Below are 72,089 nucleotides of genomic sequence, written 5' to 3'. Positions count from 1 at the left end.
GACTCTGCAGTATAGGGCTGAAGACAGGTTTTTTCAAGAGTGCAAAGACTCAGGCTCTGTTGCACTAATTTCCCCCAATTTTTTCTCTACTGTTATACATGTTCAAACAAATTTAGAAGTTTTGAAACCACACAAAATTTCCAAGATGTATGAGAGAGATCTGTCTTCTTGATGCCATGGGAAAAGATTGCCACTTCTCTATTGCAAGTCGGAAGTGGATTTCAAGCCAAATCCATGATTACTAAGGAAAGACTATAGGGTCAAGATGATATTGCATTGGCCTGAAAATAGCACTGGTCCAAAACCGCGTGTTTCCAGGACACAAAGCTAAGGAGGTTGGTGGAATGCACATAAATCCTGTTATTGCTTAATAAGATTTTGGAGCTTACTTCCCAGCCAACACTTTGAAATACACCCTTCATGATTATACTGAATTTCCATCTTCCTGAAATAGCAATGTGTCCTTATCAGCAGTTCTTTCATCCCCACACTTGATCCAATGGTTCTTACTTCAAGTGAGCTATGATTTTTAATTCAGGCCTAATTTCCATTGAGATCAAGAGTACAAGATCGTCATGATAAAATTCAATTGATGTCAACGGGAATTAAATACAACTAACACAGTTTGGATCCAATTCTTTGTCTGTAAAGACATTGCATAATCAGGAATATTTTTAGCATAAAGATATTTGGAGAGCATTTTCAATTTTAGACTTCAGAACCTGAAGGCATTAACAAATTATTTCACTGATTTTTCAGGGTTTCAATAAATTCTATTAATATAGATACAGAGTTGCCCATTATATTTACTTATAATACTTGAGTCAAGCAGCTTGTTGGCCACATTTTGAAGAGAAAGCTAGGCTAGATGGACCTTTGATCTGATCCAGTATGGCTCTTACGTAGTTGTGTCAGAATGCACAACAAACTTATCCAGTCTAAGGGCCATTTACATGCCGCCATATATAAATATGCATTTGCATATGCATGCACTCATTCTGTTTGTTTGTTTCCTGCCTATTCCCAGTGATTGGGACTCTAGGCAGAACAGTAAAATTCACACATGTACATTCTTCCATCCTGATCAACATTGTTCCTTTCATTCCTGTTACCGTGTTTCCCCCAAAATAAGCCACTGTCTTATATTGTTTTGGCTCACAAAAACACACTAGGTCTTATTTTTGGGGTAGGTCTTTTTATAAATGTGTACAACAATCCACACTTATTCATGTACAACAGCATGAATACATGAACATTTGGTACATTTGATATCACTCCGCCTGTGACAGGAGCCGGCGCTATAGAAGAAGGATCGGCTTATGCGGCTCTGCACGGAGCAGAGGGAGCAGAGCTGCATAAGCGTGTTTCCTCCACACAGTGCATTAAGTTAAAGTTAAGTTAAAAAATAAAGTTTAAAAAGGCTCTTTATGTTCCCCACTGGCTCTGGGAATAAACACAGCTAGGTCTTATTTTCGGGGTAGGTCTTATTTTCAGGGAAACTCAGTAGTACCGGCCGGGGACAAGAAATCGGTAGGCGTCCGTCTGCAGAAAGGAGTCAAGAGTTCAGGCAGGGGGAAATTCAGTGGCTGTGGGAGGCTCTGGACATCCTTGGAGGATGTCTAACCTCATGGTTGATCCCTAGCCCATATCTTGGACTGAAAACTGTGCCATAATAAAATGCGGCTAAAGATGGTGGAATGGCCCTAAAGGGTTCTTGCTGGACTTGAATCAATGACCTGTTGGGCTCTGGGACTCCATCTTATTGCTGCTCACATTCTGGAGGATGACTTAGGTTTGTGCTAGCAAGGCAACAGGTTCCTTGGAGAGCTTCAAAAGAGTGACCTGCTTTGTTGAGGCCTGAAACCAGGCTGAAGCTTCTTATGCTTCAGCCAGGAAGCCCTCAGAAGACTTCAGTCCGGAAGCCCCCAGAAGACTGCAGCCCTTCCTGAAAAGCAGGCAGCCTGACAGAGGCTTGGGCCTAGCACTCTTCCAGCCCTTCAAGGCCACCCCCCTGGCATTCTGCCAGCATCGGCCCACCAACTCCATGGACCGGAGATGTGTGTGCTGGCAAAGTGCAGGAGGGGATGCAGTTGCTAGTTCAGACTTGAGAGAGTTTGGCTTAGGATTCTCTTCCATCTCCGCCTTGGGAATCTCCAGCTCCGCACTGGTCCTCAGCCTTGGTGCCTCCTCTGTTGGCATCGCTAGTTCCTCTGCTCCGAGTGTATCCAGGGCACTGCTGGATATGGGATCATAACACCTCGGCCATACGCTGCCTATTTCATGCCAGTCGTTGCATTGCCCAAAGTGGTCAAACCTGTACGACAGTTGTACTTGCTCTGCCGCACTGGTGCAACTCTGTGGCTACAGTCCTGAGCACACCTAGTAAGCAATGAGTCCCACAGAAATGTGAGTGATGTATGAGCTCCATGTTGTTCTATAGGACTTACAGTGTTTCACTGTTGCAAGAGCCCTAGAAGGCACCAGTCCGTCCTTGTGCTTACAGTTTCAGTGCGGGGTTCCTCGGGCATGTGCTTTGATACACTGTATTTGTAAATGCATCCACCTCCCCTTCTTCAAGCTCTGTTTAGGAAAACATCTCTGCCTGCTTGTGCTTTTTTCTGCACTGTCAGCCTCCCGGGCACAGCTGTCTCTGGGTGTGCCATGTACAACTTCACGGCTTCAAGCAAGCCGGGCGACCTTATTAGTTGGGTGCAAACATCCACTGCTATCTTCCCCACCTGCAGTAAAAACGAAAACCAGTTTTTCACTTATTGGCACCTGCAACTGGAAAAACCGGCTCTCATTGCAATAAATAAATCTCTCTCCGCCCCATTACCACTGGGCAATTCAGATTGTATTTGTGTACCATAGCAAGGAAAATGGAGATCTTTAAAAAGTTACATTGTGGACTATTTGTAAATAATTTCAAAATGGCATTTAAGAGATTTATGCCTAAATTTGTGAGCAACTTCATGTGTGACCCTTCTAGTAACAGCTTCATGGATGCAGGTGACCTACATTCATTAAAAATGAAATGAAAAGGTTACAGGGTGTGCCTCAGGGGCCACTGATCAATATTGGCAAAACCCTGAGGATTGCTATTTTATTGCCAGAATGTCCTTCTGGCATTTTCTTTCTATGTTCTGGACTTTATATCTGTCTTACTATTTATGGGGCTGACATTTCTCAGGTGTCACTGTCTGGTGAAACTGTGGCTTAGCCTGAGCTCTTCCTATCAAATCTGCTTCCATGCTCCACTTGGTCAGTGATTAAACAGTATTACAGCCCATTTCATATTCTAATGAGTCCGGCTCGCCCACAAAGAGTCCTCATGTTCTAGAAACACAGGGTTATATCCAATGGGTTATGTACAATGGTAGTCTAACTTATCTCTCTTTCATTTCAATAGATCTACTCTTGGTAGGACTAACAGTTGACACAACCCATAACTTTTATCGCACACCACACTGCCTTTCCTGTGTGCGTTAACAGTGCAACTTTAATATATCCTATGATTTTCCAGAACATCAGGACAATGTGAAATGCCTCAAAGAAGTATCCTTGAAACCAAGAGGGGTTGGTTGATCAGGGAAAGGAGAGGGGTACATAAGTAGCATCTACCTTTGTGCACCCAAAATATAGGGAAACTGAGAGCAAAACGTTCCATAAACGAGATGCTCAAATGCTTGGCTCCAAAGGTTGATTTTTACCCCATCATCTGGAGAAGAAGAAAACAGTCGATATTTTAAAATACCATCCGTTCTATACAAGAGCTTTTTTGATTTCAATAGAAATAAAGCTGGAAAAGAAAAAAATTCTCCCATTTTTCAAAACTGGGTAATATTTTAATATGCTGACGGGGTGTTGAATGTCTGTGCCATGTCACATGTATTCATTTGCAATAAAAATCTTAAACATGGGACCATATAATGAATGTCTCCTGAGGCACCTTTATTTTTTCATTAGATTTCTATCCTGCCTTTTTTTCCTTGCAAAGAAAAAGTGGCTTATGCATGCTAATATCCTCCACTATTTATTTATTTATTTAGAAAATTTCTATGCCGCCCCATTCTCCGAAGCCTCAGGGCAGCTCACAACATAAATCAATTAAAATAATATAAATTAACAATATAAAATAAGTTAACAATATAAAATATATTTTATATTTAAATTTTAATATATTTAAAATTATATTTAAATAATAATATAAAATATAAAATATAAACTACATTTCTAAATGATTTCAGGGCTACATAAAATGATCCCTACATCCTAGATGCTCAGGCAAGACCAATTTAAATAGCATACAATTTCAAAAAAATACCTGCTAGTATTACAATAGGGAAGTTGATACTCTACAGACAGGTGCAGTGGTTCTCATTAGAAAGAACAAACACTCTTTTACTTTCCTCTCTTCCTTTCTCCCAAGTTGACAATGTATTTTATTAACATGTTCACATGAAAATTGCTAAGGAAGAGTTGCCGTTAACGAGTATTCCAATAATCTTCAGCCAGTACAAATGAATGTGATGCATTCAGTCATACGGATTCACTGAATCAAAGACTAGGAGGGTTGGAAGGGGCCAAGCAAGCCATCGGGTGCAGCCCCCTGCTGTTGCAGGACACCAGTTTACACCATCTCACTCAGGTGGCTACCCAGTTTCGCCTTGAATGCCTCCAGTGTGGGAGAGCCACCACCTCTTCTGGCTTGGTTCCACTGCGGCACTGCTCTGACAGTGAGGAAACTTCTTGATATCTAGACTGCATCTGATGTGCTGCAGTTTAAGTTTGTTTTCCCATGTCCTACACTCAGAGACAGTGTAGAGCTCTTTTCCTACAATGTATCCATTCATCTATATATCCTTTTTTTTTAAATGGGTCGATGTTTCATTATTACTGTTGTTGCTTTAGAGAAGATGCCTCAGCTTGTGAAGAAATGGTGCTTGGGATGATTTTGCTGGTTTTAGAGAAGAAAAAATAATAATCCTAGGAAGCCATCATACATGGAGAGAAATGGCTGATACTTGGGTTCATTTAATCAACACGTCCAGTGTCTGAAATGCCAGAGAGACAGAGGAATGTGTCTATAGGGCAGGCCTCCAAGATCCAGGACTTCCTTTTGGATTTTGTTGACTCTGACTGATGAACTTATTCTCTTCATGTTTCACTAACCACATTAGGAGCTCATCTCAGCAAAAAAACACAACAGTAGAATCTCAGTACAAAACTGTTTTAAGGATCTTGTCCATTTCCAGTTAACATTTGGGAACTATGCAAATTGAAACAAACAAACCAACCAACCTAAACCTAAGCTGCACTGAAGTTGTACTACTTATTCTCCAGTTTGTATTGCTTACCTGCTCCTTTACCTCCTAAACTCTCCAAACCAAAAATAAGGGAGCCACAAGAAACACAGGGATTGGGTAGTTGCGGATTGGAGAGGGGTGGGGGGGACAAGATACCAGATAGAAAGTTTACAAAACTGTGAACACAACATACAAAGAAAATGTATTTTCTCTCTCTGAAAACAGTATATGAACAATTTTCTCTGTCTTGCTTGCTCCAGAACTTGAAATCATCCAGTGGATCTAAGCAGCAAGTTTAGAACAGACAAAAGGACATCTTTCTTTGTGCAATGTATGGTTAACTCATGAAATGGTACAAAAAAAGCTTTAAAGCAGGGGTCTCAAACTCGCGGCCCGCGGGCCAATTGCAGCCCGTGGGACGATATTTTGTGGCCCCCACTTGATATCAAAGTTTAGTGATAGTGTGGCCCGCGCGTTTTTCTCACACGCACCTGCGTGAGTTGTTACCCTGGGCGCAATGTTCCTTCTAAGCTGCGTGCCGGGACAGGTGGGGCACGGGGGGCCCTGCGGCCTTCAAAGCGCCGGCAGCACCCGGGCCGGCCTCTGGGAGCCACGCGGGATGAGCGGCCCACCACCACCGCGGTGAATACTTGATGCGGCCCAGCCTCACCCAGACTCTACTTCCAGCAGCCCCCAGGTCAGTTGAGTATGAGACCCCTGCGTTAAAGGGATGAATTCATGGAGAATGGCTGTCATTAATTATGGGCTACAGTCGCTAAACAGAATTTTCAAGTTCAGAAGCCATATATACCTCTGATTCCTAAATGACAACAACAAGCAACAGGTAAGTGCGCTTGCCCCGGGAAGATCACAAGCAGAGCTTAAAGGCATACAGAGTGATCTTATCTGGCTGCTGTTGGGAATCCAAATTGTACTTATTTGGTCTGATCCCAGAGGGCAATTCCTTTCCCTCAGAGTTTCCCAGGATCCTCAGTTCTCCCTTCATTCTTCCCCAGGGAGACCAAATGATGCCCCAACTTGAACAGCATGGACCTCACCCTTCCACAAAATGCTGATGCGAACAAATCCATGTGTTCCTGTGACAAAGTGCACTACTGAACTCTTACCTAATGCTGTGCTTCTCTGCATCATGTATGCATTAAAACCGGGAGTATATAGCCATACATAGTGACATTTCCCAAAATGCTGTCCAGGAACACACACACAATTCCTTTGCAGACAGCGGTCCAGTTCTCACAAACAGGAAATGAAGCGGCAAATTTTTTTTCTGGGTTGAGCTACTGCACTTCTGGTTGCATTTGGACACTCACATAACTGAATGGTTCTCCTCACTTACAGAAAATGAGTTGTCAGGGAGAATGATTCCAGCCTAGCTTTCAGCCTGACATGCCGGTTTTCTATTGGGAGATATTTTATTCTATTGCGGTATGAAAGCACATTGTCATGACAGCTCCCACTGCAGTGTGAAGAGGTTAAGTTACAGCTGATCTGCCCTTCTGCCATTTATTAAAGAGGGGGTGGTTTTCAGCTGTATGGGGAAAGAAGGAGGACAGGAAGTCCTGTAAACTTATTTCTGCTAATAACACGTCTTGATTGCAACTTGTGCCACAAAAAATCAACTGCAGTCCACTAAAACAGCCTTCTCCAATCTTGCGCACTCCAGATGTTTCAGACCACAGTCCCCTGAATTCCCAATGAATGACCATTCATTAGGGCTGATAGAAGTGGAATAAAATTTCTGGAGGGCACCAGCTTGCAGAAGGATGCTCTAGGATGAAGGCAGAACACACCGCCTGTACTTTGGGGTCATTTCATCCCAGGCTCTACCTACATAAATGCTTCTTTTGTTCTTTTCCAGTGGGCAATGTTTCAATAAATCAAGATTATTTGAAATGAGCAAAAATATATAAATTTGTTCAACATGCAAAGTTTATCCAGGTAACAAAAGTAATCCCTTGTGCACACAGAATTTGGCTTGCTGTGTGTTTTGTTCTGCTAAAAGTGCAGGGCACATGGAGCTCTGGATAAGTCTTTGATTCAAACCCGGTACTACTAACAGGGAATCCAACCACTGGGATTAGACTTTACGCTACTCCTCCATTTACTGTACCTTTGCTTTATCTAACCATGCCAAGAAGGGAATGTTGATTGTCTTCCATGATTCTGGCAAGGCCAATCCTCACAGACTAGGAGCTAGATACTGCTGAGAGTTTAAGGCGATGAATGAGCTGCAGCACAGCAGGTAACCGTGTTCCATGTCGCTACTACCCAAGCAAGAATGCAATAGAGGCCTCTGTTCTTAGGACAAGAATCTGTTCTCTTGTTAATGACACGGCGGTTGAATTTAAGATTAGAAAGCGCATTTCAGAAGCACTGTGGTATGTTAAGCTTTTCCAAAAGATCTGAGTTGTCAGCGTTGAAAGAGCAAATAAATGGATCTGAGTGGGCCACAGATTCCCTAAACCACAAACTTCTAATCTATCAAGTAACTAATGTTCTCTAGGCAGATATACATGCTACGTGTAAGTTTAAATTAAATATTTCTGGGACATGTTAGATTGCTAGAAGTATTTTGGAGCTATATGTCCATTAGTTTCTGCATGATTAACACCAAATGGCATACTCCTGGAATATACACACTGAGGTTTGGCTGTAGTTTTTTTGCTGCTGCAATAATGATTATTACTATTGGTATTACATTTCTATACCATCCATAGCCAAAGCTCTCTGGGAGGTTCACAACACCCATCCAGATTCCAACTAGGTCTGACCCTACTTAGCTTCCAAGATTAGGCAAGATCAGACACTTCAAGCTATACAGAAGATACTCTATATGGATTACTCATAGGCTAAAAGCTCCTGGGGAGAACACTAGTGTTTAACCCCAGAAGGATACTGCCTTTGATTGTAATATCTAACCCAGAAAAACTTATTTTTCTCTTTGATTTGGAAAATCCAGACAGCTACCTGAAACTGAAGCATTATGAGCAGCACAACAAATTATGAAAATTCAGGGTAGGCATGGTCTATAGTACAGGTCTAGGTTAGTAGTTTTTGGATGAAGAACTACAGGATTTCTTGGAAACCTATCTTGTATTGTTCATGAGAAAATCCATCACAGCAGGTAACCTTCCCTGAAAGAGAGCTTGCCTGCCACTGCTTATTTTTTCCTTTCATGCACAGCACCAAGTGAGAATTGGACATCACTTTATTTCACATATTATGTCTACAAAACACAAAAGACCTGGCTGCCCATTCACATGAGTGAATTTGCATTCACATAAGTTGACTATGCATCATCCCAGCCAAGACCTGGAATATTCTGCGACACACAGGAGATCCTTGGCAGATAAATCAACACATATAAAACTGGAAAACCATTTTTCTAGGAAGGCACAGACCTACTAAGGGAAGCTATATGAACTCTAGACTTCTATGTAGGGCACTTAGCCTAAATTAGGTTTCAGTTATTATTCTTTTTCATCCAAATCAACAGTGGCTGGTTTCAGGTGTAACATGAAAACATGGTTAAAAGTTAGCTAAATCATGATTTAATATTCCAAACTAAACCTGCCCACAAACCACAGTTTATATGTCTCAGTATACACTTACTGTGCTTTCTCGTGATGTATATCTTCAGACATTTACTCAGAAAACCATGACTCAACTAGTAAGTAAACCAAGTGCATCAAAAATCACCACTTTAACTAATGTGTAACTTTTCTTTTACACTACCAAATTTGCAGCGAGTTTTTAAGGAAGGAGAACACAAAAGACTGAATGTTTAGTGGTACCGTGCATGCTCCAGGAATGTTTGACATTAAGGGATTTGGTTGTTGTAGAAACCAAGTCCCAAGGACTCATTAATTTCAATAGTAAGAGTCATCTCCCTTGTTGTTGTTGTTTTAAGAACTGTGCATACAGCAATAAGTCATTTAAAATAAAGAATAAATGTTGCTCACCACTGCAAAAGCATTAAGTTTGAAAAGCTTATTATATGTCTGAAGACCACACCTCTAAGCCAAAACCCGCATTATTGAAGAGCAGAAAGTATGGAAGGGTGGACCACCTTGGGCCATTTCCGAGTGCTTTTGGGTGCTTAAACCTATGCAGCTTTATACAGAAAAAAGGCCCAGCATACACCCCCACCAGCATGACATTTATTTCTGTCTAGACTTGCATTAAGAGTGTACCTTAAGTCATACAAGCGCTGTTCATTACTTATATTTCCCTGGTGAAAACCCAGCAACAAATCATAAAGATGCTCAAATGAATTGTAAAGAATGATATCCTTATTGGGTCAAAAGAGAGGGAACTCACAAACTCAAAATGTCTTTTTTTAAAAAATAGATTTTTATCTTGCTTTGAGAAACTCAAAGCAGCTTACATCATTTTCCTCCTCCTGCGCTCAATCTTATGCCACAACAACAGCCCTGTTTGGTAGGCTGGGCTGAGAGTTTGAGACTGGCCCACAGTCATCCAGTTGGCTCCATGGCCAAGAGAGGACTAGAACCGAGATCGCCTGAGTCCCAGTCCCATGCTCTTAACCACTTACAGGCATTATCAGTGGATAGTGTACAAAATTCTGCAATTAATCTGCCAGTTATGCTTTTTATTACATGGCCATATAATTTCAACAAATGGTCATATATAAACCCCTTGTTTTAATAATTGTCCGCCAATAGCTTATGCAGGCCAGAATGGGCAACATTTAAGACCAAGCTCCAAAAGGAGAGTCTAGTGACAAAGAATCTTAGTCCTGGTAACAAAGCATAAAGGTAAAAAGAAGTAAATCACACACATAACTTAAGCATTCAGACTGTAATCTGAAACAAGCTAAAAAGGGCCCAAAAAGTCAATCCACCCCCACCTTCTGCTGATAGATAAATTAGATTTTCAGATACATGAGGAAAGTAATAAAAGCTAGGAAGCTATTCTTAAGAGCTAGGATAGATTAAAAAACCTCAGCAAGCAAATGAGGAATACTCTTTTAATTGCACTGTATTGTATGTATGTCAATCTATTTGTCAATCTGGACAGAGAAGTTGTGGGTGTGTGCTTACTGAAAGGAGCTCTTGGCCCCCAGGGAGAAAGATCATTCTCTTGAAGCCAGGGTAGGTGAACTGAGAGAGGCTTGTGGATGATCTTTGGAGAGGTGACGATGGCATCTGGATCTCAGAGTGACTGCTCCTCTGCAGTCAGAGAATATGGATCTCCAGGAAGGAAGACATCACTCCTCTAAATGCATCCCCAGGCCAAGAGCACGGAGGAGCGCACAGCTGCTGTGTTGCCTGCTAGCAGTGATGACCCAGAGAAGTACAGCTGTGAGGCCACACTGAGGTTGCTCGGTAGGTTATGGAAAGCTAGTACCACAGTAGGTTTTTCTCAGGTTCTACCTGTCCCACAGGCAGGACCAGCTACACAGGTGAATCTGAGAGTCTTGATGCATAAACAGGAGGAGGGGTACGGATTGTTTAGGTACTGAGGAACATTTCTGGGGCAAGCCATACCTGAACAAAAGGAATGAGCTTTGCTTGAATCAGAATATAACCAGACACACAATATAAAGATGGTAGCAATGAGGCTTTATACTAATCCAAACCTGAACCTGAACCTTAACCAATTCAGGTTAAAGACAAAGATGAAAATATTTCTGGCTGTTGGATTCTAAATAGGCCATGACCTTACAATAGATCTTGCTAGTCAGTCAAATGGTCACAAAGGAAATGTACACACCAGGGACACCTGAATACAGGTACCATATATAGGCCTTTCTGGGTATTTACACTAGAAGCTTCCTGAGCCAAGACTGGTGAGCTGGAGTATTTAGCTTTAAAGGGGAATCTTGATGCAGCAGGACAGGTGGAATGGAGTGAAGAGGTAGGAATGTTCATTGCAGTATACAAACTCTATAAGAAGTTCAAGGATAAGTGTACTGGGCTGTTGTTGAGACAAACATCAATATGGATATAATATGAAACAAACTCGAAAGCTGTTAAAAACATATGCAAGATAATAGGAGGCAGAACAATGTCCTAGTGGAATGTTTGCTCTATTGATCTGATTGGAAGGGCATTTGTTAAAAGCATGTAGATAAATGCCTTCAAATGTTGCCTTTAACATGGTTAAGTACTCCGCATTTCCTCAAACAGTGTGAAGTCTAAGCATATCACCACAGGGAAAGTAATTCCCAGGAACTTATTTAGAAATAAACAAGCAGAGCCTTTGGTAGGCGACTGGGAGAACAAACAGCACGACTGTTAATTTGGCATGACGTTCCCAAAGAAAGCCACTGCACCCCAAGAATACCTCAATTTTAGCCAACTCCAGCTAAAAACTCTTCAGCTGTCTCGCCCCCTGGGTGCCCTAGTCCTGACTTCCATCAACTATTTTTTCCTGCCCCCTATTCCCAGTCAAAGACAGGAGAAAGAGCTTTCCAGACACCAAGGAAGATTTAGGTTTGTCTTAAGCCACCGAACACCTTTAATTGCCAAGAGATTTGCCATAGTAATCCAGACAGCCATAACTAAAGTTTTACGTCACAAATCCAATGAACTAAAGTGCAGTGTACAAAACCCTACATGTATAAGGTCTCACAGGGCTTATGCCTTCCCTTGAAAAATTAATATAAACAGCTTTTGCCCATTGTTTCTGTTATTGGTCTTTTCAATAGATGAAGCAAGTCCAAGTAAAACAGTGATTTCAAGATACAAGACACACTATGCTTCTCCAAAGCAATTTAAATGTAGAAACAGACTTTCTAAATGTGGTGGAGGCAGTTTGAACACATTTTCAGCTTTGAAAACAAATGACTCACAGTGACTCTACGTTCAACTTAATTTGTCACAGAATGTTTGCTTCTCTTTATCCATTTTTCCTGAAACAACTTTTGTCTACAAGATAACACAAGCTGCTGGGCTCCAAAGAACTTTCATTCTGTTTGAAAAGGAATTCAGTGAGACCCCAGGACTTGCAGTCTTCCTGACAGAGATTGATCTCATTAAAGACCTGTCTCTTGTTGCTTTGTTAGAACCAATAATATTCCATGTATATAGTTAAAGTTTCATACAAATCAAAATGATCCCACTTAAACCAGAACACATGAACTGAATTAATATAATCTGTAGTTTGTTGTTTTGTTCTTCTTTGTAGCTCTGATGCACACTTCTACACTGAAAGTGATTGATTTGAGGTTTAATCTCTGTCATAAATTAAGAATAAATCAGCATAAATCCAAGCCTGCCAGTTCATTTTGTTTGTAAATTAGTTGTACAAAATTCTGCCTTCAATACACAAAAGTCTTTTAAGCCATTGAGATGGATCTTCTGTGCAAAACTCCTTTGAAATGCACTTCTAAGCAAGTCCCATCCATTTTAATGGGGTGTCTGCAGAAGAAGTTCCTGGTGGATGGGGACAAACATCCTGTGCTTTGCAATGGCCCAGAGATCTGAATTACCTACACAGTTATTCATAAGCTAGAGAGTATTCTCTAGCATTTTCCTGTAAGCAAAACCTCCCTTCACCTGGCTATTTTTACAGTAATTTTGTCCAAAACTGCAGTTGAACTCCTCTTTAATTTAAATAAACAAGGTTACCTTGGAGATGATTAATGGCTCTCCATGCTCAAGTCCGCCCTTCAGTGTAAATCCCCATGGAGCTCCTCCTTGTAGCAAAGCTTCCAGATAAATGTATCTTCTTTTATGGGTTATGTTAGCTTCTGAAGAAGAAATAACACCCCTGTTTATATTGTCCAACATCCTCATCTTTGCCTTCTCGAACACCCTCTGAAGCCAAAAGCAGTAACTGCAAGAGTCTGAGGACAAGAGAGCTGAAGATTAACATTCCCCACATCCATGATGAATTGCCTCATAGTCTACAATATCATAGGCAGCTATGTTTGCCAAAAGAGTCCTTTCTCTGCCTGACCAGAAGTCCAAAATGCTGGAAACTCTTCGAAATAGCATTTCGGCATGTCATTTCTATATGGAGATTCCAACTTGTTGATGCAGTTGCTCCCCGTGAAAATGTCTCCTGTATAAGGTAGTTCCCTTCACTTCATTATCCTTTCCCTTAAACGTTCCGGCCTGCAGCTTTTTCACATAAAGAGGACAAAAAAAGGAAAAACACTAAAATAAGACATTTAAAAACACTTTGGATAGCAAACTCCCCAAATGCACACTAGCGCTTCATTTTTGATTGATTATCAGCCCTTTCTTCCATTCTGTCAGCAATTTACCATTACAATGGCCGTTTTTATTCAGTTCATTGCATCTAAAGAATGAAAGCATCTTCTCCCTCTCTCAACTGGCTTTTCTGCTAACTTCACAATTTTGTGACTTGTCAAAAGTAGCAGGGACTGGGGGAAGGGAGTAAAACCCAGACCTTAAAAACGTATTATCTTGAGCTTGGAACTTGCAATCGTTTCCCCGTTGCATTTATAAAAGGAGAAAGAGAGCATGCCAGAGAAACAGGAAAGGCAGGTGAAATTAATCCCTTGAAAAAATGTTAAGGAGATAGCTTAGTTCTTTTCAGCACTTTCCCACTGCACTGCCTGGGTTGTCATGCCTGCTGCTGTTAAATGGGAGCGTTCAACTGAGGGGGAGAGAGGAGAGGAGAGGAGAGGAGAGGAGAAAGCTGCCTGTTCATCACAGCATGCCAAGTACGATGTGATGCCACATAACTGAGGTTGCTGTATTTATCAGGACTCCAAAGGCCACTACAGTTGGGGAAATTCTGCCTTCAGGGAAAGAAGAAGGAACAGCACCAGTTATTTGTTTCCAGCAGTCTAAAATGTAATACATTTAATTAAAATCAAAGCCAATGTAATATTTACTACAAAGATTATTAAGTGTTACGATTCAGCAACATGTACAACTCCTCCCCAGTGTTTTTTTAAGGGTGTAGATCAAGAGCTTAAAAATAAAAACTTGGGATGGACACCCATTATTACAAATCCCACCCACATTTGTAATCTTATTTCAGCTGGGTTTCTACATGATTAACTGCCTACGGGATGAAAATGAAAACATTTCTGGTTGTCCAAGTGTAAAAAGGGAGGAAATAGGCCACGAGCATATGGGTAGACATGACAGCTAATCAAAGAAGCCTGAGTGCCATATTAGGGGACTCGTACTGGAAAGACATTTGGTGAGAAGCCTCAACCCCAAAAGGGGAGAACTGGAGCACCTGATTTTGAAGGAGAACCTAGATATAGTAGGCATTATGGAAACCTGGAATGGAAAGAATCAGGAGTACAATGTCATCAGGAGGTGTCATTTTGTATGACAAAGAGGGCCTACTGTTGAGTAGACTAGAAAAACTATAAGGAGTACCCTTTTCCACAGAAGTGCTGTGGGTCACAGTATCAGGCTCCAAAAATGATTTAGCACTAGGCACATGTAACTGTCTTCCAGACCGAAATGCTTGGGCGATCTTGAGATTGAAAATAAAAGGAGGAAGGCCTTCAAGTGAAGAAATGTAATAAATGATAACTTTGTACCCCCATGCTGACTGCAAAAATGTATGTTCCAGTCATGACAAAAAGATTAAATTTCTTGATGTCCTAAATGACTGTGCCTAGAACAGCTGGGTGTGGAACTGACAGAGGGGAGGTTGGCTGCACACAACTTGATTTAATCCCAAATATAAGGACCTAATATAAGATGCAAATGTTGCTCAAGCAACTGAAAGCAGTGACCACACCGCAATCACAATTAAAATATATTTAACTGGAATAGGAATGTGCAAGGAATCCACTTTGGGGATAGAGATCCACTGGATTCCCTGGACTCAGCTCCCAGACTCTAGCCAGCTTTCCTGAGGCCGTGAGTCTCACTTCCGGGCAAGCTTGCCAAGTGTTTACGTGGCACTCGCCAAGAATTGAGCCCCGTGTGACCACAGTGTAAGCAGAATCCCTTTTCTCCGTGCATGTTTGCAGCTATACATGACACAGAAGGAGGTTTCTGGTTGCACAATTGAACTTCCACAAGAATTTATAAGCTTCCTCTTGGCTCGGCTTGCTTTTTAAGACAGGGTCAAGCACAAGAAGTCCATGAACTGAAGAGTGCCAGTTTCCAAGTAAGATTGTTGCAACCCTAAACTAGAATATTTCCAAGGCAGTCCAACACTGCCACATTTAACTTCAAAAGAGGAATCGTCTCTAAAATGAGAGCCCTAGTAAAAAGGAAGTTGAGAGGACTGTGGATGGTTACTCAAAACCGCAGTAATAGTCACTCAGAAAGATTGTATAACACAGATTAGGAAAGGTAAGACCAAGTCCAAGAGGCCACCAACCTGATTAACAAGCACTGTCATGGAAGGTATTTAAGGAAAGAAGTTTCCTTCAGGAAATGGAAGTCCTGCCCAGACAAGGAGAAAAAATAGAAAAGCACTCCAGACAAGGAGAAAAAATAGAAAAGCACTCTCCTGGTCATGTGCCCAAGCAACCTTTGATACTGGAAGTGATATATAGCTAATGTGACTAGTAAGTATCACTAGCCTTACCTCCATGATGGGATGATTCTGGGTTCTAATATTACAAGAGAGAACAACAACAAAAATCTTGCTTTGTACTACCCCCATACTATGAATCATTCTATAGACCGCTATCCTCTTCCTCCACGGCCACCATTTTTAAGGAGCAATGCTCCAAAGATCTGACAATCGAAAGCTGATAGCCAGTAAAACTCCACTGATGTGTTTGAACAGGAGTGTGCATTGTCCAGGAAGACACAAGTGAGATTTTCCCAATGGGAAGGTCATGCACTGCAATTTCTGTCAGTCCCAGTCAGCATGGCCAATGAGCTGGAGTGACTGGATTTGCTGCCCAATATATCTGGTGGGTACCATACTGAGGAATGTTGACACAGGGCGTGCAAGACTGATCTTTTAGATTTCTCTGCCTCCTCCCTAAGGAACGTGCTGAGTCTATAGTAAGAACTAGAGAAGCAAGGTGAGGGTGCTTTTGGATGGGGCTTTTCTTGTGCCTTTGCTCTGCTTTCATGTGGAGGGTCCAAAAGTCATTGACCAGGTTCATGTAATCGCAGGGGAAAAGAAACCATAGTGCCTTCTTTTCCCACCTTCTGCATGCTGGACCTGTGCCCTACAACTTTTCCCTAATTACCCTTGTGATGTGCAACTGGTGTAAATCCAACAAGGTGTGTGGCAGTGGTGGCTTCAAAACAACCCCAGAACATATGGCTCTTTGTAGGGTGCACTTCACCTGTTGGATACAAGAAGGTAATTCTGGAAATCAGGTAGTGTATAACCAGCGCATGGGGGCAGGGAAAAGAAACCACCTTGTTTTCCCCCCCCCCCCCATAATCGCATGATCCCCTTGATCGCATGAACTCAGCCTTGTAACCCTCTCCCATGTTCTCCCAGCTTCTTTTGTTCCCCCGCCCCCAGAAGAACTATTAAGGACCAGCTTCTTTTGTTCCCCCGCCCCCAGAAGAACTATTAAGGAGAACAAGATGAAACAGCTGCCCATTCCTGGGGGCCACAAATTGAGGACCACCCTCAGTCTGTGCATGCAGTGAACACTGTGTCAAAACCGGATCCAAAAATGAGGCAGAGAGGACTTTGCTCTCTGCAAGAAATCCTATGGCAGTATGGACTCCCCTGGAAATATGGCAGGGAACAGAATCTGTCGGCGAATTCATGCTTGGAACCGTCTCATCTTATGCTCAGCCTGTATGTAAATAAAACTGATGCCCCAGATACTCTGTATGTCTCTGGTGACCCCTTTGAAAGAAGCAGAACCCTGATTAAGTGTCGGCATCTGCGAAACTTCTCACCACTTGTAAGTGTGATGCACTCTCATAACAAAACATATTATGCTTAATGTATAGTTTGGTTGGGAGCAATCTTTCTTTTGTTCTGATTCTGATCTTAGGAAAGCAAGCTACTTCATAGCAAGAAAAAGTACCCTGTAAAGCTGTGCCATGTGCTTCTGCAGATATTCTGTTCCGAGGTTCCGAACAAGAATGCTCTCTGGCTGGTGCCTTTCTCCACATCCATGAGTGCATGCGCTAACTTGCGCTGGACAAGGACTGCAGTGTGGCGAGCTGGAGAAGGCACAAATATTGGATTTCCTTCTCTAGCAATTACAGAGATGCTCGAACAAAAGAGCTCTGCTGGAGAAACCAGACACCAGAAGTGGCATTTACTGGTTCCCATGAAAGCTCACAGCAACTATCAGAGGTGGGGTTTGTTGCCAGGTTACACCACCAGCCAAAGGGAGGGCTGGCCTAGCTACTAACTCTCAACGGTTCTGCATCTCCGGAGTCCTCCGCTGTTACCAGCTCGTGCCGTGTGCAAAGGAAAGAGTAAAGCATGAGCTATAGGGCATCCCAGAGGGAGAGGCAGCACCGTCCGTTCTCCCCTCGTGCGTGCACTGCTAAGTTATTGTGCAATCCACTTCACCCAGCAAACGTATTCACACTTTGCAAAATACCACAAGGTTGAAACCCTCTACATGTCTGTCAGAGGTAGGTGTCCCAAGACGAGCTATGCTGTTACCTGGGAATTTCTTATTGTATTTGAACTTTTACTTTGTGTCCTGCCTAATGCTCTAGTAGATTGTAACTGGAAGGAATTTTCTGTCTCCTCTTTTCGCGGATCGTGTGCCGAAACAGGGTGGGCTTTTTAATATATTGTATATCAGAGACTCTTACTGTCAAATTTAAAGTCTGACTTAGATTTTTATTGCAAACAAGTTTTTATTGTCCTCTGTCAGCTCTTCAGTACAGGACTCTCTTCTGTAAACAAGACAGTTGGGCACCTTATGGACAAAACTGCTTTAACATTGGGCAAATAGTCCTGATGAATATATTTTGCATCTCCTTCATGTAACCTCTTCTCCCTTTTAAATGTGTCTTACAGACAGTGGATATTAGTTCTTTCTTGTTTCTGTGAGGGGTTGGATGATATTCCGTAATCCTGAATTGTTCAACAAAAGCAGGAAAAATGTACCCTGCACCTCCAAATTTGTCAACCACAACGTTTTCCTTTAACTTGCTTATAGTTTTGTACTTGTATACATCAGTCATCTAACATATAAAATGGATACAACTGGTAATTAGTTTCCCACAACTGGTAATTAGTTTCGACATTAGTTTCCTGTTGTGCACATGATTCTGGTTGTTGGATTTCCCTGTTCTAGTAAAAAAAGGCAAATTTTCCTTAGAGTTCTCCACACCTGATCCAGTGAGCTGTGCAGAGGTATTCATCCCCTTTGACTTCTCCACATTTGTTTGTGTTACCACCTGGAACTAAAATGGATTTAATTGGTATTGCTACCACTTGACGTACAAAACATATTCAACTTGGCAAAGGTACAAAATGCTTTTATTGAGGCAGAAAAGTTATCCGAAAAACCCCCTGGCAGTTGCAGCCCAAGCACCTTTCTTAGCAATTACAGTTGTGAGTCTTTCTGGGTAGGTCTCTGCCATGACACTTCTGGTTCCCGCAAGGTTTGGCAACACTGCTGCTGCTCTGGGAAGCTGGATGGGCACTGTTGGTGAACAGCAGTCTTTCCATATATTTTTCAAGTCTTTCCATGGATTCCCAACTGGATCAGGGTTCAGCCTTTGGCTGGGCCATTCTAAGACCTTCAGGATGCTGTTTTTAAACCTCTCCAGTGTTACTTTGACTGTGGGTTGAGCATCACTGTCCTGTTAGAGGCTGAACCTCTGCTCTGGTTCCCAGTCCCTTGAACGAATTTTCCTTTAGAATTGCCCAGTATTTGGCTCCATCCATCTTGTCTTCAGTCTTGACCAGCTGCTGCCAAGGACAAGCATCCCCACAACCTGGTGCTGCCACCTTCAGGCTTCACTGTGGGGATGGTGTTCTCAGCACAATGAACACTGTTGGCTTTGCACTGTACACAGCATTTTAGAGTGGGGCCAACAAGTTCTGTTTTGATCTCATCAAACCAGAGAATCTCCATGTATTGCTTTGTCTCCCACATGCTTCCAAATGGGCTTTGTTTCAGCAATGGCTTTTTTTGCTACTCTTCCATCAATCCGAACTTTGTGAAACATCCAAGTGACAATTATCCCATGGACTGCTTCTCCCACCTGCAGCTTCTTCAGAGTTACCATTGACCTCTTGGTTGCTTCTGTGATTAATGCCTTTCTTACAGGGTCACTGAGTTTTGATGGACAGCCTTCTCTAGAAAGAGACGCAACTGAGCCAAATTATTTCCATTGGGTAATTATGGATTTAATGGTGCTCCAGGAGATGTTCATAGTTTGTTTGCTTACTTTTAATAATCCAACTTTACCCCATAATTGTTTTGACAGCTCTTTGTTTGTTTAGATATGTTCTTGCACAAACTGTGGGGTCTTCCAGAAGGAGGTATACTTAATCAGAGATCATGAAGCACTGGAATTGTTCACTGGTGTACACAATTACACTATGAGACTTCTGGAGGCAGTGGGCTGCACTGTATCTTCTTCAGAGATGCCACTGCAAAAGGGATAAGAGCATACGCAACCAACAAGCACCAGGTTCTTTTTGTTTACTTACCTTTTGAGCCATAATACAGATATTTTGTACCTTCACAGTGTTGAACATCTTGTGTACATGGAGTGGTAAGAATGCTAATAGCATCATCCATTTAATTCTAGTTTGTAACACAACAAAATGTGGAGAAGTCAAAGGTGTGTGAATACTTCTGCAAGGCACTGTAAATGTAAAATGCCAAATGGGTCTCTTACATTTCCCATCCCTCCCAGGGAATTGTTGAATGTCTCTAAGTTAAGAATGACACCTAACACTTAGCATTCATAGACTAATCTGGAGTCATCAAAGTACTTGCCACACCACTCTAAGCCACTCTGAAAATAAGCCGCCATGGATTGGCTTTTTGCTCAGTAACCCAACATATCGGCATTCAACCCCTTCATTTTTTGTCACTTAACTCCCTTGGGTTAGTTATCAGATATACATGTGGGTTACAGAACAATTCGTTGTGCCCTAAAAATACACAAATTTCAAGGCAGAACAGTTAGGAAGATTTGTAAATTTCCACAAATTTCAGGGCAAAGCCATAAAACTGAGATGGAAAATATGCAAATTTTGCAACACTGGATTTTTGCATCTGTGCGAGATTAAATATAAAATATTTTCAAAGATTGCAAACATGTTCAGGATGCTCTGATTTTATTAAAAAATTTAGGGTCATTAGGTAGACAGTGCAGAAAAGGGATGAGGGGGGATGGTGGTGGTGGCCTGAGCCAGATCACAAGGAATACCAGCGGTTTTGTAGTTCTTATTGTGTGGCTCTTTAGCCATTTTTAAGAACCCAGGATGAAATCGCCTTGCTGAGTTCAGATGTCACAGCAAGCCACCCTGGACAAATCAATAACAAACCATGGGTTCTCTAGGTGGATGTTTACAAAAATAATGCACCCTGTGGAACCCACACCAGGTGTGAAAGTCATGACAACCCCCTATGATGGGTTGTCATGTCACGCAAACCAAAGCAACTTATTTTAAATATCTCTGTATCACCATGCAATAAAACAAAATCTAAGGTTCTATAATTACAGTAAAACACAACAGTAAAATATAGCAATGCATAATTGGGTGATTTTGAAACATTTTCCGCAGAGATTAAAATTCCATATTTTAAGAAATGCTTTGAAATTTTGGTAATTAAAAAAGCCTTTATATGGTGCCAGACCATCTTTTAAAGCAATTACATAGGTGAGACATAACTAAGAAGGGCCTCCTGAGACAAATGCATTCAAAGAACATTATTTGTCAATTGCTACAACAACCTTATAAAGTAGGCCAATGTTAGTTCACTGAGTGACTTAAGGCCACCTAGTAAGCTTATAGCAGAAGTAAGATTTAAAGTGGAGGACACCTTACCCTCTGCTATATCACTATCCTGAACAAACTAGCCTGTGTTTTTAAACTGTAAGTCTGGAAGCAGCAGCTCTCCTAAGAGATATCTTTGTTAAGCTACCTTGGAAGTCTTTTTGGGCTCAAGGGAGGAATAAAAAGCTATACCGTAGTTAAATAAAAAATAAACAGATGCTTTAGTTGAACATCTTTAGCGCTGGATGGGCCCCTCCAGATTACATTAACTGGTAGAGAAGTAGGATGGCCACTTATGCATTGCTTAAAAAGAAGAACTGTATCAGGTTCTTCTTTTCAGTCCCCGCTCAGCCCTGGAGTTCACCAGGTGACTCTGGGCCAGTCTCAGCCTTTCGGGCCAACCTACCTTGCAGGTTTATTGCTCTGAGAATAAGATTGAGAGGAGAAGAACTATGCAAGCTGCCTTGAGTTCCTTGGAAGGAAAAAGGTGGGATATAAATATCATAAATAAAATATTAATTAGCAATACCAGTGATTGAAGTGGAAATATAATGCATCTCATCATAATGAAGACAACTGCGACCGTCTCTGTGTACTCACCGAAACTAAGCTACCTCACAGGGTTGTTGTGAGGGTAAGACGGAGAGCCACCTTGGGTGCCTTGCCAGAGGAAGGCATGCAGGATAGAAAGGGAACAACAAAGCAACCACAGTTCAGCAATTGCGAGGGTCCTCCCTTTCGGGTTTTGGATTATAATACACCCTTGGCATGGGCAGCTCTTCAAGCAGAGGGCCTTTCCCAGCCGGCTCTGGCAAAGAGAGAACGTCCCCGGTAAATCTGGACACGCTGCCAAGAAGGGCAGCGTGTGAGCACCCCTCCTCAGGCAGTGGCCCCGGGGCGAGTGACCCCACCAGGGGCTGTGCCAGGCCTGAGCCTAACTAGGCCCAGGCGCCCTGCAGTACCGCCTCCCACCAGCAGAGGCCGCTGTGGCGCCCGGGCCTCCGGAAGGTGCCCAATCCACTTCCTCCTTCCGGAGGGAAGGGCAGGGAGAGGATAGCCGGTCGCAGGTGGGACGGGCCTGGCGCCTGTGGGGAGCCGCCCCATCCGTGCCTGCCCGGGGGCAGCCTCTCCAGCTTCTCCCACACCACAGTTGGCCGTTTCCCTCCGGCCTTTAGGGCTGAGGTGGGCAACCCGCAGTTCTCAGATGCTTTGGCCTACCACTCCCATCATCCCTCCCTCACCACTGGCCATGCTGGCTGGGGCTGCTGGGAGTGGTAGGCCAAACAGCCGGAGGACAACCAGTGGCTCATTCTAGCGTGAAAGGATTTTCAGGCCTTTACTCCTCTTGAGCCAAGCAGGTAGGGTGGGACTTATTTTATGGGGAGATGCGCGTTCTCTGGGGCATCGCAGCCTTGGGTAGTCCAATGACCGCCACAGTTTCAGAGCATCACTTATTTTAAAAAGATTGGATCTCCCACTTGGAGGGCCATCCATGGTCATGTCATCTAGCAGATAGATGAAGTTTTCTAGGGCAGCAGGTTTTTTTCCTCCTTGCTAGTGGCAAGAATGAGGAGAAAGGTCAGGACTGCTGGGTGGCACAGGGAGTTGTCCTCTTGCCCAGCTTAGCATCTCTGGGAGTTACAAGGCAGGAGAGCCTTTGCAGATTTGACCTCACCCTCCCACGACCTTTCAAAGTAAGGGGGATAGTGTCCCAGCACATACCTGAGTTTAGAAAGTATTGATTGATTTCAAATGAGGTGCCAGTTTTTGAAAGCTGACATTTCCCTCAGAGGGCAAGAGGCCTGATCTGTTGCTACAGACAGTCATTAGCCTGGGTAGAAACCACCCAGTCAGACACTTTTGACACTGTTGTTCTATAACCCACTATTAACCTTCCCCATTCTCCTTCCCACATCCACCCTCCTCTCACCCACCATCTTCAACCAGGTGCCTTTTTTAGTTTCACTTTTCCTACAACTAAGTAGAATTTGGGGTGAGAGATAGGCAAGGAAGTGCGAAATGACATTTTCCAGTACTTTACACTACTATATTAATAGATTGAAAGAAAAGTAATGCTTTTGCCAAGGCATAGATATGCTTTGTTATTATAAAGACTTTTTGTAAAACTCCCAGTGCTCTCTTCTACAATGCAATTGTAGAATTGTGTGAATGATAGTGTGCTAGATTTTAGTGAGCACAAACCCTTTCCAGATCTCCCCTCTACCCAAACACATTTGCTAAAAGGGGATAATAATTGTACCGGGACAATGCACCTGGAGCACCTTGTATACTTACAGTGTGCTATCTAAGTGCTTAATGTCATTACATTACTGCTTATTTAAGAAGTTTGTGCACCAGGCAGAAGACTGGCAGCACAGCCTGATTAAGAAATGCCAAACCATTTGAAAAGTACCCACTTTACTTCAATAATGCCTGGGAGGTCAGAGAGACCATTGCAATTTTGGTGCTGTGGACATGAGCTTTTAAGTCGGAGTCTCCATGAAGGAGCCCATTTGAAATTCTTGTCACAATTCAGTGAGATGTTAAACCAGAGTCTGGACAGCACTACTCCAAACTCGAGGCTCCCATGATTTAGTATTTCTTCATGGTATTTTTTTTGCATACTACATGTCTGTGAGAAGATTGCGAGCCCCACCTCCTCGCGGTTTTCTGTGTGCAATGAACTGCATGCAGTAATGCGAACCTCTTCTTGTAGTCTGAAATGGTGCAGCCCAGGCAGAGATTAATCACTAGGGCTCAGGACCAGCCTTGGGATATAGCCTATAGCAGGTGCATCATATTTTCACATGCCTGTCTCATTCAAATGTGCAGTAGGAGTTGAGCGGCTTACTTTAATGGCAGAAGAGCGACACTGCCCTCTCTCTCTTTCTACATTTTACCCTCTCTAGGTCTAATGTGTTAGCTACTGTTCTTTGTCCCTGGTTCTCATCTAGAATCTAAGCCAGGCAAGGAGAAAAGCCTAGATATTTGGCTGGGATATTTGGCTTTCAGTTAAAGGAGAAATAGGTGAAATGTGGTGTCAGCCTCTCATCTCCCTGGTACAACCTTGTCTAACTGCCATACATATGTGTTGGACTACAACTCTAACATGCTGAGAGTTGTGGTCTTGCACATCTGGAGGCCACCAGTTTAGGGAACAGAGCCAAACAATCAGGTCATCTGCATGTGCTTGTTGCTGAACTTTACTCTGTACTTTTGAGAAGCACTGAGCTATGCAGCTGAAATTTGCCAGTTGTCATCAGTATATTGTATTTGGTGTGTTGAGACATGACCAAACTTATTCAAATAGGTGATTGCATCAGGTTTCAATATGCATCCTTTCAAAGTCACATCCACATAAGCAGGGGAAAGTTGAATGAGCTAGGGCTCAGAGATTTTGTTTCTGACATTTAAAAATGTTGCCCTGTACCCTGACAATATGAAAACATCTGGCTTGTTTTCTAAGCGTTCTAATATCTAAAGGTGTGTTCTACTTGTGGAGTTTTTAAATACTAACCAGATCTATATTATTTTAGGGTGTTGTAAAATCCTTTTAGAGTTGTCAAACTGGACAAAGGCCCTTTGAGTTATAAAAAACTTGGTGCTAGATCTGATTTGTTATTATTTTATATTGTTAATTCATTTTGTGTTTTTAGTGTATTATATTTTAATTGATGTTTTGTGAGCCGCCCCGAGGTTTCAGCGAATGGGGCGGCATAGAAATTTTCTAAATAAAATAAAATAAAAATAAATTTGTTATTGTTCTATGATACCTATGAGGGGAAGGTACATATATTGGCTTAAATCAGAATAAATACTGATAGTACAGAGAAAAGACAGTAGGAAGAGGGAGATAAGAGTGAAGGGCAGGACAGTTAGTTGTACAATTGATTTAAAAACCCTGTACAGAATAGATGAGTTGTTGAGAATGTAAAAAATGGAGTGATAGAGGCAGGTAAGATGCAAGCTAGCATCAAAAAAAAGACTACACATCCCATAATGAATCTGTTACTCTTGAAGTGCCATAAGACATTGGTCCTCTTTGGATGTCGCAACAATGTGCGCATGAATGCACGTTAGTCCCTGCTGCCTGATTGCTTTCACTGGGACTAAACAACCCAAGGACGTGCCATCCCTGGGTTGTTTAACCTAATATCTGAACTGGAATTCTTAGTTGCCAGACAATGGTTGGAACACCTGGGATCCAACTCTGGGTTGTTTCTCACCCAGCAACTTAGAACTCCAGTTTCTGAAGTCTTGCAAAGCACGGGAGGATGGAGTGTTGTCAGGTTCTTTAGCCCCTGGGCAGCAGAGGCAAGACAATGGCAGGGGCCAGTGTGTTCCTGCTTGTTCACAACAGCCCAAAACTTGGAAAAAAATCCACTGGTTCTTGCAATTTCTGAAGCAGGCCATTGTTGTATTTCTTAGAACAGATTTAGTATAGTTACTCCCTAATAAATCACCTTGAGTGTGTAGTGAAAACCAAGCTATCGATTCAGGTTTTTAAAATAAGTTAAACAAATAGTTTCTTGGTGAAAGTTGCGTAGCAACACTTTCAATTTTTTTTTTTTAAAGTTCTGTTTCAACAGAGCAAAATATATAATCCTTTAAGAAATAGATAATTGGTTTCTTAAAATACACAACATTTAGCAAACATGAGTTTTGACATAAAATATAATATATACATACTTATAATACCTGAGTGTATCTGATTTTATTAAATTGATTTCTTATGTCATAATACAAATTGTTTTTATCTCTTGCAGATTTTGCAAAAATGAGCAAGAATATTCAGGAGCTACGGTAGTACCTATTCTTATGCCATTTTAAACATTTCTATAATAACCTGCAGCTAACATTTTTGTCACAGGAATTCCCATGCTACTTAGTTCTTTTATAGGAGAATAACATAGTAAAGCATTGTCTGTTAATCCAAACTATTCTGTTTGGATAGGAAACACATAATCACGGGGGGGGGGGGGGGGGAGAGAGAGAGAGAGAGAGAAAGTATAAGGTATGTATTTTTATTTATTTATTTATTTATCAATTTATAGCCTGCCTTTTTCCTACAAAGGGCTCAAGGCAGCTTACATCATTCCCCTCCTCCATCTTATCCCCACAACAACAACCCTTTGAGGAAGGTTGGGCTGAGAGTCTGTGACTGGCCCAAAGTCACCCAGTTGGCTCCATGGCTGAGCGGGGACTAGAACCCAGATCGTCTGAGTCCCAGTCCCATGCTCCTCACCACTACACCACACTGGCTCTCTTCTAATGTTTTACTTTACTAATGTTTTACTTTCACTGTGCTTTAAGAATGTGTTATAAATGAAATCATTGGACAATGTTGTGAAACTGACTAGCTAGCCGTTCCAGTCATGTCCTCTTATATGATTGCACAGGGAAGCACTGCAAAGGCAAACCCAAGAGACCTTGAAACTCCAGGAGGAAGCCACCAAGTTCTCCATGGAATCCTTGGCACGTCGAGAAGGAGCCTCTTCACCTTCTGTGTTGACAAGTTCAGGTAACTGCAAACTATATGCTAACAAAATGGAGAGTGCCTTGCAGCTTGCTTTTACGCAGATGGGCATGATACATTTTTAAAGCAAATAGTTTAAGCCAATAGAATCTAGGAATCCAGGAAAACTCTGCTCACTTTGCATGTTGGACAAATCTCCGCCTTCTCCTTGAGGTTTGCCTGTGATACAGTGATATTGAATTATGCATTTTCTTACCTGTTTCCCATCTCATTAGCTGCCACTGCTTGGGCTGGTGGGAGCTGTTAAACACACAATTTAACAATGACCTACATCTTGGGAGAAAGGGAGAACATGATATGAGGAGCTGTTATTGGTGGCCATCTGATAACATCCCCATGTCTATGTTATGCTTATGTAAACAGTTATCCTGGGGTGGCAAGATACTCTTGAACATATTTCAGCCCAGCATATTACACATTCAAGAGATGACTGAAAAGATAATAGTGGATTGAAATAGAACCGAGAATCCCTTGGAATAGCTAAGTCCCCTGACTCACAGTCATGAGGCTGTTAAATGTCAGCTAGGTTATCTCTGGTCCAGTTCTGTCAAGAAACACCATGATCTGTTGATGTCCTAGGTGAAGTAAGGCTAAAGCGAGGTTAAACCACCCCGAAACGCCTTCAAAAGGTAAATTCCCTCCGAAAGAATTTATTGTGCTATCGATTTAAACAGTTGTAGCAGCATCTGACACTCTTTTTGGTCTCAGTTGGCATAGATGTGGGTGGCTATGGAGGAGCTAAGTGGTCAGTCCCCACAGTCGCTTGCATTATGAGTGATACTGCTGCACTTTTTTTTGTGTCGCTGCCTTAGGTGGTTCTGTTCAATTTGTGGTCAGTGGAAATCTACCATCTGCCAGCATGCGCAGCACAGGGATGGAGAGCTCTGCTTACTCTACCGCTAGTGCTGCCAGCTCTAGCCCCCCCTAAACTTACACATACTCAACTTGAACCGGACACTGACAGCCAGAAAAGGCCCAGTAACTATCCAAAGAAAGAGCAAGTCGATTCTATCTTGGAAGAATATGTGCAGCAAGTCAGAGACCTGCAGAAGAGGCTAAGTGAAGTGAGTTCCAAACTTTGCATAAGACCACTGATGCCATTTCACCATAGAGAATGCATGTTTCAGGCCTATGTATTCTTTGCAATAAAACATAGAATACAGACACTCCCCTCCCACTGCATAACAACTCTTTGCCAAGTTAACTTACATTCAACTAAGAAAACCTAAAGTGTGCAGCCTGTATAAATAGTAAAAATTAAGGACATTTACTTTACTTTGACTGATTTGTCTTGCTTCTGCTTGTTATGAGAAGGGACAATGGCTGCTGGAACAGAAATCCTGCTGAATTCCCTCTCTTCCACTATCAGTTTAGAAATCCTGCTGAATTCCCTCTCTTCCACTATCAGTTTAGAAATCCTGCTGAATTCCCTCTCTTCCACTATCAGTTTCCCAGAAACTTTTGCAGCTATTTTTTTGAACTGTAAGAGTTAGAAACTTGCTCTTTTAAAAGCACATATTGAGAATACGAAGTTCTGTGGCCCGTACCAAATCATCTAATTTTTCTGCACTTTCATGCACATGCCTGATTACAACAGGATTTATCTGTCCCGCAAGTGCTATTGCCCTGATGCTGTCGCATCATAATCTTGATCTTGGCTCAGTGGCTGCTGGAGCAGAGACAGGCCTGGCTCAGGTTCTTAGGATGGATGCCCTGTTCATCCTGTTTGTTTCTGTAGTTGCTGTTTAATATTAGTTCTGACCGATGTGTGCACAGAACCCAGAAACAATGTGGCTCCTGCCAAGACAGCTTGCCACCTCAGCTGCAGTGGGTATGCGAAATGGGAGCACTCAAGGCTTCACAAATGCATGGAAGAGACACATATTTGAGACACGTGTGTGTCATGTTAATTGTGTGCATGCTGTTTCAAGGGGAATGAGTATGATCACGTGGGCAGGTGGGTTAACCCTCCCACTTATTCCCAGGTAAAATATTCTCCCATCATCCCTGCTGCTGGGGAAATCAGTGCTGATACCAATGGAGTCTTCTCTTCCAATGCAAACAGTGGAAGGGTCCGTTTTCATTGGAGTCAGAGCAGAAGGGAAAGATATTCCCTATCCCTAGCAGTGCTGATCCTATTTCAACTCCTCTGCAGCTGCTGCTTGCATTAAACACAATGCACAAACAAGGATATTACTTGCATGTTGAATTTGGCCCTGAGGAGGAAAATACGGTGAGACTGGAGGATGGACAGAAAGAAGATGATGAGAAAGCACTTAAAAAACAGTTGTTCTGTCTATAATACAAACTCAAGTCGATTTGTTGGCTGCCTTGTTTTCCTCCAAAGGGTGCTGGGGGTTGGAATGTTGAGGGTGCTGAGAGTCTGTTAAAGACCCTCAGGCAACCAGACAGACAGTTGACAAAGTGTCCCCAGGAATGAGGAATGGCTCTTAGAATGAGGCTGCCCCAGTCATCGAAGGAGAGAAGGCACGGTTGCAGGAATAGGAGGAGGTGACATAACAGAGTATATGGAATGGAGGGGGAAATAAAAGCTGTAATTCAAAACGGAGAAGACAAGAATGTAGAGAGTTTTAAAAGGACGAACTAGAATTTTGTCTTTGATTCCTGAATAGCACTAATGTAAAATTTCTGTTAAATAGAAATTATCTGCCATGTCTAACTGAGATCTTTTACACTCAACATACTGATAGAATGACCAGGAGCCAGTTTATTCATCGCAATATTGCAAGACGTGTTACCTGAATCTGAAAACAATATCCCCATTTGTCCACACGATATTCAGTCTTGTATTCAGAACTGTTTCATGATCTTATTTCAATGTCCTTCAGGCTCAAGAGCAACATGAGCAACAGAAATTTGGTTTAAGACAGACAATAATTGAGTTGCAGACAAACCTTCGGGATGTGATAAGGGAAAAAGACTCCATTACTGATCTGAGGTGAGCATTCTTACAGGAGGTGAGCATAAAACAGGAATGGGCACTATTTCTAAGACTAACTGGTTGTTCGCATGACACAGTGGCATTCAAGGCCAAGTTGTGGGTTAATTAATTAATAGTTAATCTTCACAATTTGTAGGGTTGCATGCTACACACTAGCTACTCCCAGGTTCCCCAAACAGTCCATTCTAAGGTTGTTAGCCTGATGGCAGAACCCTGGTGCTTTGGGTTATTCCTGGGTTTAAAAGCCCAAATGGAACTTTATTCCCAACCAATTTCAACAAGTCAGTTTCTGTCTTTTCTGCTGGCTGTATTTAAGCAGTTCTTCTGGTGCTTAAGGAAGTTATCTAGGCTTTTTTAGTTTGAAGGCCTTTCATAGAGAAATGAGATTTCAGCACTTAAGTTGATAGTCGTTAATGATTCTGTTATTTTTAATGAATGTGTGAGTTTAGATATTTTAGTGATATTCTATGTTGAAGTTTTACCACTTAGGTGCTTGGGGCTGATAATTCGGTTACAAATATAATAGTTCTCTTCTGTGTCTGACCTTTTACATGATATAAGTGTCAGGTAAATTTAAAGTGACATAGGGAACTATGCCCAGTATGAGTTTGCAAAGAAAATAATAAACAGCTTTCCCGAACCAGATGCACTTCACTTCTGTTGGCCTATGACTCCCAACATCCCTCGCCAGCTGAAAGGTAGCAGCTTAGGAAAGGCTGCTGCCAGATGGCTTAAATACAAAGTGTGCAGAGCTCTGACCCTCTGTTTCCTACTCATAAGTAAGTGTGCAGGGCTCTGATCCTAATCAGGACTACCATGTCCAAGTAGGAGAGATTTAAATCTTTTCCCTCAGTGCTTTTCTTCTAAATTTTCCACACATACCTGCACATGAGGGATTTAGAAAGGAGGGAGGGAGGAGGAGGAGGAGGAAGGAAGGAAGGAGGTGGAGGAAGGAAGGGAAGAAAACTCCATTAGTGCCAGTAGAGGTCAAAACTTTCCCTACTCGTGAGTGGTGCTCCTGATCTGAATAGGGGCTTTTCACCCTGAATTGTGAGAAAAAAGAGCAGGGTCAGCTACATGCTGTGTGTTAAACACCTTATCTGGTTTTACTCACAGTTGCAGATAGAGCTGCCTGAGACTCCTAAATGGCATATTTCCTATTTTGATCTGCAGACGAAAAGAAACCCAGACCCAAGAGGATCTCAGCAGCAAGATGAAGTCATCAATTAATGAGCTGCAGACAGCCAATCTGCTTCAGGAGGAGATGCTGAAGGAAGCCAACAACCAGGCAGAGCATCTCAGAAAGATGATACGTGGCCACGAAGATGTGCTCCAGGAACTCCGAAATGTTTTAATGAACTTTGAAGAAAAGTCAAACAAGAAAATCTATGAACACGAGAACATCAGCAGTCTCCATGTCTGCAACTTGCCCACCGCTTTTGCCAAAGTCCTGCGCGACCTAGATTCAGAGGTGTCTCATCTCAAAGGCAGGCTTAGCCCAGTAAGTTTGGCCCTTCTGCTAATTCTGAAGGAAGGTCTTGCATAAGGGCACTGTATGTTCCGGAATGGAGAGGGAAACCCTGGCATAATTGGGGCAGATTACTAGGCTGTTCCTGACCGGCTCACGGGAGCCAAATACTGGCATGTGCTTTTGTCAGTTCTACACTGGACACAATAGCTTTTTCGCGGAATAGATTCAGGTCAGCCTTCTAAACCTAGCCACAATGCTTTTTTTCTTCCCGCAACCATAGGCCACATGCCTGGCACGCAGCGCCACGTGCTTCGGGTCCCTTTGCAATCACCGTGGCTTAAGTGGAAATAGCACAGTCCTGGGTGGCCCTTCTAATTGGACTCAAGCCCAGAGCAGACCTGCAAGTGACAGATCTGTGTGTCAAAGTAGTGTCACCCTCGATTTCCAAGGGTTGGCCTCAGACAGAGGAATGGGGAGGTTTAAAGTATAGCAAGGGAGAGTGGGAGGTTAAAAGTCTTTGCTCCTGAAATTTCTTCTCCTTTTGTTGGACTATCAGAAATAATCCCTGTTTGAAAAGAAAAGACTGGGGAGAAGCGATTCCAAGAGGAAAGAGCTGATTGGAGAAAACTTGGATCCTCACCACTCTGCCCATTGGGTGCTTCTGAGCTCCCTTCCTTGTGATCCGTAGGAATTAGTCACAATCCAGGTTGTGATGGTGTGCCATCATTCTGTTTCCTTTTGCATCCAAAAGTAAGGGAGTCAGTCCTAAAATTAGGAAGTGTGTGGCTGGCCTTTTAAAAGTTAATAGCAGGTGGGAGGATCCAGAACTGAAATGAGTAGGGGGTGCCCTTAAACTTCCTTCTACCACTAATTTGGATCAGGGTCCCAAAGTCAGCAATTTGCATTGGAGTGTAAAGCGTGTAAAACCATTCCATAAAGTATTCTTAATATGAATTATTAAAATTAATTAAGTTACAAAAATATTTTCTCACTTTTCTCAGGAAAATATGGCCCAAAGCCAAATTGTTTAAATCTATAGTTTGCCCTGGCATATTTGCTTAATTCACTTTAAGGAGCAGTTTTGAGGAAGCCCAAACCATCTGAACAAAAACCTTCCCACTGCTTTTGCCCTGGGAATAATGCTGCCAATGGCAGTTTTCCTCCCCGTGTGAAGACAGGCTGGGAAAGGATCTCCCTGTTCCTTTTCCATGGTTCGGATCCTGATTCCACCTTCCCCGCCATGGCTGCTATCTACAAAAAGAAAGAAAGACTGATGGACATAGACACACCCACCACCCCATGGCATTCAACATACCATTTGGTCACAGTAACTTAGAATAAATAATCCCAGTGATACAAATTAAGCATTTCTGATGTAAGGCGGATACTTTGACACTTTTCTTTTTCTTCTGGGGTTGTTCTGTGTATTCTTTCAGGATTCTCCTTTCCATGCCTGCTGCCAGATTCAGTTGTTTTGGTTGGAGACCATCCAGTTTCAGATTTCATTCTGAATGTCTCATGGTTTACTGGAAATCCCAAAGGCCATGAGAAGCTCCATCATTAGTATGAATCGCTTCAGGCTGGTTGCAGCAGATAAGCACAATAATTTTAGGCCAGAGGATCAATGGCTCCACACACCAGTCCAGGGCCATTAGTCTCTGTCTTCCATTTGCAGTCTTCAGTTTTAATACAGAATTGTCACAGTGAGCATAAACGTGCCAGAACATGGACTCATTTGGCTAAGCATTGACTTGGCTGGTGGGAAGGGGTCAAGAGGTCCTCTGTCATGTGACAAATATATTGATGCAAACCGTCATTTCATAAATCAAAATAGACCTTCCCAAAGACTGCTAAGGGTAAATCTGTCTTGTAAGAGTATGATGAGTGGGAGGCTAGAGAACATTTGAGAAGAGACCAGAGCTCAGGGGTGCACCTTTGTGTGCAGAATCCCACAGGTCTAATCATTGACATCTCCATGTGAAGGAGCTTCGGTGAAAGAGTTGGGGGAGATGTCTTCTTGAGAACTTGCATGTCTCCCAGAATATACAGCTAAGCTAGACAGACCATTTGTCTGAGTCAAATCCAGCCCTCTGGAGCTCTCGACATGGCTAGTCCCCCTTCGCCTGGCCTCACCCATGTCCCCCAAACAACCATCAATTGGTGATTTCCCTGCTTTCATGCACCTATTTCCTTGCTGAAAGGTTAAAATTCCTTTCCTAGTTACCAGCAGTGAGCTTTAAGCTACAAAATGCTTGCCTTTATTATATTTTTGCATTGTTGGCTCCATCCCTTTTGCCTTCATTCCCATGCAGCACTGGAATGCAGCCCCAGAGAGCTGACCTGAAATTGAATTCGGCACTCAGTCTGAAAGAGGCTCCCCACCCTTCAGTAAAAGGCAACTGTATAAACCCATGGGATCTCCCCCCTCCCTCCAGATGGTGACGCTTAAGACAGTGTTCTGCCAAGTTTGGGGGCAGATCCTAGGCAATTGCTAAGCCTGAGGAAAATAGACAGCCAGCCAGGCTGATGTCCCCGCTCAATTATGCTGCCAGAAGTTGCGTTGTATTTATGTATTTAAAATGCTGTATACCATTCTTTATAAGCTTTCAGAAGGGTATACAGTCAATAAAAATCATTTTACACAGAACATAGCATAAACTTTGATGTTGATATGATATCCTAAACATTCAAATATAATAAGCAACTTTTAAACAAGTAAATAATACATAACACAATATAACAACTAAACCACAGTGGCCAATGACCATATAAATAAAACCAGTATAAAAACAGAGTCATCCTACTCAACACTTAAAATAACCAGAATATAAAAAGGTTTTAACCTGGCGCCAAAATGTATAAGGGGCAGCACCAGGCACAACTCACCTGGAGCTGAATTCATAGTCAGGGGACCACAGCCAAGAAGGCCCTTCCCCTTACTTCTTTTAAAGCAAGCTCTCAAAGAAGGACCTTTGTGGATGATCTTAGGGTCTAGGCAAGGTGTGCATGGAAAGAGATGTTCCTTTAGATATCGAGGCCCATTTATCTAGGGATGCTTTCACACAAGAATAATGACTCATTTGGCTGTAAGTTGTGATGTTTTATTAATAATAGATGGAAGAAAAACTTGAAGGGATGAGGAGAGAATCACACTGCAAAACACAGCTTTTGCTCCAACAGCATCAAGAGAGGTACATTGTTCTCTTTTTTCTTGTTGTAGATGTATTTAATTTATTTATTTCACACTGTTCATCAAAGTAGTCAAAAACATCAGCAATCATAAAACAAATAAAACCAGACAAACAATAAAGCAGCAGTTAAGTGTAAAGCAACATGGTTTTTAAAAACCCAGCAATATACAGGGTGTATTGAAAGCTAGTAAATAGATTCAGTTCAGCAGCTCGCAAAGGCAGTCTGAACTAGACATAGGAGCCTATGTGGTGTAGTGGTCAAGAGCGTGAGGCTGGGACTCGGGCAATCTGGATTCTAGTCCCTGCTCAGAGTCAACTGGGTGACTTTGCGCCAGTCACAGACTGTCAGCCCCACCTACCTCACAGGGCTGTTGTTGTGGGGTTGAGATTGAGAACAGGAGAGGAGAGTGCTGTAAGCTGCCCTGCATTCTTTGTAAGAAAAATGGTGGGATAAAAATCTAATAAAATAGGAGAACTAAAGGCACTGAAGGTCTTAAGAAAATAAAAAGATCTCTCTGGGGAGTTTTAGTGAGAGTAGCTGTCCACTTGTATGAGGGAAAGTAAAGAGGAGCATATGAGGACAAAACTGGGGCGGAGAGACCTGACCTTGTTCTCGGTCCTTTGGTATTCCCAGTCATTAAACATTGGTCCTTCTAGAATCTGCTTTGCCCCCCCCTCCCCCCGATGCCCAGCACTGACTTCTGTACAGGTAGATTGCCGATGTCTTACTGCCGTCTCTCCATTTCTGGTTTATAACAGCATTGAGAGGCTGATCAGTGAACATGAACAGGAATTGGAAATACTGAGTGAAAAAGTGAATGCCTCCCGAAGCCACGCGAGCAATATCCAGACCCAGCTGGAAATCATTCAGTACGTGTCTCAGCCATGCATCTCCACAAGGGCCCCAAAGCAGACACCAGCTGTTCAATGTACACACTTTGGCTACTTGTATTAGAGGGCTTCCATCAATTACTAGGTTTGACTTGGGATTCATTAACTTTTGGAGCTAGAAATCTGGGACAAGCAAAGCAGGTAGGCATGACTTCCTTTATCCCTTCCCAGGCAAAATTAAGAAAAAGGAGAGATGCTTCAGTAACACACTGAAAATTCAAAGTAGGTCGTGACTGGAAACATGACCAGCAACTAGGCTCCTGTATTCCTAAATAAGTGATGTTGATTTAAACAGTTTTACATAGTCCAAGAGCTCACCATCTGATACCAGTTTCAGAACAATGGAGAATTGCACTTGGGAATTCAAAGTATTTTTTTTCTGGTTCTGTAGTAAGCCTTATAGGATTTACTTCAGTAAATCAATTTGATTTATTCTCTTTCTGGATCACCCTGTTTCAAGGCCTTGGGGCAGGTTACAATTTAAGAACTGCTCATATATTTCTAGCCCACATACTTCATCAGGTACGTATGTAGCCTCCTGTGTGTAGACGTGTGTGCTTTGGTGTGTAGAGATAACACTTGTGCAGCCCTTGGTCCCGCCCACAGTATCAGGTGTGGCTGTTGGGCTGCAAGGGTTGGATACTTCTGGATCAGAATATAAGAAGTCATGTAAGTAGGTAACCATATCTAATTCCCCATTCTGTTTCCAGCAGTTGTCAGGCCAATTCCTCTGGAGACCTCTGTGCCAGGCAGGAAGGGTACTGTGTTACCCTGTTGCTTGTCTCCAGCATCAAAGACCATGGAACTTCCATCAGGTTCCATAGCCAATAGTTGCTGATGGATATATCCTCGATTAACACTAACCCTTTTGAAACCCTGTCCAAACTAGGAGCCTTCCCTGAAACTTGCAGCGCTGATTTTTATCACTTAAGTTGCAATGCTATGCATTTTTAAGCAAAGAAAACAAAAGTCCTACAACTTTAAGCTGAGAGGTGTGAGATTTTCTTCTGTCTAAACATGTATAGGCTTCTGTCCTTGACATGTTGCTTAGATCACTGCCATCTTTCTGTTTCCTGACAGAACTATTGATTCCTGTAGTAGCCAAACTTTTATTTTGGTTTCAAGCTGCTTATTTTCTCTCTTCCTTCTATGTTATTCCCTAGAGAACAAGCAAGAAACCAAAATTCATTGTACATGCGCCAAATCAGTCAGCTGGAAAGCACAGTGTCTCAGCTGCGTTCTGAGCAACGAGAGTCAAAGAGGATATCTCAGGACAGGGTGGGTGCAGAAAAGATATTGGTGATACCTGCAGTTAAAATAGGTGTATGTGCGTAATAATCATAAATAGAATGCATTCAAGTTTTGGAGAGTAGGAATAAAAACCAGAAGCTAACAGCCCAGTATTGGTTAATGAAAACATCATTGGCATCAGTGTGGCTTTGGAGGGCCCCATTAACATCTGTGTTAAAGATGCTGTAATGAAGGCTTCCATAACCAGGTGCCTTCCAGATGTGTCCTCCAGACTACAACTCCCATCATTCCTGACCATTAGCCCACGCTGGCTGTGAGAGATGTGGGCTGTAGTCCAGAACTTTTGTAGGGGAGCTGGCTGGGGAAGGATGCATGCTATTTCATCCGGCTGAAGTCACAAGGTAGGAGCGTACTGCGTGGCTCCATCCCAAGCTGATGGGGACCCAGCTCCCAAGAGGGGTGGTGATGGAATGGAAAGCAGCCACGTGGTTAGCTTTTCCCATGAAAGCTTTGTTGTATAATGTAACCAGAGCAATATGGGAAGGAGAAACCTTGCAGCGCCCTCTCCATCATGGAGATAACTTCTGAGGGCATCTTTGGCTTGAAGTGTAAAGCTGCAGGGCCAAAGGTACACTCTAGACTGAAGGGTGATGTTCTCATGTGCCCTTTGTTTTATGCATGACTTTATTTCTGCCACCTCACCCCTCAGAATCAAGATACATGCTGGCCTTTTCCAGCCTGACACCATCCAAATATGGTAGACTGCAACGTGGGTGATGGGAGTTGTAGTCAAATGCATCCAGAAGGCAACAGGTTGGAGAAGTCTGCTATCTTTGAGAAATGTTTATGGCCTGGTTGCCCTTGGAGGTGTAGTTTTTGTTCAGCTGTAGACTGGAATTGGCTCAGGCCAAGAGAGAACGTGATGCCGTCCTTTCCTCTCTCCCCACCCCCTGCCAATGCTTGTGCTTCAGTACTGACATTGTCATTTGACTTCTCCGCAGTGTCTGCTTAGGCTTCCTGGCACACAGTGCTTGGCAGGTTTCTCTATTTCTGATGGAGAACTGGGTTGCATTGTAGTGTTACTGAAATGCTCCATTAGAGAAAATTCCCAAGAAATCCAAAATCAGATTGCAGAGTAGTGGATAGCCACAGAGATTTTTGAAAGCAGTGCCAGTGCTTTATGAAATTCTACATGCCTTTTACTGGATGTTCCATGCCCAATAGTTGCATTGGTGATGGCGCAAAGAGCTACTTACACCTCCTCTTGCGCAAGCATCATAGGAATAAGTGGGAGTTGCTCAAGAGGAGCACATGGGCTGTACTATGAATTGTGCTGTATTTCAAAGCAAATACCTTGTCCTGTGGGGAGCAGAGCATAAGCAGCTGAAGTGGTATAAGGGGCCACATGCAATTTGCCAACCATTAGGACTATGCTTGCTGCCACTATGCAAACTATTAATAGGACTGCTTTATAATTCTGCCTGCTCGGTCAATGTGATTTATATCAAGTCATTCTTTTCCAGAAATACATGGTCCATCATTCTCTCATCCAGTACTTGATGCCACCTCCCGTTATTCTGCCATCTGAGGCTCCTGCCTCGCTCTGCCTAACAGCAGGGTCGGCCTTAGTTTCTGACATGCCAACAGGCACGTTCCAATACTCTCAAGTGGGCTCAAAGCTATAAGCTAGAAAGTTTGGTGTTTAAGCCAAAGGAAAGCTGTGAGCTTCCTGTGTCAGGACACTTAGTTCTGTGGCCAGTATCACAGTGCTGCATACACATCGCTCTGCTCTTCTGAGTGGTCAGTCTCAGTAAAACCATTTGTGCACGGCCGTGTCTCTGTGTGTGTATTTTTAGATAGACGAACTGGAGAAAGAGCTGCATCTGCTTCACTCTGAAATGGCTGAAGCGCAGATCGAAAGGGATCAGTACAGCCAAGAATCTGGAAACTTAGATGATCAAGTTCGCCGGTTGGTGGTAGGAATCTGAAACAGAAGTACCTCTATAAAAATGGCTTTTGAAATCTACTAACAAGCTAAATGATTCATATTCCACTCTTTGGCGAGAAATTGGAGAATAGAGGAGTCTGTAATAGAAAACCATTGTGATCTTCCTGTGACATAAACGTTCCACTATTTTAGCAAAGGAATTAATCAGAAAAGTTTTTGAGAAGGTTAAACCATTTGCACAGAACATTTGAAGAGCCCAAAATTGTTGGAAGCGAGGTATTTTGTTGTAGGCAAAATGAATCACAGGCAAAGCCCATTGGGAGTGCATTGACTCAACACAACAGAGTGTTTGCCCCACACAGTGTGGCATCCGTATGAATCTTGAGCCTTGTTTAGGGCAAAAGTAACTGCATTATGCTCTGAGCGCTACAAGCCAAAGCCAAAGCTTCATTTAGCGTAGGAGGGTCATGCAATAAGGAGGAGAAACATAGGAGTATCTTTTATCCAACTTTGAATTTTCATCCACTAAAGAGGAAGCAGTTGGGAAGAGTTATTTTCAGTGAAAAAAAGTAGACAAGGAGGTTCATTCCCTCCTTTCTCCCTCCATCTCACCTTCAGTTTACTTAAAGCCTCAAAGGTTGCATTTTACAGAATGAAGAAATCCCCTGCGGGGAAAAATGCATTCTTGCCTTTAGTCCAAATAGAGGGCCATATTTTAATTGATGAACTGTTCATGGCCATTTAGGTTCTGGCATTTAAATGATTTGGCTTACTGTGGTCTGGACTGCTGCAGGATTTAAATAAAGTAATACACTACACGAACTTGAAATGTTCTTGCTTTAATAAAAACAATTAAAGTTTCATTATTTTATTTCAGCAGTTTGCATGAAACTGTATCAAAAATGCACATCTTAAAGCCTTTAATAGCAAAAAGTATGCAGTCCCAAATTGCCAAAATTAAAATATTTAGAAACACAGTATACAAGATGAATCTGTTAAAAGCCTTGGTGTGGGGTGGGGTGTCAATTAAAGCTTTTTAAACCAGAGAACTGGTTTAAAACCAACTGGAAGCACAATCAGTAAGGGGCGGGGAGGACTGGGAGAAAATATAGGGCTTTAACCAATGCAGAAAACAGGCTACATTTGTCCCTTGCCACATTCCAAGGTGGAGAGCGTCCCCCAAAATGGGAGCCACCCCGAGAAAGGCTTTTTCTGTGTTGCCACCTGATGGAATCTGCAGGTTGAGCAGGGCAGCTCCAATGATCTCAGTGATCAAATGGGTACCTGTGCTTGACGCCTCAAAGATATTTTGGCTTGCAGAGTGAGGTGCATAAGAAAGACATGGAGCTCAATCTGGAGAAGGAGCAGAATAAGCGCCTCTGGGATCGGGACAGGGAGAGCAGCGTCACCATCGACCATTTGCAGAGAGAGCTGGACAGCAAGGCCATGGAGCTGCAGCGCATGGATTCCCTTGTGAAGTCCATGAAGATGGAGTCCCAGGAGCAAATGGAACGTCAGGTCAGACTAGATGGCCACAGCGGAGCACTGGGTCTGGATGTTTGATTTGGAGATGCTGTGGATATTGTTTTGTTGCCCCATTTTAGGCTTTGGGTTTCGTGGTCCATTTTGCATTTAAATTGTTTTTCTGTTATTTCATTGTATGTCATGGGGTGACATTAGCAAGGTCTGGTTGTAGGATCAAGAGTCGTGGCTGCAGCTGAATTTCCCTGCTAGCAGCATACTGAACCTGAAGCTCTTGCTTGGGATCTGAAACACAGAAGGGGAAAGGAGAGGTGGAGGAAAGGGCTTCGCTCTGCTTTTAATTCCCCAAACGCACCCCCAAGAAGCGACAGCTGCTGATGTTCTGGATTATCCCCATTCATCTAGGTGGTCGTCTCTGTCCTCCACGCAAGGAAGCAAGGCAAGAGTCAGGAATTAAGCCATCCTGGGTGAATCGCTCAGGGAAGGTTAAAGGGCATGGGTGTGGCCGGGGGCATTTTGGAGGGGCACCAGTGGGCAGTCTGTGGTCATTTCTTCAGCTGCCTGCAGATGGCATTGTTGCTTTACAGTTAAAGCAGAGAGAGGGGAAGAGAGACATTATAATTACAAGTGGTTTGTCGGACCAGTGCACACCACCCGAGTACCTGAGCATCACAGCTTTCTAGAACAAATGTTAAAGAAAAGCTATGACAAATGGCAGTGGAGTAGCTTGTGCTTCAACTGCCTGTGATGTAGGGATGGGGAACTCCAGCTCAGGAGCCTAACCTGGTCTGCACAGGCTTGCCTCTGGCTCCACCCCTCTGCCAAAATCCGTCCCCTGGGAGCTAACAGGGTGAGAGAAGCTCCACATATCTTTGTTGCTTGGGCTAGTTTTCGGTGGCTAGAACGGACCTGGTTTTGCAGGCACCGATGAGGTTCCCTGAGTCAGGAGCAGCCAATTAGAAGGCACTGTGCTGCTGCTCCATCATTTCTTCTATTCTGCAGTCAGAAAAAAAAGAAGGGAGATGCACAGGAAAATCATAGGAGATTATAAGTAGAAGGCAAGTACTTTGTATGCAATCACAAGGAAAGGATTTGCTGGTATTTGGGGAGAGGAGTTGACTTAAAGCAGACAGCTAGATGCATCCTGACTCGTGCCCCAGTGGTGGCAAGCAAAGAGAACTTGTGGCTGGCTGCAACCAACCAGCAGGATTGCAAGAGATTCGGTTGAGGTCTCAATCCAGCATCTTGGTTTGCCACAGAAAATCAGGAAAGTCTTCCAGATGTACATAATGTGGCATGTCCTTCCCGGAGCTAGCTGGGAGTAAGTGAATGAGATGGGACAGTGGGAGCCAAATGGAGGAGTAAACACAGCAGCCCCCCTGTTGCTGAGTGGAGAGTTAACAGGAGGGTAAAAGCATAAAATCCATCCCTCAGGACTGAGGCTTTTGGGAAGGGAGGATGAATACTGGCTTGTCCCCACTGCTTCCTAGTTCAAGATACTCTGACACATAGAAATTTCCCTTGCTAGGATGAAAGCAGTTGGAAAAGAAACTTTCTTTTTTAGATGGCTGCAATTAGAGAGAAGAATGAAAGCATAGAAAAGGTGACCTCCATCGCTGCCCAGCAAGAGTCCACCAAGGACATGCTCCATAAAGTTGTTGAAGAGCTGACAGAAATTAAGGTAGCCTTGGAGACCAGTGAGAAACAAGTGGCTGAGCTGACATCATGCCTGCAAGAGAAGGACAGAGTGATTGAATCGACCAACGAGGAAATCCAGAAGCTCCATGGGCAGGCACACAGCAAATCGCAGGAGCTGCAGCAGCTGAAGAACGAAATGGATCACTTGCGGAATCTGCAGTCAGACTGCGAGTCCTTGAAGCTGCAGCTGATGGAAAAGGAGAAGGTGATTGAGATCCTGCAGAAGCAAGTTGAGAACATGACCCAGATGGTGGGCCAGCACAGCCGGACTGCAGGTGCAATGGAGATGGAAAAATCGCAGCTTTTGAAAGAAGTGGGTGAAAAAAAATTGGAGCTTCAAGAAATAAAGGTGCGTGTGTTCCACTGTGTGTAGGGCAGGAATTGAGAATCCTTTTAAAAGACCCACAATAAAAGGATTCACATTTAGGGTCACAGATTCTTAGGACAAGGGAGAAAAAAGATCACAGGGCTGTATATTAATCTGTGACATGTCAGGGATCTTAAATCAAGGACTTTTACAGTCAGGCTGAGGCACTTTGTATTCTGCATCACTATGGAAGCTTTTCAGAAGGAGCTGTGCCACCATCACAGATGGCCAGAGGTACCACTAGCTCAGCAGCTCTCTGGTGATACAAATAGACAGTGAAGTACCGTTTGGTCTTATAAATTCTCCTGAAGACTTGAGCAGCCTGTCATTTGGCCAGATACTACATTTACATCATGCTATGCTTGGAGCAATGTGTCTTCCCCCATTCTCTGTTCTTGGTTGAAAATAGCTGGTCACCTATGGTACATGAGAATTGCTCTCCAGGTGACCAGATGAAGGGGAAAACACACACCACTCTAAGTTGCAAATGCTTTAATGTGGCCATGCCAGAGCAGGTGGGCTTTTCAAATCATTTTCAGGCTAGTACATTTTTGCAAGAATTTTTCTTTCTCTCCGTCATTAAATACTGCAACCAAGGAGCAAATGCTATTATGAACTTGGAATATCTAGATTTTGCAGGACAAGAAAGACGGCCAGATTCGTGAGTTGGAGGCCAACTTGAGTGAGATGGAACTGGAGAAGATGAAATTGATGAACATAAGCTCTGAGAGGATTCGAGCACTGAAAGAGATGGCACTGGAAAGAGAAGAACTTATGCACGAAATAAAAACCAGTCGCATTGAGCTTGCTGCCCTTGCAGGTATGAAGTATTGAGCTGGATATTTCCTGGCTTTGTCTTTCTTTTGGTCTTCATTCTTCAGCTACATTTGTATGGTCTTATTCTCTATATCCTCTTCTCTGTTAGCCTTCCGCAACCTGGTGCCTTCCTGATGCTTTGGTCATGAGCAAGGGAAGCAGGATGGGAAAGAGGATGAGTGAGGAACAACAGCCTCTCTTGACTGTGGTGGTGAGCAGGTCGGCTCCAGGAGGGAGGGACTCCATTGAGTGTGTCTTGCCCAAGTCCCTCAGAAACCTGGAGCCAGAGCCATCCGTGTCCTTGATCCCAGGCTCCATATGTTGGTCTGAAGGTCTGCATCACACCTTTTCTCCACACTGATGCTCGATTCAGTTCTTCCTAATTGTGGCTGGAGGCCAGGAGCCAAGTGGGAGCAAGAGGGAGAAGGCGGAGGGAGACTCACAGAGGGAGGGGGTGGCATTGAGGTTTTCTTGCCTGAGGTCCTCCAAAACCTGGAGCTGGCCCTGGCTTGCGGGAGCAGGATTTTCCGGTGGCCAAGCTCCATTTACTGAACTCTATCCCAGGATAAATTTTTCTAGCCCCATCTTTCATCAGTTATTAGGTGGGCAGCCAGGATGATTTTGTTCTGCTGAGTGTTTAAATGTCTGTTGAACCTTAGCTCCCGATGAAGCTTTTAAGTGATTGTTGTTAAAGGGCTATATTTCTCTCCCAAAATGTATGTTGAATGTTGGAAATTGTCTTGGAGGTTGGTTTGAGAACTGAAAGGCAGTATCTAAATAATACCTGTTTAAAAAAAATAGTTGAACATAAGATTTCCTGCCTGATCACGCTCTCCCTGCTTTTCCATTCAAGCATCTCTTTGAGACACTTCTCTCTACTCACCCTATCTATCCCTCCTTGATTTGCATTGGTAGCTTTACCCTCCTTTTCTGTCCACAAAGCATCTTGCGGGATTAAAAGCAGTTAACAATGCAGTCTTATCCCTGTCTGTTCAAGCATAAATCCCGTTGAGTTCAGTGGGCCTTTGCCTGAACATAAATGGGAAGACGATTGCAGCCCAGATGAAAATAAAAAGCTGAACAGTTTTACATAAAACCATACACAAAGCAGCACTTTAAAAAGCCAGGTACAGCACATGGTGAAGCATGAGTGGACGCCCTCTGGGGTTTGCTCCTGCTAGCACTGGAATCACTGCTGTGCTGATGTATTTTCTGCCAAAATTCAGCATAAATAACCATGTGTTTTGTTTTAAAGTAAACTGTGTCCTCTGCCAGGGCTTCCAAGAGTGTAACAATTTTGCTTTAAAACTGCTGGCGAGTAACTCGAACATGCGCTTGAAGTAAACCCAAGGAAACTTTATTCATAAACACAACCATTGTTTAACAAAGAGGGAAAGGATTAGCCTCGGACTAGTAGACATTGGCTTCGCTCTTCTATAAGCTGTCAGAAGAGACTAGCAGATGGAATATTTAGCTAAGCCTGGAAACTTCCTGCTAGCCTGCAAAAACACAGTTAAGTGTGTATACACGGAGCACTTAATGTTGCAAGTCCTGGAAAAATAAGGTGTTTGCTTCCCTGGGAGACGTCGGCAAGTCACTGATAGATGAACCAGTGTTCTGACTCAGTATAAGGTAGCTTCATATGAAGATTTGTTTAGAGGCAGATATGACACATCTGAGTGTCCTTGGTCACCATTCATCAACTGGATTGACCAAGATGAACCTCTGCTCTGCCCCAGCAACACATGGCAAAATCTGGACAGTCTTGTTTTCTTTAGGTTTGCTCTAGGACAGTACGATCGTCTGAGAGCTTTTTCACTTTGAGATGTCTCCTCTCTGGAAAACAACCTTCATGCTCCTGTTACTGTTGGTAGAAATGATATATGTACTTACGAACGTAGATGTTTTATGTTTGTATTTTAAGTATTAGTAAACTATTTGCTTGTTATTCTAATAATTAAAAAAGACTTGTTCAGAAGCAAGTTCCACCCAGACTCAGACACAGTTGAGAGTTGCCTGCCTGTGCTGAGCACATGGGCCCTAATTTCCCAGCCACCCCTGCAAAAGGAAGGAGGCAGAGGTTTCTGAGAGACCCATGGAAGCATGCCACAGAGACGTCTGATTCCCAAGAACTGTGTCTGTGTCCTTGGACCTTTTATTTCTCCAGAGAGCTCTTCTTATGACCTCGTCATGCACCAAATGCATTTGCCAAGCCCCATCTCCCTTCTTGCCTCCTACCTTATGCCTAAGTCTGTTCCTCTGCATCTCTCCATCTCTGGAACTTTAAATACGGCTCCCTCCCCAGAGGGTCATTGTAACAAGTGTACTGAGTTCTTGAAAATTCCATTCATGTGCAAGCAACAGCACAGTGGCCTCAGTGACTTCATTCTGGCTCTGGTGCTTTGCAGAGGAGTCCGAAGCTTTAAAAAACGATTACCGAGAGAGGAGCGAAGAGATGGAGACAACAGTGAGCAAGCTGAAAGTGCAACTGAAGTCTGCACAAATGGAACTTGAGCAAACCAGGGCCACCCTGAAAACTATGGAGGGGTCTGATGGCCACGGTAATTGTGCAAGTGTTATATTTTGTAGACTTTTCGGTGGGGGAGGCAATGGGTGGTATCGGTAAATGGATGGAATGAAAGCAGACCAGAACATTCAGTATAGGAGTGTAAAGTCACAAAGGCAATGGAGTTGATGCGCCTACATTGGAAGCTTAATTTTTTTTTTCTGGAAACGCTGGAGATTGGCGTTAAGGTTTATTCACTTTAATAGAGAATTCCTAGTATTCTCACCAGCGTACAGTTCCCAGCATTCCTCAGGGGAAAGCCATGACAGCTGAAAGATATTAAGGAAGCAAGCCATGCCCAAAGCACAGAAACCTCTGAACTTGGAGGCTTATATGCATCTAGTGCATGGTGTAAGGTGCAGCAGCGCTGATTTGGATTCCTGCCATCCTGCACCTAACACCCTGCACTTCATCTCGATGGCCTTTTTTGGACACTTAGATGAAGCGTCCCAGAAGGGGAGGGAAGGAGGCTGGAGCACACTTTGGCTATAGCATAAGCTGTGGATCCCAGCTTCCTCCCCACCCACTCACCCACCCCTCGGCATGCAAATAGTTTACTAAGGTGAATTTCCAACCTCGGAGAGGCAGCTGGCACAATGCTTTCTATACTGGCTGCGAGAGAAACAGAGCAGAGATCTGGTATTCATACTCCTAGCTCTGAGGGAGCAGAACCTCAGAGGTGGGCCTCCGAACAATCCTGGGAGACCTTCCAACCACTATAGACATGTTCAGTAGAAGGGCCTATTTACACAGCGGAACTAGAATGGAATTTATTTGGGGCTCACAGGGAAATTCCAGCACTAAATTTAGATGCTGACTAAGGCCAAATCGGTATTCTGCAGTAACATTCCCTATTGGCAGCCTGATACGCTCAAACAAATCGTAATTTTAAACTCTGTTGTCAAAGCACGATGCCACTAATGCATTGAAAATCCTCTCTTTTATAGCAATGAAAGTTGCAATGGGGATGCAGAAACAAATCACAGCCAAACGAGGACAAATAGATGCTTTACAGACCAAGATTAAGTTTTTGGAGGAAGCAATGAACAATGCAACTAAGGTCAATACAGCTAAGATATTTAACTTAAGACTGTAGAATGGCCCAGCCAGATTCTAACACTTTGAAGTCTTGGTAGAAAGAAGTTCAGTGGTTGTTGGTGTAAATCTATACCTTTTACATTTTGTGGTACCATAGATTCTTGTGGAAATGGGTCACTTGGGCAGCTCCTGCTGAGGGTTATGTTTCTCAAACTTTATTTTTGTAAATACCTTTGAACAATATGTAGATTTTTCTTAGAGTGGTTGTGTTTATTAAAAGAACCTTTTGGTTATTGTCTCCTTCAAACTAGTATAGGGTTAGGGTATTCAATATGAAAGTTTGGACATAACACTAAACCAGTGCAGCTGTGAGAGGAACATTCATTCCTGCTTTAGAATAATCACAATTTACTGAAATCATCCAGACCAAAACAAAGCTACTTAATCCAGTCTCCCTTCCAACATTTTAGGACCTGCTGGCACATTTGGGAACAGGAGAAACTGCTGTAGGTACCCCGCAAAATGTATAGACAGTGGATTGCTGCTTTAGATTTACATGTTGCATCTCTAGATCTTAAGCTGCATATTATACAGCAAAACCTTTTCTTTCATGTCCATTGGACACCGCCACATCTCCTTAATGAGGGATTGTCTAAATTCAGCTAATTGTTAGTGGTGTGAACATACCTTGTAAACACATTTTGGCAGTGCCCGATAGAAACTTCTCTTTGAGGGAGGTTATTACACAGATACATTTTCCATTTAGACCACGCTTTAATATTTACTATTTAAATGTTTCACTTGCTTCACAGAAATTGACAAATGGTTAGTGTAAGTGAATACCCTCTAGCCCTTTGATGGATAAAATGCTGGTATGGCAGCACTGGAAGCATAAAAGCTCACCTCCTATAACACAATGGATTAGAGAACCTTACAAAGCTTTCAGTGTTGGAATGGGTGACATACATACCAAATGGATACTTATTTGGATATTTAGTCCGCTTTTTTTGAAGCCTATGTATAATTGCTAGAAAGGGGCATGTATTTCATGTGTTTTTGTAGCTATAGACACATATATGTGCATATATTAAAATGGGAAAAATAACAATAGTACAATGTTTTATGGGTCACTGTGGGCACCATGTTGGGATTCCCTTACAGGTGCCATTGGAGGTGCCCATGAGTGCCAAGACACTCACAGGTGCTGCACTGGAGACTCCTGGGTTAATCTTTGGTATGGTTAGTGGAAAGAAGCCTGATTCAAATCATAGTTTGATGAAGTGGCTTGTTTTTACTAGCCATTGTTAAGATTTGCCACAGTTTACAGGTTAGTGCTGAACATAATGATAAATTCCAGTTAATCTAGAGCAATCTCCTCTGAGCACCAGCCTGTGGTTCATCCTCAGATTTCTAAATCATGGTTTATCGTAACATGCAAACCAGGTCAGAATGACCATCTCATTGGGATTGTTTGTAACCCTAATACAGAAAGAAAAGGAGATGAATCAAGCAAATTGATAGTTTGTAACAGAACAGCTTGTCAATATTGATTATGATTTTTACAGGGAGATTAGCAGATTTCAAAATCATATATCTGAATGTTGCTTCTTGAAAGTGGATTTTCCTATGCAAATTTGCTGAACTAAATACTGAATGAAGGCCATTACAATATTATCCAAACTAGTATGCAGTTAACAATTTTCTTGTGTTGGAAATGGAGCTATTGCCCACTTACCAAATTTCATGAAACTACTGTCAGAAGTTCAGGTCCTGAATCAAAATCTTGAGCTTTTTGCTCAAGAACTCTGGAGATTTTCTATCTGCTTTTTTATTCTTTCCCTTTTATCCATGTAGGAGAAGCATTATCTGAAGGAAGAGAGGCATAAGTTAAGCCAAGAACTTAGCTGCATGGCTGCTTTAAACAACAAAATGGCTGGAGAGTTGGAGATTCTAAAGTCCCAGGACAAACGCTTGAAAGAAAAGCTTGTGACCATGGAGGCAGCTCTGGATAAGGTACAACTTTCTCAATTCACCTGTTCATTTTTCCCAGTTTTAGCCCTGCCATGAGGTGAGGGACAGATTTGTGAAGGCAGTAAAAGCAGATCTGCATGTAGGGCATAAAGCAACCAATGCTAAGCTCACACTCTCCAAATGGATTTTGGCACTCATTAGCTCAAAAACTTTAAGAAAATAATCGCTAACAAAATTATAAGAACATACATATTGGCGGCTGTCCTGCTTGCCCAGGTGTGGCCATTTAAACTCCAAAGAAGGCTCACCCACTCACTTGACATGCATTCTAAACAACTTTCTAAAGATACTGCATTAAGGTAAGATCAGATGTTGCATTCAGATTCTGCATTAAAGTGAAATATACTTCCAAGTGAGGAATAAATAAGTGATGGTCATATTTGGCTGCTATATGCCCATTGCATTCATGTATAAAGCAAGGGAGAATGTATGCTTTTAACATCACATAGAACATGCTGGATAGGATGGAGAAGTAAACCTTACCGCTGGCGCTCCAGGCTCCATTTTTCCCCACAGCCCTCCTTTTACAGTGTTCTGGCTAGGAACAGAATGCCTGTGGTGATGGTGCCCGCTTCTTTCTGTCGCTGCTGTGTGGCTCAGATTCCTGTCCTGTTCAGGAATTATCCAGTAGGTTGGGGACTAAATGTTCCAGACAGCAAAGGAACTGTCCAGCCAAGGGCTGGGAAGAGTTAAACAGGAGAAGGGGCTGCATTAGCTACTGCTTGGCACAATATGAGAGCTTTATCGTTGTTCCTGCTGTTTGACCCACTGCTGGAGTATCACGGAGTGCTGATATGGAATATGAGTGGGCCTAGCTTCCTCTTCTCAAGTCGGGCTCAGAGAGAGGTGGGCCTGTGCTGCAAGGTAAGCCTTGCACCTTCAGCTCTTTGTTCTTGCCTCAGGCATGCTGCCTTCTGGAGATGATCTTGGCAGCAGAGGGATTGGGGTGTATTAGGTCCCCTGAATCTGCAGGTTCCGTAAGTGGGATGGTCATGGTCATGGTCAAAATCTTGTCCTGATGGAACCTGATGGCGAGGTGGTAGGACTGAACGAATGGACTGTAGGGAAGTAAGAAGGGGACAGTTACCTCTCGTTACTAGTGCAGTCCTTTTGGTGTTAAAGTCAGTCTATTGCTACTCCTACTTAATGGGACACTATGATAAGCTGGGGTTCCTTTGCAACCCCGGCTTATCATAATGGGGCAGGGTGCTGGTGCATTTGGCCAGTCACTCCTATTGCAAGCAGGAGCAGCTAAACAAACAAGAGACCTTTAATCTCTGGTTTGTTTGGTGTGACATGTGAATCCAGACCTCTGGCGTGTCTCTTCCTGGGCAAACCAGAGAAATATCCAAACAACAAAGCTTGAGAACCCTTGCTTACTGGGATGTGTGAACCTAGTCGGTATATGGACAGGGCCAACGTGACATGTTTAAGCAACTATGTTGCTGACATAACATTGTGTTGGCTCTCAGTGTGTTAGCTACCGTAGCCTTCAGCAATCAAATCCACAGACTGGCTAGTGTTTCTTGGATTTCTTGAATTCCATCCTAAAGATACATCATCTCTAACATCACCCACCCAGGCATCGATGCAGTTTGCAGAATGCCAGTGTATTATGCAGCGGCAGGAACAGGAAGTGATGCGCTTCAAACTTCAGCATGCTTTGGACGTAAAAGTAAGTTGTCTGCTTCACTGAAGTGCACTGGAAGCTTATCCTTGTTCTTCAGTACTACATTTAATTTTCAAAACCAGGCTATTTTTTAACAGTGAAATAGTCTTAGAGTATGCCTTTACCAGCTAACTGTTGTGGAGTTTGTTGCAAAATATAGCAGGGGTACTTTGGAGAATCTATACACCATGTCCCATATGCTGTCTTCCTCAACACTTTTAATTTCAGTTTCTTACCAATTATCATTTATGCATCATAAAACTTGCAGTAAATTTCTTATTTATACATGTTTGGAAGACATAATCAAAGCAGTTTTAAGAAATTAACTTGATTGTTTTAAAACGTGCACAGACGCACTGTTTAAAAATAGCTGTACTTGTTCAACTGTGAAGCTTGTGTAAGGGCAGAGATTTGAAACCTTTGATAAATGTCCAGCAGGTTAAAAAGATTATATCAGAACAGCAGTAAAAATATATGAAAATATAACATCTGCCAGAAAGACTCAGGAATTTTCCCATGGTTGAGTGCTGGGCTGGCTTTTTCAGTGCCCTTTTTCCTTCTCCTTCAGTGTAGGAGGACATTCTGGCTCTGGTAATTTTTCCCATCAACATAGTCCTGATTACAGCTTACTGAAAGATCCAAGGATCTTCATGTCCAAAGACAAACCTCTGGTTTCCAAACCATCACAAGAGGATAGGATGGTTTAGCAAATATCACAATGATGATAGTGGAATTCCCAGTGGAACTAAGTAATTTAGAGGAATTAAAGTTTCTAGACATTCTGAAATAATGATGTGTTGTTTTAGAAATAAATCTTTTAGACAAATTCTAAATGGATAATTTTGTTATCCATACTGGATGCAAAAATATTCCTGTGACATCCAACTAAAGCCACAATCCCATTCCACTTAATCAGGAGTCCCACTGGACTCAGTGAGTATATTAGGTATTAGATTGTGTTATAACATACTGATTTTAGCAGAAGGTTGTATGGACTAGACCTCACTTCTTTATATGTAGAAAAATCATCCTCAGTTAGGAATTAAATGGATATAAATAAAGCAGTGGGTAAAAGGCCATGAAACGGCTGGTATTTCCATGCACAAGAGAAGTGTAACACTGATGCATGTTGGCAGTAACCAGTGGTAACACAGGCTTCCTCGTTTGCTATACTAATGTAAAACATGAAGCAGGAATTGATTGGATTCTGAACAAATAGAATCAAATGTACAGATAAGGTCTAGTTGAGCAGTTTCACAGTAAGAAGCAATGTGTTCTGTGAGACAAAAATGTTCTCCTTCTCATTTATGAACATCACCATTTTGGATGTTAAGAGTTCTGTCAGTGTATTTTCTTTAAAGGTTAATCAAGAAGGCAATAGAGCCAGTGTGGCATAGTGGTTAAGAGCATGGGACTGGGACTAGTCCCCGCTCAGCCATGGAGCCCACTGGGTGACTTTGGGCCAGTCACAGGCTCTCAGCCCAACCTGCCTCACAGGGTTGTTGTGGGGATAAGATGGAGGAGGAGAATGATGTAAGCTGCCTTGAGTCCTTTGTAGGAAAAAGGCAGGATATAAAATCGAAAAATAAATAAATAAATAAATAGTGCTCATGCATTGCAAGGTGCAAAACAGCATGTGCCCCTGACAACACAGTCAATGTTATTCATTCTTGTCTTGTAATAGTGCTTCCTGGGCGGGTTGGATGATCCATTATGATAAAAGCACCTGTAAAAACACTTGAACTGCCCACTTTGATTGGGCAGTTCAAGTGTTGATTAGGCAGTTCAAGAAAATGCAGCCATAGGGTGCCAAATGCAGCCAGGGTGCCAAATGCAGCCACATGCTGCCGAAATTGACCTGCACTGGTTTCCTTCAGGAATCCCCCTTGAGCCCTGGGTGCTATTGGTTCCTGGAGGTGCTGCTTCCAATAAGCAATGTTTCAAGAGCATAGAGCAGTAGACCGAGACTATATTGCCTGCCCCAGTGCTGGCATCCAATTGGTTGGAGGACCTAGTCCCCAAACCAAGTGGCTATTTGAAATTACCTGTCTGTAACCTGGGCAGGCCTGGCATGTGTCCCATGATCTTCCATTCAGGATTCCTTCCTCTGAAAGCACATTGTATTTTGATTACCCACCAGTTCCTTCTTCTGCAGGAGCTGCAGGGCCCAGGATATGCACTGGGATCCTCTGTGCTGAAGCAGCGCCATTCCGCCTTGCCTCACTCCCACCCGTGCAGCGCTCCATCTTCCCAAGCCTTTGCAGGCCACATCACCCTCGTAAGTAGATGCTCCAGAATGCAAACCTTCACGGCAGGGCTGTTGCTGGGTTCCACAGTAAATGAACTTTAATAAAATACTCCCACCTCTTTGAAGGTAAAAAATCAGTAGCTATTCAGTTTTTACTTTATCTAAATCAAAACTCTTTAAAATATTCGAATTCTTGTCACTGTGTTGGTAGCACTATTTTTATATAAAGGCATCTCGTTACTTGTCCTGAAAAAAACAACAATAGCAACAATAGGAGTATTTTAACCGACTGTGGCAATAAGGAAAACAATACTTGGGGTCTGCAGTCCTGGGCGGCTTAGCTGGTGGTAATTAGTGAACAGGGGCTGTATTTGGATGCTTGTTCACAGCAGGGTGAACCACAGAGTTTCATCAACCAGGGATGAGCATCACGGCTGTGCACTGTTCCCTGCCCTCCCCTCCCAATATCATGTGCTACCTTTGGCGCAAAGATCTCAGCTGCATTAAGCCAGAGTTTCCCATAGCAACCAAATGAGGCAGCTCTAATGATGAGCAGTATCCCAGAGATTACACGATTCTTTGCAAACCAATGAGTTCAGTTTTAGTCTGAAGCATAGAGGAATACACAGGACAATTACACACTCATCATCCCCTACTCATGACTCTTTAAAAATCCATTCCAAAATATTGGGTCGCTCCAGTTTAACTTCTGTTTCTTTGGCAAGTTTTGGTAGAATACAGGACACAAGAGAATCACACTATTCAAGTTGCAGGAAGCCAGGTACCAGCTGAACAGCAGGAAATTCTTTCTGTTTTAGCAGTATAACCAAGGAACAGCGATCTAGAGAGGGTGGAGGACCTCCCACACCACAAAGCTTCACGATGCAGCAGGACCCTCATCTGCCAGGGGTGCTTTAGTTGGAGTCCTGCACTGAGCGGGGGGTTGGACCTAGTGGCCTTCCTGGCCCCTTCCAACTCGACTCTTCCATGATTCCAAGAGCACCTTAGCCAGGGAAAATGCTATATTATTTGTGGAAGTGAAGGAAAGTGATTTTCTACTTGTGTATTTGCACTGTTCTACTATACCAGGATGCCAGCTAGAATGGAAATGTACAATTTTGTGATGAAAGTGAAAGTAGGTACAGTGGTTTAACATCCAAAAAGCTTATAGAAGTGTAGATGAAATATCCACCTGAAGTACCTTAATATTTATTGTGTATTTATTTATTTAAAACATTTTTTTACCCCATCCAATATGGAAGAACCGTCTCAGGACAGCTTACAGTAATTAAAACAATAACAATTACAGTAATAATGATTATAATTAACAATAATAGTTACAATGATTAAAACAATAAATAACAAAACAATAAATAAAATTCATAACCAAAAACATAAATGAAAACAAAATGCAGCTGTTGTTAAAAACTATTTAAAATCGCTTAATGCTTAAAATGATGGGTGAATAAAAAGGTTTTTATCTGGAGCCAAAAAGAGTATAAAGTCAGTGCCAGGCGAACCTCTCTGGGGAGTGCATTCCACAAACTGGGCACTACCACAGAGAAGGCCCTTTTCCAGGTAGATTCCCTCTTTACTTCCTTCAGGGAGGGGTCCTGGAGCAGAGCCTCTCCTGCAGGTCTTAAGGAGTGTGAAGGCATATAAGAAAAAAGACTTTCCTTCAGGTATCCTGATCCCAAGCTGTTTAGGTTGAAATTTTTTTTTTTAGGTTGAAAATTTTTATTTAAATAAAAAGGGCTTCATAGGTTAACACCAGCACCTTAAATTGGGTCTGGACTTCAATCGGAAGCCAGTGTAGCTGGTAGAGGACCGACATCATGCGAGAGTAACAGCCAGTCTCCGTCAGCAGCCTGGCAGCTCTGTTTTGTACCAATTTAGCTAACACGACACAAGTAGTAACATTCTAGTGAGCAGGAAGTGCTGAAATTTGTATTCCTGAATGTACTCTTGAGACAGAATATATGAAAAATGTGGACAGGTTTCTAATTTCAGGCAGATTTATCTGGACACATTCTTTCAAGCTTTTAGAAGAGAAATCAAAACATTTCCTCTGCCCAGAACACCCACCTGAATAGCCAGTCAGGAAAGTCCACCATACAATAACACAGAGACAGTGCAGGGTTTTAACTTGGCCACAACTTAATCAGTTATGTCCTAGAGTTTGATGTGGCATAATCTTTTTTTCTAGCAGGGCTTGTATTGGTTACTTTGGGACTGCTGAGGAGGTTGCTAATGGAACTGATCTTTCTTTCCTGCTTTTGCTCTTGTGGCTAAGATTTAAATTGTTCCTCCCACCCCCAGGTATGAATCTGTCTACAAGATACTAATTCCCCTTAAATATAGTAATTCTTAGTAATAGATTAAGTCTCCTGGTGCCTTTCAGAAACTACATGGATTTCAACTAATGCCAAAGAAAATACTTTTTTATTTGGGAGCGCCTCTTGATAGTCATGGAAAGACCAATCCATGTTTTCTGGGTTCTTTTTGAAATGCCTGTTTCCTTTCAGATGCCCTCCAGATCTAGTTTTGTTAAGGAGGACCCGCTGCATGAGTTAAAGCACCTTCTTAAAGAATTAAGGAGTACAGTTGATGAAATTCCCTCCACAATTCTTCCCAGAAGAGAGAATGACAGTGAGAGCGATTCAGTTATAGAAGATCATAGCCATACATTGTAAGGATGCACCACATTCTTTGTTTTCTGACAGGTCATCCCCTCCAGCTGCTAGGGAAAGCTACTCAGTTTGGCTTCTGCTCACTTTTTCCCCCAGTGCACCATCTAGACTTCTCTCCAGCTCTGTTAATATAAAAACTGCCTAGTGTTTCTCTTTCCTGTTTTCAACCTACCATGAGCCTGTGTGTTCCACGTAAAGATGGAGACAGCTTCAAGGAACAGCTGCAGTCTATATTTTCAGAAGTGAGGACCAGCCATTGTTTGTGTATTTCCTGCAGTCCTGGCTGCAACCTGAAACCATCATATCAGCTGGTGGAGCCTAATTTGCATGTCTGACTGCCACTGCCCTTCTGTTTCCTCTTAAGATTCTTACCTTGCAGACTTCCTGACTTCCAGTATTGTCTGCTTTCCGCCCCGCTGCACTTTTTCTCCCCAGCCTACTTTTCTGACATCTTGCCTGATGCAAAGAAATCGCATATTTTTGCTTGCATGTTTTTGTGACCTTTTGCATTGACCTAATAAAAGTATTACTCCAATACGGATCTCCAAATACTATGAAATTGTTCAAACATGGTAAGCTGCGTGTTTTGGGAGTTTCTGTTTGGAAAAGACACAGAGGCAAAGGGGACCTTTTGCTCATACAGCTTGTGACAGATGGTTTGATCTCTGATATGCTGATTCAGTACTCACTGCTCAGGTTGCCCTGTGCTCTCCTACCTGTAAGCTGCAATGTGGTTTCTAGCTTTGCCCCACTCCAGGCAGGAGAGGAGGGTGAGAGAAATAGTGACTGAGGGGGAGGATATTAGATTTTTTTTTATTATTATATTATTATTTTATTAAAACATTTTTATGCCGCCCCATTCGCCGAAGCCTCGGGGCGGCTTACAACATAGAATGCCTTCACATGTTTTCACATGAATGCCTTCATCATCTCTGCTAATCTTTGCCAGCATTCCTCTTTCCTAGTTTTTTCCCATCAGCCTCCTTTCCATGACTATGCCTTTCTCCAAACGATTTCCAAAACTTTTCCTGGGCTCCCCACTACCCTGGCACTGCATTTTCTCAGATTTCTGACTGCTTTTCCCCAGGTTCTTCTTCTTGTTAGGTCCTCCAGACTGCCTTGCTCCATTATCAGTTAAAGTAAAACCACATGTGATGTTATTCATGTGGCTTGCAAGGTTTGTAAAACTAATTAGCTGGTGAGCAGCAGGGCAGTCATAAATCAAATCAGGCACGTGGCATGGGGGTAGGAGGGGGGGGTTAATTCTTTGTCCTTGCTGGGATTCTAATTGGAATCAGACTGCTGCGCACTTGCTGTTTGTGATGTGGGGTGAAGCATAAGGTAGCTTGTGCTAAGTCATGGGCATTCAGAGATTACCTTCTGTGGCATGAGGGCAGCTCAGTCAGTCACTGACCAAGGCTTAATCACCACTCCGAAATCCCTAAGCCCAGCCTTGCCTAACCGAGTCCCCAGAAAAGGTGTTGAACTGTATCTCCCATCACTGGCCAGTGGCTTTGCTGTGGGGAAGGGTGGGAATGCGGCCCAACACGTGCAGTGGACATCAGAGTGGGGAAGACTCATATGGATGGACATGGGGATGTTAAAGAAAGCCACCACAGATTCAAATGAGTTTGAATTTCTAAGGATCCAACTTGCAGATTCCATAGGAGGCAAGCTTTTCCTGAATCATGCAGATTCCATGGATTGGCAGACTATGTTTTTTACACAAATTTCATTGATGAAAACTATGAAAAGGAAAAAAAACACAGATCAAAATGTGTATTTCCTCAACACCTGGAGTGCGAAAATAGGCATTTTGGGGGGATTTATGCATTTTTGGTAGAGCAAACTTGAAGAAATGTTTAGAAATGCATTTGCACAAAATCGAGTTCTCTCAGTAAATGGATCGCAGAATGAAAGGTACCTGATAATCCATGAGGCATAGATGGGAGAGTTCTTAAAACTTTTTTTGCACTCCTAGATGGTCAACATCTCTGGACAACAGCCTTCTTACCTGGCCTGTTTTACATGCCTGTTCTATAGATGTTTTGTTTCAAACCATTCCAATGTTTCAGGGTGGGGCAGACTAGGAATTTAAACAAACCCTGTGGTTTGGCATTTGCAATTTTTTTCCCTATTCAGAGACCTCGGGAGCAGAGAATGCATTGGCAGAAGAGCATTTGATTCCTATAGCAGGTGAGACAATTTAGCCAGGGCTCTGAAATTCCTTTGACAGTCCGAGTACCTGAATAACATGCATTTTCCACATTTCTAGCATTGTGGTGGTTAAATTTCTCTCAGGTCTCACAAGGATTTGCCGATCACTCCCACAGCATGCTATACGTCCGGGCTAGAATCGTTTTCTCAAAATGCAGCTCCAGGCAGAGCCAATAAATATCATTCTCTCCACTGCCTCAGTGCCAAGTTGTACCCAAATTGCTTTTGGGGGAGGGGGGAGCTGAAGCATCTTCCCCAGAGACAAAGCTCCCAGAGCTTTCCCGTTAGTGAAACTCCCTTTCCCTGGCAAAATCTCACTTCTAGCAGCAGCCCTGGCAAGGTATGATGCGAGGTCTTGGAGCATCTTCATGCTGGCTGTAGTAGCTGCTAGGTTGGAAGCAGTGCTACTCGTCCTCCGGTAGCGTCCTCCGGAGGGTGGAGGGGCTGCCCTGATGGGGGAAAAAAGCTTGAAAGAGATGCCCTCTTTATCTTTCTATGTTTGTTCCATTTCAAGAACATTTTTCCTCCTGCCTTTCCACTTCATAAAAAGGAGCTTTGCATATTGCCCCCGGGGGAGCACTGTGGGGGCTTCTGTCTTGTTTTCGGCCCAGATCTCACCTCTTCTCTGGGCATCCCTATATGAGTTTTCTTGACACCTGTAATGGCGGTCTGTCTTTCAATGCAGGGAGGCTGCAGTCAGAGATGTCCCTTCGGAGACCACCATGGGGCAGGATACTTTCAGCAGGTGAGCAATGAAGCCTTTCCTTTGAGTCCCCCAATGCTGCACTTTCATCAGTAGGTGCCTGTTCTTCATAAGGGATAAATATTTAGAGAGGAAAATCAGATTGGATTCGCATGACAGCAGTGATCTCCCCCTTAGCTTTATTCAGCAGTATTTGTTTACAATCTGTTTTCATAAATGCTTTTTTATCTTTGGCAAATTTATTTCTCAGTGTTGTACTTGGGCTTTACCAAATCTTAAGAAGCCCCAAACTGCTCTTTTAGATGTCTTGTGCCTCTTAGATTGTCTTCAACCACAGCATACAAGTCCTACAGCTGCAACTTCTGTGATTAAACCAGATTCCTTCAGTTCATTGGTTTATTGTTGCCAGTGGAAGTTGCACTCTTGTGTGTAGCTGCAGGCATAAATATTCCACTCTGCTGCAAAAAAAGAAAAGACGTGTACTTCATTTTTGACGAGCCATGAATGAGAACCAAGTGAGATTATGAGAATTTGAGGATAACTCATACAGAATGTTTTCAACTCACCTTCCCAATACTAGAGTTTGGGGATCACCCAGTGAAGTTGGTGTGCAGTAAGTTCAGTGCAGACAAAAATATTTCTTCCAGTCAACTAAGTTGGATGATTGTCACAAGCTTAAGATTTCTAGGAAAGTATTGGACAAATTCATGGTTGTTTGCCATTATAGCTACATAGAGTCTCCCATGTTCTAAAGCAGTATATAGATCTATGACTATATGGCAGAAGGACAACAGGGAAAGGCTGCTAACTTTCATGAATTGCTTATGGTGCTTCAGAAACATCTGATTGACCAACCTCAGTTGAAAGCAAAAAGCTGGATTAGGTAAACTAAGCCAGCACAGCAGTTGTCTTGTTCTGATCAGCATGGCAACTTTATGAAAGTATGTTTGTGCTTTCAGAAATAAGGCCCTTGGCACTTAAATAAATGGCCTCTTTTCCTATCTGGAACTGCTAGACCGCAATGTAATTCTACCTTCCTGCACTGTATAGCGCAATATGCCTGCTTTCTGACCTCCAGTGTGGCTCTTGAACAATGGGGTGGCAGCTGTGTTTCCTTTCCCGCACAGGGAACCTTTGACATTACACATGGCAGACCTGGAAGATCATGATGCGACCCTCCCATTCACATCCAGCGGTGAGCTTTCACTCTTGTATTATGCGATGATCACTTATAAAGACACAGTTTCAGGGCAGAGATCTGTAGAACAACTGGCTTTGGTCCCTGAAAGCACTACTCACATTAGCTCCAAGGCACCTAGCAATGCATTTCCCCACTGCAAGGTGGCTGTAGATAGGGACTTTGGTTGCAGTCCTATGGCCAGTAGACGCCCTCTGGCTGGCCCCTGGAAAAGCTGGAGACCTCACTGCTTCCTTGGGAAAGGCATTGGACTCTGTCTTTGGAGGACCCTCCCTCCTCAGGTGCAGCCAGAGCAGTTCCTTCCCAAAGAGGGAAGACCACCTCCAGATCAGGTGCCTGGGGAATGTTCCAGGGGGCAGAAGTGGAGGAATACAACACCATCCTCCTCCAAAGAATCCCAGTGGTGACCAGCCTCTGTCCTTGGAAGGAGTGGAGAGGGGGTAACAAAGAGTGCCAAAATCAGCTGCCTGAATGTTTTGGAGGGTGAGGGGATGATGTCCATGTTCTTTCCTCGTTGGATTGGATGCCTGTAGCCTTCTCAGTGGGAGGAACGCTGCCCTTTCTTCCTTAGGTGCAGACCTATTCAATTTTACACAGAGGAAAGGTCTATAACTCCCAGCATGCCCCCACTAGCCTTGCTTGCTGGCCTGCCTGCCTGCCTGCTGCATCTCAGATACTGCCTTTGTACCAAACTATTCAAGGAGTTTTACTATGTAAAATGATAGCCGGATTGTATTAATGCAAAAGAAAGGGGAATGAAAGGGGAAAACAAGTAGGTTTTGGTATTGTCTTATATAGTGACCAGGTGACATGGTCATTGCAAAGAGCCAGTTCTGGAATGAGAGGAGCTGATGGAGGAGGCCTTTTCATCTCACCTCTCCCTCTGCTGCTGCTGGAGGAGGAACCAAATGGCAGCAAGTCCTGGCTGAGCCGACAGAAGGAATCTTGCTGTCTTGCCTTTGCATGAAATGCCAGCAGGGAAAAAGCATTACCATTTGCCATAACTGCCAGTTGTACAGGCCACTTCAAATCCTGGGAATGGAAAGGCTGAGAATTCTCAGTTGGTGATCTGTCCAGGAACGACTACAGTTCCTAAGATCTTCTGTGAAAGAGATCATGTTTTAGCTTTGTAAATATGGCTTCAAAGCTGTGTAAAACTTGCTTTTTAAATAGGTGTTTGCTTTTTAGCAGCCTTTCTTCATTATGCACTTTCTGCCATTCAGTGACTCGATCGATCTTCAGTTCCACTCCTCGTTTTACATCTTCTAAAAAACTGTCCCCCAAGGAGAGGCACAAAGATAGGTCTCCCGTGCACTCGCTGTTAACTGCTTCACCGGACGACCTTAAGGCAACTCCTGCATCCTCTTTGGAGCACCGGTCAAGTCTGAAGAAGAGCAGCTCCCCAGAAGCTACACCCTCAGCCACCTGTACAAGTGAGTGTCAACTCCGAATCCAAGCAGTCATGAAACCACCGGAACAAGGGAGGGTTTGGCCTCCACATTAACTTTCTGTTTCACATCAGTCCAGAGCAAGTCAGTCATGGGGATCCTCAGGCAAAAATAATCATATTTCAGAGTAGCTAAACAGCCAAGCATTATGGAATAATGATGTGAAAAGAAACAGACCATGCCCAAGGCTTCATGCTCTGAAAAGAGACAGTACTGTACTAGGAGATGGAGGTATTGCTAGGCTCCCTTTCTGGGTCCGGAGACCTCCGTGTCTCTCAGTGCCCATAGAAGAGGATTTTTTCCCTGTCGGAATTGCCCTGCAGGGAGCCATTTTCAATGGGGGCTGCCCATGTGGATGGAAGAGTTAACCCTCTCCATACGCTACAACACCCCTGCAGAGCCCTCCCTGCATGGAAATTAGATGAAGAAAACACTTCCATTATTTTTTGTGCCACCTTTTCTTCTAGGAGCAGCAATGAATAGAGGGCAGGCAGAAGCCAGAGTAGTGTTGTGAAGTGAGCATGACTTGGATCTCAGGTGCACTCCGTGCTCGTCCTCAGTGAGCCATGCAGCAGACTGGGTGCCTCTGGGCCAGTTGCTGATGGCCAGCCCAACCCACCTCACAGGGTTCTTGTGAGGACAGAACTGAGGAAAGTAGGATGATTGGCTAAGCTGCCTTGAGTTCCTGGCAAGAGGAGGAACGATGGGATATAAATGTAATGAATGAATAATAATAAATGATAGCTATTTCTGCAGTAGCAGCCCCTGCAAACCTGAGTCAGGGCACAGAAGAGGTGAATGTGCAAATAAAGGGAGGTTAACAAGGCAAATATATGTATATTTACCAGGCTGTAACTTGCACTGGATACAGGGAGGATAATCCCAAGTATCTGTGAGCTGCAGAATCAGATCTGCCACCATGTTGACTTGCAGTAATAAAATTATGAGATAATATAGATTTTGGAATGTGACCCAAAGGAAATTCCAGAGGAAAGCATGCTTTATATATAACGGCACATGCATCAATAAGGCTTGGCACGTGTCCACAGAGATGAAGTGCCTTTTTTATCACCATGAATGTATTGATTTACACCGATCTGTGTATTGCTGTTATTCTTCTCCCAAAATGGGTGTCTCCTTTACCACCAGTTCTTGTAAGTATAATTTCACTTTTTGGACACCTTCTTTCGAACATGTGCATTTGCTCTGAAATGTAATGATGGTTCTGAATTTACAAGTCTGTTCTCATCGCTGAAATTGAGACCTTTTATTGTGAACTCCCTGGAGAAGAGCCTAATGCTGGAAACAATAGATGGCAAACGAAGAAGGGGACGGCAGAGGATGAAGTGGCTAGATGGAGTCACTGAAGCGGTTGGTGTGAGCTTGAGTGGACTCCAGGGGATGGTAGAGGACAGGAAGGCCTGGAGGAATGTTGTCCATGGGGTCGCGATGGGTCAGACACGACTTTGCGACTAGCAACAACAAATGGTGAACAGTCTCCCTACTTGCAAAATAATAAGAAAAATAAAATCATCCACTTTATATATATTGCTCTGCCCTTCCCCCTTTGTAGAAACAGCATTTCAAGGTTCATTATCTTTGGAAATCATGCAGGAACTTGGTACCTGGTACAGAAACTGAATTTTTGGGATTCTCAGCCTTTTTAAGGAAAAAACCTACAAGGTTCATGCCCACAGAATAGATAACCACTATGAATTATGATAAATACTATAATTGTATTTTATACATGCAAAAATGTGTTACTATTTACCTCAGTAATCCTTACAAATCCCTGAGAGAAAGACCAGAATTATGAAAGCCCTAAGGAGCTAGCCCAACTCATGAACCTTTAGCAGCCTGGCAGCCATACTTTATTTATTTATTTATATTGCGATTTATATCCTGCCTTTTTCCTACAAAGGGCTCAAGGCAGCTTACATCATTCTCCTCCTCCATCTTATCCCCACAACAACAACCCTGTGAGGTAGGCTGGGCTGAGAGTCTGTGACTGGCCCAAAGTCACCCAGGTGGCTCCATGGCTGAGCGGGGACTAGAACCCAGATCCTCTGAGTCCCAGTCCCATGCTCTTCACCACCACACCACACTGGCTCTCTTGTGGCTGAATGTTCCTTTTATAGCTCTGGCAGTTTAACTGATAAGATATTATGTCCATAGCTAATCAAGCAGGAGAAGCAGATGAAAGCACATGCAGGAAAATACAGAACAAGATGGAGAATCTGCAGAACCTGGTGGAAACGTTGCAGTTGGGAAACCAAGGTAGGGAAACATTCACTGCATGAAGACCCAATAATTTAAAATAATTGGATTATTATTGGATATTTTGCTTTGAGCCTAGAATAGGGGTGTGATACCTCTTTCAGCAGGTGTATTTATATTGCACACTTAATGTGCATTGTGCTTTATACAGTATGGGGAACCAATTTGTGCTAGAAGGTCTTACAATCCAAAATTCAGTATGGGAGAAACAGAGGGAAAGGGGGAAAGTGGTGAAAGGAAGAGGCTGTGAAAATGCAGTTTTCATCCCGGTGTAGCACAAGAGTGCTTTGCAAGCCTCACCCCTTCTCCATCTGCTGTATTTATTATGCAAATATCTACTCCTGCAATGATTTAAATGCTAAGAGATGCCGGAGGTTTGGCTATGGGTGCACTAAGAAAGCCTAACTGTGCTATAACATGTTAGCTGCCATTCAGAATGTACCCCTGGAGGTGTCATCTTGTGAAATGCCAGACTGGACAGTGCATGTACCTTATGAGCATGGATTTATGTTCATGTGCCCTAGAGCCAAGGAATTTCTCCACTCAGAAATTTCCTTTCTGGAGACACACGTGGCAGGGACCCTTCAAGAAAGGAAATTCTAGAACCTCCCACCAGCTGCAGGAATCTGTGCATTGTCTGAGTGCATGCATCCTACAGAACCTTCAGAAGCCAGAATCACGGCTGTCTTAGTCCTGCCCTCCTCGTTGACTCAGGAAGACATGTGCTCATTTATTTATTTAAAACTTTTATGTGCCGTCCTTTATGTATCACATCTCATGATGGTGGGAGCTATGATGTGAGATTGACATGCTGCCAATCCTCTGAGACCATTGCTTACTCCAGGAAAGCACCTCTAAATGGAACGCATGCAGGGAAAACGATGCACCAGTGTTGCAAAGATGATGTCACACAGCGTGGGTGTACGTGCACTCCAAGCCACGGAGTATGTATTCCCTTGTGCAGTAGCAATGACCTTTTCATCAACACTACTTTTAGCAATGTCTACAATGATCAGATGCCAGGGGAAGAAGATTGAGCGAGCAAAGGAAAAGGAGAAGAAGCTTTCACAGTGAAGCACGGTATGGCTTGCAATCACTCGGGTGTATCTAGATTGTGCTCTGCTGAATGGAATGTTAAGAGCCTATGGAAAGTGTTTGATAATAAAAGTTGGCCTCGTTTTGTAATCTTGACTCTTGGAGGTTTGGTAGGCAGAAACTGCTTGTCCCCCTTTGTGTCATGAGCCTGGAAGTGGCCAGATTTAGTGAAGCATAATAAATGAATGTGGATTACCCACAAGGACATTTCTGAATATGGCGCAGTGGTTTAAACCGCTGTGCTGCTGCTGGGCTGGCTGATCGAAAGGTCGCCAGTTCGAATCTGCACAGTGGGGTGAGCTCCCATTGCTCCGTCCCAGCTCCTGCCAACCTTGCAGTTCGAAAGCATGCAAATGCAAGTAGATAAAAAGGTACCACTTTGGTGGGCAGGTAACAGCGTTCTGTGCACTTTGGTGTTTAGTCAGGCCGGCCACATGACCATGGAGACTGTCTGCAGACAAACACTGGCTCCCTCGGCTAGGAAACAGAAATGAGCACTGCCCCCTAAAGCCAGACAAGACTGGACTTTAATGCCAAGGGGAAACCTTTACCTTTTTACACCTACCTAGTCTTTACTATTTTAAGAATTTTAATGTAATTTTCAATATATTAACACTAGAATTACTAATCAGAAGTCAGTTTGTTTATTTATTTATTTTCAAATTTATAGACTGCTGAATAGCCTGATATGGCTCTCTGAGTGATGAACAACAGTAATATATAGGCCAACAGTACAATTCCAAGTATAGGGTGGTAAAGAGGGGGAAAGGAAAAAGGAAAAAAAAAACGGTGAGCTCTTGCAATCAGTTGGTAAAAATCAGGTCTTGAAATACCTGCAAAAGAGGCGTTTTTACCTGGGGCCAAAGTGAAAGTAGTGGTAGCACCAGGTGACCCTTTTCTGGGAAGCCCATTCCAACAGTGGGGGGCAGCCACTGAGAAGGCCCTTCTAATTGCTGTCCCTTTTGTTTCCTTTAAGGGTGGGTCTTTCAGAAGAACCTCATTCCCAAATCTCAGTGGGTGGGTAGGAGTACATGGGAAAAGGGAAGTCTGTACATATGCGCTGATGGCCCGTCTTTTGGACTATAGTGTGAAATGAAAAAGAGAGAGAAAAGCGTACAGTGACCTCTGCGGCTTTGCAATGTCGTGAGTCACCATGCAGAAGCCTAAAACACTGCCGCTGTGCTGTGGGCAGCCCTGTGTCAATCTTACAAGGGCTGAACGGGGCTATGGCAGGGTCAGGGGGGCACTGCTGAGAACACGTTCACTGTGAATGCTGCTTTGCGACTCACCGAAAGGCTCCGTCCACCTGGTGGGGTTAGACATCATAGCAGGAACACGCAGGTGCGTGGTTTCTTCTCACAGCAGCGGAATCAGCGGCACTCCGTCGCATGTGTTCCTGCAGTGCTGACTCTGAATTACAGATCTCTTTCTCTGAACTAAAATGTGCCTTCCAACTTGATTCTTTGCTCCATTCGGGGCCAGAGAGGGGTGGTGGTAGAAATTGTGTCTCTCCAGGTAGCGTGAGGACTCCAGCCCTAATCAGCCCCAGCCAGGAGAGCCAGTTGCCAGGAATGATGGGAACTCTCGTTTGCATCTGGGGGGCCAGTTTCCTTAGAAACAGTCCTCCTCTGTGTGTTCATCAGATGATCACTTGCCCAAGGGGATACATTCCATCTGTTATCTGCCTCTTGTGAAACCAAGCCCTCTGTGAGGATCTGCCCATGGGCAATACTTGGACTTTAGACTGCTGTAGGACAGCACAGCTCTCTCACTGCATGCACACACCTCTCCCAAGGTAAACATCGTCCACATTCAAAAGGGTTACGGTTAGATGTTAATCTAGTGCCGCAAAAACAGCAAAAATCTGTGTGGCACCATAAAAACTAGCCACTTTATTCTGGCCTACGTTTTTATGGACATCTGATGAAACAGCTGTTGTCCACGAAAGTGTATGTCAAGATAATTTTATTAAGTTTTCAAGGTCCCACCAGACGCTTTGCTGCTTTCACTTTCAAAAGGCAGTGCGTTGCATTCAAGTGCAGGCACAGTCTGTGGTCTAATCCCCGTCAGTGGAGGAATGCTCCCACTGGCGTAATTTTTTCAGCTGATGATGTCGTTAAGTCATTATTTTCACTCAAGTGCTTCTTTCACTTTTGATTTGCTTGGCCCTCAAAAGTGGGCCTTGCAGGGGTGGGGTGTGTGCAAAAATCCCCCCCACCCCCGCAAGAGAGAGGTGGCCCTCAAGGTATTTTAGCCTGTAGCTCCCTTGATTTTTTCTTCATTGGCTATGCTTACAAGTTGCCCACCGCTGACCTCAATGCTTGTCCAGGAAAGGTTTTAGGAACATCTGAATTGCCTCATTAGAACAGATGAAAAGGTTGATTTGCTCAAGTTTTACTCCTTCAGCAGCAGGCAGATGTCGCTGCGAAGCTCAATTAGGTGATGCTACAGCTTTATAAAATTTCCAGCTCCCTGTACCTGAGAAGTACAATGTTATACCCATAGCAACTACAGCAAAAATAGACTCCTGGGGCACTGTAAAGATGAACAGTTTATTTTGGCATACGCTTTCATGCACTGTAGTTCACTCTGATGAAGTGGACTGTGAACTCATGCAAGTTTATGCCAAGATAAATTTGTTTGTCTTTAAGCTGCTACAGTGCTCTACAATGCTCTGAGCTAAGCATTGACCGTTTCAGTCCTCAGGCTTCTTGCAGCGATTGTGACAAGGGCGAGCAAGCACCATTCAAGCTGGTGCTAGATGGTGTTTCACAGCAGGGACCCCAGCACCATGGCAGAGCCCCTGCTTTGCTTGTGGAGGGCCCAGGTTCCATCCCTGGCTTCCCCAGGAAGGGTTGGGAAAGAATCCTTGGCAAACTGCTGCTGCTAGTCAGTGCCAAGAATACTGGGCTAGAGACCCTAAGGATCAAGCTCCATATAAGGCTGCTTCCTACGTTCCTATACTATTCAAAATTAGATGGTATAGCAATGGATATAAATTTCAGACGGGATCTAAATTTAGGTGCAAGTCTTAGACTAAAGTTGAAGTGCCATCTCAATGGCCTCAAATTGCAGTCTTCTGACAAGACCATTTCTCTATTTGAGAGGAGCACTGATTTTGCTATAGCCCTGTTTAAACACAACACGACTGGTTAAAGAATGACTGTGTGGTGAGGCAGCAATTTCTTTCAAGCCACCGGGCAGGTCCTTGACCCCGCTGACTGCAGAGTCTCTCTGGATTATGTTGTTCATCAGTTGAGCAAGAGCACAGCCACAGGGAATATCCTCCAGCCTTGTACGCAAGCACTCTTAACCCTCCTCGGACAGACTCTTACACACAGAGGACAACAGAGAAATACTCTGTAGCCATGGACACTTGGTTCAGCCACAAACAAAAGATCCCTGCTGGAGATCATGTTCCATTCCTGGAACCCTGAGCTCACAGGTGGGTCATAACCACTTTGCATGGCCAGAAGGAGCACAGCCTGGGCTCGTTGTAAGCAATCCCACAGCGGTTTGTGAACTGTGTTCCAGTTCTGTCTCCTGTGAGGTTAAGCGAAAGGCTCCTCGATATAATCAGTAATGACAGACAGGCCTTACCCTCAAAGACAGATTACCTACCTTGTCGGTTTACTCCCCACGGGGTACTGCCACAAGTACACACTGCATGCGGGCATCTACAGAAGCCCAACAACTGAAAACAGTCCATGAAGGCTTATACCAATGGCCAGCATCCTGTGTAAACTCTTAGCAGGCTCCCCAGACCATCTATAGCCCACAAGGCTTCTATGCACATCATCCACAGCAGAGGAACCAGCATGAGGAGAGTGCCTTGGTTCCAAAACCATTGGCTTCATACAAGCAAAATAAATGGGCATTTTCTGGAAGATTTCAGATGTCTCTTCCCCAAGGACTTCCTTACAACAGCAAAAGAAAACTATCAAGATAGGTTATGTAGTTCATGTCATTTGTTTCTCCCACACACACACACACACTCACTCACTGGCGAGGTTTACCATGATTTATTAGTCAAATTGTCAAGTGGTTTCTGTGTCATCGTGGTTTTTCATCCTTCCTCTTCAGTCCTCCCACTCCCGGCACGTCTCTCTCCATGCACGAGATTCAATGCCAATGTGCGTTGCCCCCTGCCTAGGTCACCTACCTCTTCCTCTTTGGTCCGCACTTAAAGGCTGGAGTGGCTTCTGCAGGTGCCACTTTTTCCAGGGGACCCTGTGGTAGTGCGATGCCAGGTCTGTGGAAACCACAATCCTGGGTTTGGACAATAGAAAAAGCCATGATGGTATTAAAAAAAACCCCCACAGAACCATGGTTTCTTACTGTGGTTTCTACAGATGAATGTACCACAGTGAAATACTATGACTCGGTCCAGACAACAGAGCAGACCCACAGTGGTTAAAATAACACCATGGCTTGCTTTGTTGTCTGAATCTAGCCAGACCACAACAGACTAGGTTCCAGAATACACACATGAAGAACAGAAGCAGTGCTTGTGTACTTCTAGACTCTGAAACGGGCCATGTGGGTTTACCTCGAATGTCTGTGCTGCTGGTTTCCGATTTTATTTGCTAACCAAATAAAAACCAACCTTCCTCAATCTGGTACCCTCCAGGTATTTTGGATTACAGGTCCCAGCTCTGCCTACCATTGGCCATCCTGACTGGGGCTGACAGTAGTTCAGTCCAAAACATCTGGAGGACAGCAGGTCATGAAAGACCGTGCTAAACCGTGCTGTCCAAATTGAGATTATGTTCCCAACCTGTCAATGCAAGCATGAACTCCGCAGAAGCAGGCACTGAGCTACTCCAGTGACGGGCGAAGTGGCTTTTAATTGGTGAACATCTGAATCAGCTAAATAATGCAGCTAATCCTCTCAGACAGACCTCCAACATGCCTTTAAGTCCACTTGCAAAACTTAAAAGCCTCTGTTAAGGCTGCTGTAACCTTTGTAATGTATTGCTGGCAAAGAAAATTGTACTCATGCAAAAGTACTTGCTTTGAATTATCATTTAGTATTTTGAGAGCAGAACTAGCTTCAACTCTGCTAGCCATTAGCAAGTGAGGTCCTCAATATGCTAACAAAGCATCACTACATGATAGGCCTTCCTGATTATAATATGCTTCTGAATTGTATTTTTAGTTGCAGGGACAGAGAAACATTGGATTTTCAGGTGCCAACATATGGGCACGATGCACCCGCCGTGACTTGGGGAGAGTGGGAGGAGGCATGCTCTTCCGCTTCAAGCAGCAAAATGTCTCAGTAGAAGGAAGATGGACGAAAGCCAACACAGAGAGGCTGGGACATCAGTTCTGTGGTGCTAGTAAGAACTGTCAAGCAGCAAGGAGGGACCGATTTCATCTGCCACTGAAAACAGTCGCCCAAATAGCTGAAGAAGGGCCAGCCTAGAAAAGATGCCATTCATACGTCAATTGTATGGATGGGTTTTGGTTTTGTTAAGGTAAAAGTAATATGGGGAGTGGTGACTCAGTCTAGACTAGAACCCAGGTGTAGTTTTAATCCTTTATCTGTCACTTGAACCTCAAATTGCCTGTTTGCATTGGGGGAAAATTCTCATTTGTACCAGTGCAAACTTTTCATCCAGCACAACAGAAGTCAAAGAACAAACACCCCCTAAACTTTGACCTCATGCTATGGCCCTACTCCACCCTCTTTCCCCAGTTATTTGTTTTTAATCACATTGCATGAATTGCATCTTTTCTAGTTTGGCTCCTACTTTTACTATAACATCACTGCTTTGTACTCTGATCCTCAAACCACTTCTACAGTCTCACTGGCTGCAGGCCTTCCTTCAAGTTGGATATTGCAGCCAGGGTCTTCCAGTTAGTCCAAAGCATGTCCAGAGCGGATTTGTTGCTAGGGGTTTTTTGTTTTTTTGTTTTTGCATATTCTGACCGTACCTCAGATTCCTTGAGAAAACAAACAGCTGTGTGGCACCTTTGAAGACTAAATTGTAGTTTTCAGCTGCTCCAGCCCCCAAGTTTACAGCACAAATTTCAGTGGTTTTCTCCTGGACAGTTTTTTCAAGAAAATGGGATGGCAAAAGCATTTGAAGTATTGCATTTAAGATGCTATGTATTCAACATAAGTATCAAAATCGCCTGTTGAACATGGGCCTTATTTCCTTTGTATCCAAAGAAGACAAGAGGTCTGCCCAGACCCACTGTCCAGCCACTGGGAAGTTTTTGTTTTTAAACTGACCACATATTTTGTGGCTCTCGGCTAGTTTTCTTCTATGCAAGGGGATACTAGCAGCTCTATAAACTTTGATACACTAGAGCGAGCGTGGGTCCTCAAACTAAGGCCTGCGGGCTGGATCTGGCCTGCAATGCCCATTTAACCACCCTGCCCCACAGGTTTTGCACTTGCCAAGCGTGCGGCTTTCGTGCGGCTTTCTCACGAGTTCGTTTTGGACTAGCTCGGAGAAAATGATCTCCTCGTGAGCAAGCCCAGGGGCTTGCTCGGAGGAAGTCAAAACAAAAGGAAGCCAACTTCTACCTAGTCACAGCTTTAGTTTATCTAATCTACTGCAATCTATTCTATTTGTGGCTTTTTCAAAGTCTCAGACAAATATCCCCAGGCTTGCTGAAGTCTTCTATGTGCAAGTTTTATGCTGTCAAGCCTCTGCCTCCTGCCCATTTGTTTTGCCAAACACCACCTTCTACAGAACTTTATTAATACACTTGCAAGAATTCACATGGGATGGTATGAAGGTGTCACTAGGAATTAGATCAGCAAGAAACAAGACTGATTTAAATCAAGTTTCCCACTGAGATTTCTTTATATAGTTCTTCAGCAATGACACAAATTCAACATCTGCAAATGTAAATGTTCATAACTGAGAAAGGATCAAGTTTTTCATTTATATAAAAAGTGTCCTTTAATTCAATATACGTAGTAGAGGGCATTGATTCTGTTTACAGATTAACTGTAAGGCTAACATGCTTATATTCTGATTAATATTTAGAGAATTTAAGCAACACTTAATGTGTACATTTTTTTAAAATCCAGAACCTGTTTTTGCCCATCCTAATGGCAACTCCTCCTTTTGAGGACTGCAATGCAATTGCCGGCCACGGTGCTGAGCTCCTTCGATTCACCTTTCATGTTATTACCTTCCCTTCCATTCAAGGAGCTCAGAGCACCACTTCCTGTTCACAGGACCCTGCAAGGTAGGAGCATCCTCTATTATGCTATTGACCTTATCATTTTTTCAACCTAAACTACCTCATAGGCATGTTAAGTCTCCAGTGCTTTTCAAGTGATTTCACAGCCTTACAGGAAGCCGACCCCTTTAGACTTTCTAACAATCTTTATCAAATTTAAACCACAAGACAGGAATATTGAAATCCAGCACCATTGCAGGAATGTTCAGGGACAAGTAATCCACAGTTAAAGCTCATGGTAACAAGCTGGAGCTTCTGTGGAGCTGTCCTGTAATAGGCTTACCACTCAAACCACTTCCCTGTAGTTTTGGTCTAGTTGGTTTGTCCCCCTTTTAACTTTTCCTCTTCTTCTTCAGAGAACACATTTCTGTCATGACTTAACCACAGCCAGAAACCCACTGTTCGTAGGAAAGGCGGCATCAACTTCCTTCTGCAAGTTACACCAGCTTTGGACACACCTCACATGTTGGGTGGAGGTTCTTTTTGTTGCTGTGTGAGGCCATCATTCAAATTCATTTTGAAATCCTCAGGAAAAGAGGCCAAGTGAACATGTAGTACCAATTAATGCAGGACCCAACCACGAGAGCATTACTCATGTGAACAGGATACATGCTTTGAACAGGACAGCACTGCAACGCTTAGCACCCCCCTCCAAGGCCACACTGTTCCTTCTGTCCTCACTGCTGACCTACTTGGTGCAGCATCAGAGAACCTTCCTTTAGTTGTGGGGAAGCTTGCACATTTAAGTTCTTCACTATGCAGAGTTCTAAATCGTGCAAGCAGCCTCCACAACTAGAAGCACTTCCACGCTTCAGGCAGCCTGTGAAACCTAGCAGGAGAGAAAGGAGATGTGCATTTTCTTGGGAGAAACGCAGGGTGCGCATCAAATAAAGCTTTTAGGGAGAACATTGTAGCCCCTTCAGCACAGTTGGTTCCAA

At 43.3% G+C, this 72,089-nt stretch overlaps 1 protein-coding gene across 1 annotated transcript; it reads left to right on the top strand.

Annotated features, from left to right (window-relative positions):
• The first annotated feature begins 22,361 nt into the window (after window positions 1-22,361).
• CCDC158 (coiled-coil domain containing 158) lies at window positions 22,362-64,032 on the top strand. Its single transcript, XM_044428483.1, is given in 26 exon segments — window positions 22,362-22,513; window positions 25,922-25,958; window positions 26,555-26,676; window positions 27,504-27,610; window positions 27,612-27,755; window positions 29,541-29,650; window positions 30,827-31,154; window positions 34,239-34,315; window positions 35,075-35,185; window positions 36,370-36,484; window positions 38,314-38,433; window positions 39,726-39,923; window positions 41,452-41,934; window positions 42,583-42,772; window positions 45,177-45,329; window positions 46,282-46,394; window positions 48,227-48,385; window positions 49,986-50,078; window positions 52,228-52,350; window positions 54,846-55,009; window positions 57,153-57,206; window positions 57,913-57,972; window positions 59,058-59,125; window positions 60,352-60,561; window positions 62,752-62,853; window positions 63,851-64,032. Coding segments are annotated over 25 exon segments (3,507 nt in total). The 5' UTR covers window positions 22,362-22,513; window positions 25,922-25,932; the 3' UTR covers window positions 63,928-64,032.
• The last annotated feature ends 8,057 nt before the right edge of the window (window positions 64,033-72,089 follow it).

This window comes from Varanus komodoensis, unplaced genomic scaffold, assembly GCF_004798865.1.
Source record: "Varanus komodoensis strain SLA01 unplaced genomic scaffold, ASM479886v1 scaffold2, whole genome shotgun sequence".
NCBI classification, from domain to species: Eukaryota; Metazoa; Chordata; class Lepidosauria; order Squamata; family Varanidae; genus Varanus; species Varanus komodoensis.
The sequence above is the reverse complement of the archived record's forward strand: the minus strand, read 5'-3'. Positions and strand labels throughout refer to the sequence as shown.